This window comes from Adelges cooleyi, unplaced genomic scaffold, assembly GCF_023614345.1.
Source record: "Adelges cooleyi isolate 19-005CV unplaced genomic scaffold, UGA_ACOO_1.1 ACOO_flye_CR_arks_rails_tigmint_CR_PRNA_247, whole genome shotgun sequence".
Lineage (NCBI taxonomy): Eukaryota > Metazoa > Arthropoda > Insecta > Hemiptera > Adelgidae > Adelges > Adelges cooleyi.
Window position 1 is genome coordinate 9,079,185 of NW_026095912.1, and position 72,089 is coordinate 9,151,273.

General features: G+C 34.1%; 1 protein-coding gene and 1 long non-coding RNA gene across 2 annotated transcripts; both read left to right on the forward strand.

The window, feature by feature from the left end:
* The first annotated feature begins 4,910 nt into the window (after positions 1-4,910).
* On the forward strand, positions 4,911-44,980 carry LOC126836460 (uncharacterized). The gene is made up of 11 exons (XM_050569908.1): positions 4,911-5,300; positions 15,402-15,438; positions 28,750-28,938; positions 34,623-34,776; positions 39,815-40,032; positions 41,088-41,224; positions 41,444-41,598; positions 41,764-41,842; positions 41,907-42,069; positions 42,138-42,303; positions 42,591-44,980. The coding sequence occupies exons 1-11, from the start codon at positions 5,284-5,286 to the stop codon at positions 42,824-42,826; spliced, it is 1,551 nt and encodes a 516-aa protein (XP_050425865.1). The 5' UTR covers positions 4,911-5,283; the 3' UTR covers positions 42,827-44,980.
* A 20,269-nt stretch (positions 44,981-65,249) lies between these two features.
* LOC126836894 (uncharacterized) lies at positions 65,250-68,672 on the forward strand. The gene is made up of 3 exons (XR_007685411.1): positions 65,250-65,364; positions 65,444-65,591; positions 68,599-68,672. It is a non-coding gene; the product is annotated as an uncharacterized LOC126836894 (long non-coding RNA).
* Positions 68,673-72,089: the final 3,417 nt, after the last annotated feature.

The window sequence follows — 72,089 nt, forward strand, 5'->3', positions numbered from 1 at the left end:
TGTTGTAAGATAATTTATCACTTAATTTAGAAAGTTTAACAAGGGATAAACACCAAATCGAGGTAGACACGATTATCTAGATTAAAATGTATTTAAATATTTCTGATAATGTCACCTAAATAAAATCTACTAAAAAAAAGTACTCTCGTTTGCTTTCTATCTAGGCGAATTGTTCAAATGCATCGTTGTATTGTTTAAAAGAAAATCTCAGCTAGATATATTTTTTATGCTCGGTTTGATTTCGATAGTACTGGCTAATAGCACGCCGTCCGTCGTATAATTATTAAAATGAATAATATGCCATTAATATAATGTTTAGTCGTCATTACGGATTACACGGACATGAATATTATAAACCATTTTTGTCGTGTACAGCGAGATATAAAACGTTTCGATTAATTGCGATCATAAAAAGCCCAATGCTGATATGTATAATATTTATATTATAGTGTATCGTAAAATACTATAATAATATGTAATAGCATATTTATAATAATTATAATTGCCGTTCTCATATTTTACAGCTGTTGTGGATGTGATAGATACTTCTTTCAGTCAAATTAAACCGCTTATTTTATTGTATGTAATGTTTAAAAGAAAAAAAAATGATTTGACGCGCACCGTTACCTAAAACGAATGGCCTATTGTCGAGGCGATTCAGATGGTCTTCTTGTTGTGTTTTGTTATTCTCGCTCTGTGCTAATCTAATCAGTTTCGAAAATCGACACCGGCACTGCCTAATATACTTCACAGGCTTACAGCAGCAGCTGTGCAGAGTGCACACTTACACGGCAAAACAAGCGCAAGGAGAATCGGTCGTGTACTAATAAGTCCAAAGTATCCCATTTAATATCCAAGTAGTCCAACTGTAGTAATACAATCAGACACTATACATTATTGCTATGTGGACGAATTAGTTTTGATATCAATGGTGTAGACAAATCTGTGATATATTTGTATTAGTAAGTTAGTAGGTCCATTAAGCTCGGAACGATTAAACACCAGACCGAAGAGGAACATATTATTGTCAAACGTCTCACTCGTTTTTTACTCGTATTGTAATAATATTATGATCAATAATGATCCGTTAAAATGGTTTTAATGAAAATTATTATGGATATCGGTTGTTTCTAACCGAATACCTTACAGTTTATCAGCTGTTTTCTTAATAATAATTCAGTGTTTAGACAAAAGGAGATTTAAAATAACATTTCCATTTTTTATATTTTCTTTTAGTTAAACACGACATTTAATTTATTAGTCTGTAACTTTTTATTAATGGTAAAGTGTAGTGTAAGCTACAAAATATATGGGTCAAAACGCCAAATACGAACGAACGTTGAAGCGAACCCTCGAGGATTTTTTTGAAAATTACACTGCAATGCATGTCTATTGCAATGAAAAGAATGTTCTCAATTTTTTTTTGATTTTGTTTTGGACTATTTTGGCCATGATCGTAAAAAGAATTTTTAGTTTTTTTCTTGACACTTCTTTTTATTTTTATAGTATTTTCAGCCATAAAAAAAAATTACCAAAATTAGGTTCTTATGTAAAAACTTTCTGAAAAAAATATTGTTTTTTTCGTGTAACAGAAAGTTATTAAAATTAAGTTTATAATCTAAAAAGCTGTTTTTTTCGTGTTGCTCAAAATTTGAGAATTTTTCTTAAACTTTTTTCTGAAAGCTAAAGAAATTTTACATAAAATGTGTAATTTTCAAATTGGGATCCCATAAAAATGCTTAGAAAAAATTTAAAAGGCGTAAAAATGTATAGAAAAGTCGAAAAACGGGAAAGAAACAACCACAGTATTCAAAATAGTTGTAATAATTATGTTTAAAAATAAGTTTTAACATATTTTTGAATATTCATTTCAAAAAAATGTTAACTTATAACATACTTCTCAAATAACCTCAACAAAAAGTATGTAATTTTCTAAATTTATTGCTGTGTGTGATAAAAATATGATGTAATTTTTATTTCATCATTTCGCATTTCTAACAATTGCGGATTTTTTTATTGAGTTAACGTGAGCGTAAATTGTTTGACTGTAAAATAAATCCAAACCACCAAAGCTCCAAAGTAATAACGATTGTGCGTGTCCCGTACAGTGTTGTCGACTATGCATACCTAATTGCTATTGTAAAGGTCTTAAGAACCAATATGATAATTTACAATAACGACAGGGTAAACGATTTGGTAGGAGCAGTACTGGCGGCTTTGCTATAATTAAATTGATATAGATGCGGTCAATGCATTTTTATTTTTTATGTCTCATTAAAGTGGTGTAAAACGTGTCATTTCTATGTTTCATGTACCTATTTTATTATAATGTATTTTATGGAAGCACATATACCTGAAATAGCAAGCACTTGCTCAACAATTTTGTGCTCATCCGAACGATATACTGTATTATATTTTATAATTTAAGTGTTGCACTTCGTCCTTCGAGTTTGCCATTACTTTATTATTGCTATTGTCAGTAATCGGTACTTCGAATAGGTATATTGCGTCCGGGAAATAATAACTTATAGTGACAAACTAAACAAATGTTTAGCCGATTGGCCTGAGTCAAGACTAACAAACTTTTCTGTTCAAAGTTCAGTTTCAAATTTAAAGTTCAAAAGTTATGAAATTACTTGATAAATTTGTTTTTAAACTTTAGAGTATGCACAAAATATGATTTGTACACTATTTTCCTATCTCGTTTAAAATGCACGTACGGGTTTCGATGCTGTGTCATAAGGCTTAAATAACAGATTATTATGTTTAACACTAAATAATAATATCTCATTAATCATCACAGAACATAACGGAATGTGCATTGGGATGGAAAGGATGTCGAAAGAGATGATCCCTTTAGCAGTAGTTTTCAATATACTCGATAGGGTATTTTCTGTTCAATGGACCAACTAAATAAATAAATGCATTGTGTGTAAATATGTAATATTACATTGTACATTCAATTTAATACCTTAAGCTATTATAAAAAAAAAATTATTGCTCTGTATATGTATAAATTAATCGATATTTTATACATTATAATAATAACTGCTGTCGGTACAGTAGAAGACTATTAATATAAATATTACTAGCTACTTCTAACCGAAGCAATCAAAACGAGTCTTCCAACCGCGTTTGGCATTAATTGAACAAAGAACAACACGAGTGCGTTGAACAACAAGATATTTAACAACGATTAGTAAAGTGAACGAGCAACTCCCCAAAAAAAAAACGATTACAAACACTAATGTCTTGTAATAGATTGTTAAATAATGAAGCATTCCCGCTCGTCTAAGCGTGTTTCTTCCATTAGGTATTCTTCTTTGTTAAACCCCGTCTTCAGACTTGGATATGAAAACTGGACGGTTTGTGGAATTAACGTGTACTTGCAATAAAATGCTACTATTCAACGACTTAAAAATTACAAAGATCGGTTAATCCGTGAAAATCTCAAGATAAATTAAAAATTAATATGGAAATGATTTTGCTTGTATTTAAGAACGTGCTGACTTTCCTACAAATTCGTGTCAATGTGTTTTCATGAATATTCCTATATGTCTCTTAGACATAAAACGTCTACACAAACTATTGACTATCCCATTGCCACTGTTCTGACAGCATTTACTTTTTGCTGTAGAGCCGACTTCTAAAAATATTCGAAATTCATTAGTAAATTTTCAGATTTAAATTAATATATTCTGATTGCCAGAAGAAATTATAATTAACATAATAATCGATTTTCTAAAAAAAGCTTAGAATTAAATTCTTCTTTTTCTTCTTCTTCGTGTCAGTCAGCTATATCAAATTCCTTTTTCGAGCCAATAATTGATCAGTTTTATTACTTCGTCATTTGGTTCTCTAAAGAGGTCGAGAAAGAGCAGAGAAATACATTTTACCACCAGTAGATGCCTTATTCAAATTAGTTTTTGGAAAATATTCCTTGTCTTCGGTCATTGTGAGGTATTGCTATTTCAGAAAAGTTACATTTTATAAGAAAATAATTATACAACAAAATAAAATTAAATATACAAGCAGTAAAACTTTTAATCCTTATGAAAAACCTGTGCCTAGGATCCTAGGAGTCTGTATTATTTAAAGTGGTCAGTATCTCAAAAACTGAGTGCTTTGTTGGCCATAATCTAAGGTCTTTGTTTGAAGTCTGTTACCTCTTTCCTCTTTACGCTAAACATATTAGATTACTGCTCCTCCGACCACCATTGGCGCGACTAGAGGAAGGGGGTGGGTCTAAGGAAGTTCAGATCTCTTAAACTCTGAAAGCTCGGTTAGTTTTAGTAAAAATTATATGTTAGTTGGGGACTGTGCCTGATTGGTTGATGACATTTTTTCAGAGCCTAAACGAGTTTAGAAGGATTTAAACTTTCCTAGACACTCCCCTCAAGTTGCGCCAATGCCGACCTTCCACATATTGTATAGGTACTGTTTGTTTTTAAAGGTGTCAGCACATCCTCTTCGAAACTGCTGCCCGAGCAACACTTATGCTATGAGATAACCGCTACTGGTTCTTATAATACACGAACGGTGTCTTAATCGTATACCGCGTGCACAGACCTCGTGTATGCCGTGTACAGCACAACATAACGATACGATTGTTATAATATACCTGTTGGTACATTTAAATTGCACCGAAAACTCGGCCGGTGTTGTTTACGTGCCGGTGCACCGTCCGTCATCCATGTAAGGCACGCAGAGGCGGTGAAGAACCATCAGGAAGCCCCACCACCGTCTGCGGACGGGCCACGGTTCGAGCGGGAAAACGCCAAAGACGGCCCCCGCGCTTATTGGCCGAATTCAGCAGAATATTCGCTAGGAAACAGGTGGGAAAACCGAACAACCGATTTTTCCACAGCTCTTCTTCTGCTTGTACCAATGCACTTGCTCTTCTTGTTTCCTTCGGGACACGTTCGTTGTATCAGTGCACCGGCGCCATCGAAACGACAACGACGTCTTGGAAACGCAAACCCCTGTTCAACAACGATCACCGGTTTACCTATTTAGTTATTCGGTTTTCACATATTTATATCGTTCTCCTTGGCTAATTCGTATCGCAGTCGACGGTAAATTCAATTTCAAGTTTCTTCGCTCGAGTCCCGGAGTCGCATCCGAGAAATCGTGCACCCAACGACGGAGAACGATCAGAAATTTTAATTTAAGAAATTCACATAATTTCTAAATTTTATTATTATTTTTTTTTTTTTGCTCTACCGGTCCCGTTCGTTTCCTCAGCAAAAACTTCAATAATCGCGAACACCACATCCCGTCGTAATGATGATATTCTCAAAGTGAGTTTTGTTTATACAGTATATAATATTAACACCATAGATGTAACTAAAAACATTAGTATATAGTGATATGTTTTCCACTCGTTGAACGACCGAACCGGTCAATATATAAATAATATATTTGTCTTATATTGTATTTTACTTAACATCTAACGTGAGAGCTGGTATACCAATATAAGAGGAGTGTTTTTTCTTTTTCTTCTTTATCACCACAGCAGTTTTTCCGGAACGAAAAATGGTTAGTGTTTTTTTCACACACTTCTGTTATTTACGGGGCATCGTCGCAGAAATTGTACACGGTTCGATCCGTTTATACATAAGAATCCATTGGCCGAGTAATTACTCCGGAACGGATGCACCACTTATTTAGCCGACCTGGCGGTGACGACCAACCGAGGACGGTTTACATAATATAATATAATAATAATAATGTTATTATTATATTGGTCTTTTCTCATTAGATTGTTCAAATTTTCTTTAAAAATTAATATTAGTTCTCTCACTTAGCTTTTGGAGCCTTTTGAACATGAAAAATAGGTTAGTTTCCGTTTTGATTGTCAAGTCACCAGACGAAAAACATCATTTTTTTTTTTCAATATAATTTCGAAACCTAACCCTTATTGGTGCACATAAAATATATCATAATTAAAAATATTAAATAAAATATATTCTTATTGATTTTACATAATATATAAATCATAATATGTTAGGCGGAAAACGTTTAAAAAAATCAAATCGAACGGAAGTATGTAATACCTGATTCGGCCCGTTTGCTTGTGATTTTTTTGCGTTTAAATTTTTGTTAAATTTAATTTTTTTTTTGTACCTACTCGGCCGAGCCGCGGTCTGTATATATAGAACATTGCGTGGAACGATAGGTACGGAAAAAAAGATAATTAATCGAGTCCGGGGTGCATTATCGGATGCACCGACCATTGCGGGAGAAAGTGTGGCATAATATATGATTATACCTGTATGGGATACATCTTACGGTCAGTAATAATGTATACTATGCGAATTAAATGATTTCCCGTCGCACTCGGACGCCTCGTGCCGTAATGCGTTATCCGGTTAACGAGAGATTCGGACAAAAAAATATACAAATAAAACAATATTAGATAACCGCGGCACAGACCGTTGCAGTTATGTACAACAATATATCAACCATAACCTGACCAGGGCACTAATAGGCTTCATATTGTTGAAAAATAAATAATAAATTAGTATAAACTGGTTAATTAAAGAAATTGATGTATAAAAAAGCATAAAAAATCATTTTATTACAAGTCTGGGCAGTATTGACGTTATTAAGTTAAATTTAAAAATTGGAATACTTATATAATAAAAATAATAAATTGTTCTATTTTTATATAAATAAATAATAATAAAATAGTTATGTTATTTGGTTTTAATTTACCAAATTAAATTTAATAAACTTAATTTTTTGTATCAAGTAATAATAATAAAAAAATGTATAGTAAAATTATTATTATCAAATAAAATTGTACTAGGACAAAATATAGAGCATATATTTTATAACTTAAAAACCATAATACATTTGGTAAAATAACGTTAATTCAAATTAAATCAAATGCATTTTACAAATTTGTTTTTTTAAACTTGACAACTGGATATATAATCAAAGTTTAATTTAACAATGCCAATAGGTTAAAATCATTAATTTACTCGACCTTGTAAAATAACAATTATAACTTTTATAAATTACAAGTTTTGAATATACCACTAGATAAGGTCAAATTAATTATTTATCTACATATATAGTAAAACATTTAAACAACAATACATTTAACCCTTTCGTGGAAGATTAAACACGTAATAAAAAATTATACACAAAATTTGCAAAACGATTAAAATGATAATACGTTCACAAAAACTCAATAATTATATATTTAGTACTTTGGTGGCTAGTTCTAAGAGCTGTTGTAGTGCCCATAACAATGTAATATAATTTTTAGGCATTTGTAATTTTTAGAAATAATTATAAGTTAACTAATTCATTTTTGACATACAAATATTATGTTTCTTATTAAATATTATTTGAGTTATAAACAAAAATTATTTCTTATTTAATTGTTTAGTACTTTTATGAATAGATATTGTTTTTAAACCCTAATAATACTTTTAGACACGTCTTAAAACAAGTAGAACAATAGATTAAGATCACTTTTTTTTACCAACTTGAGTTAAGTAACTTATAGATAAAAATATATTATTTTAAAGTTATTAAACATTTAATTCATAATAATATTTAAATACCTACTTAATATCTTGAAAGAAAATATCATACCCTTTTATTATTTAGTATAAGTATACTTAATTTATTATCATGCATTCATTTTATTGAATTTAGTCATACATTTTCGTATACTTTAGCCTAAACTTGTACAAGTAAATAGTTCAGAACACCAAGAAACCGAATTAATGTTATCTTTTTTGTAATTTGAATGGTCGATCAATTTTAACGTTAGCTCAACGGAAACTGGGGAGTTAACTAAGAAAACAACATCAGGGAGTTTACAATGTTTCTTTATCATTATTTCTATTTGTTTTTTTTTTAAACAATATATACTGAAAACCAGACACGAATAATTTTTTATTAAGGCTAATACCATTGGTTTCCTCTTCAGGGTATAATTTAGTTTTTATTTAAATTGTCTCTAGGCAGACTGCCGATTTTCCTTCTTGCAAATGATAGTAAGCTTAGGGTAAGCATACTAAGGTCACCAACATTCAGTCAAGTCCTTCGAATACTCATAGTATTGTTTATACACTTAAAAGTATTACTATAAATCATTATCCCTCCCTGCATTATTATCTCATTGGTCGGTCAAACAACGCCAGAGGTTTCTGCAGTGTATTTCCGAGAATATATCTAAAGTCTTCACATTTTAATAGGCAATGTGGTTTGGTTGTAGCAGCAGCAGAAAAAAACGTACAGTAGCAATACAATTTGTATTATTATATTAGGTCCGGGCAATATAGGTATATTAAAGTGTTTAATGACGGGTTAGGCATTGACCATTTGTTTTAATGGTCGGCAATGAAGAGATCACCGCCAACGTCGAGTATAATAACTGGTGAACATATTATTATTGTACTAATCGGATGTATGTAATAGAGTAGGTGGTACCTAGGGAAAGAATACATGACTATTAAGGGTCATGTGCAAGACAATGATGTCAAGACATTAATGTGCAAGTGTCCACTATCGAGCGTCCAGTAAAGTGCTGGCTAAAAATATGTCTAACTTGACGTGTGAGTATATTTAGTTTTTTGGAGAAACATATTTGAAGGACCCCGAACCTATGTACATGTGCTCGAGAAATCCCAAATCGGATACGGTAAAATTTAAAAAATATTTCTAGAGAAAGGGCTGGAGGTCGTTCGACGACACCTGTTGACCAATGACGTTAGGGACGGTCGTCTGTCCATTGAGACAATCGAGCACCGGTAAATATAGATCCGAGTTCTTTGGACGGACCGCCGGAACAGTAATAGCTATAATAATAATAACATAATATAATAATAAAAAAATAATAATTCACGGAGATCTGTACGGTGGACACGCGGGTTTTGCAGTACGTTCACCCTCTGATGGGAGATGATGATATCGGAAGACGTGTCTATACTGTACCTACTGTGGCCGTTTATACACTTATACATGTATATGGTGTTAAGTACGGCTATACACAACAGTTTCCGCTTCACAAGTCATCCGATTGTCCATTTAGAACAGCCGTGGTTTCACCTTTTTTTTTCTTCTCACAGACCGTCCATCCCGAAATGGAACTATTGGAATAGAAACGGCCGCCGTCGCCGTACGATTCGAACGTGATTCTTTTGATTGCATTTTTTTTTTTTTTTGCACCACTTGGTCCTATGTCTTTAATATACTTCGTTTCCGGTGAACGACGACGGCGGGTCTTCTGACCAATACCACAAGGCGTGCGGTGTCGTTTTGTTTTTTTTCTTCTAAATTTAATTTCCACATTGCCCATTGCCAATTGATAGTTGTTTTTTTTTCACTCCGTGTCGCCTTACCTCGTTTCAAAGACAATAAAGCATCGGCATAAGGCCGATCGAATCACATCGATTCGACGATAGTAATTTTTTTCCCCTCCGTTAACCGACAGACGCGTTTACGTCTGCATATTAATCTGTTCCGTATTATAATTGAATCGGTCCATTGTCTTTTGGGTGAAATAAAGAAGAAAAAATTGATACTTATACATAGTCACACTTTATAAATCCCGAAATAGGGTCGTTGACAGCCGAACGGTTCAAAGTTCTATAATACAATTGTTATTTTATTATCCAGTAAATAATTGAGGTGTGAGGGCACATCTAATCCGTTCGAGTCAAGTCTAAATGGCTCATGCATTTTAGTACTGACGTTTAAGTCTCTGGAATCGCAGTAGCTGATGATCCGGGCGTGACTAAAACAGACATCTAGAATCCAGAAATCTACCGTCGCTAAGGAGTAGGTTCAAGTTTAGGACTCGGCTGTGTGTAATAAAACATGTACATAGACAAAAAGTAAGTGTACCTAGTTGGTGCACAGCACGTGACACGACTTTGGCCAACTATTATTATCGCATAACACATTGCATTATTATTATGGGTCTACATACGATTACGAATCTATAGACTTTAATAGGTATGCAGTTTTTTTCATAGATGTCTGTGTAACGGAATTTATAATATTTATTTGTTTTTCATACTTTTCCTCCATTGAAAAACACCCGAAAGACATTTGTATATTATGATTTGTACCGTGATGTGTAACGGGTGATTCGGTTTTGTGTCTATATACATACATGCATTTTTTTCTGCTCTATTCATTGCCTCTTTTGCTCCCACCACAATATATACACAAATCAGTCAGTAAACTAACATGCGTGTACGACAACAACTACGATATAATAATAATAATAATCATAATACACGTTGGCAATGGCATTGTGCGTTCCGGTCGAATTGTATAAGAAATAATAATCGCAACGGTCTTCAGACCATTCCCGTCTTTTCTTTACCGTTTCCCAAAGCAAGTACAATGTTTTCGGCCGGTCCTTGCTTAGAGCTTTAAGGTATGCGTCGACGATATTCTTAACCGTCAATTTGCTTACAGGCGACAATAGGGAACGCTTGCTAAAAAACACGGTAGTACGCTAAGCGCGATACAAGTCATAGTAAACTACCTGCCAAGTATTATTATATATAATTTTAATAAGACTGTCTAAAAAAAACTGTGATTCGAAATAATTTAGTACCGATAGACTAGGAAAATGTGTATTCCACAACCTCAGGAAAAACCCAGAAAATTATAGAAGAAATAATACAATATCACATTGATAGCTGTAGAATTTCCCTCTAAAACACTTTTTCATCAACGACGAGATTAATTTGACAAAACGTTACAGTCAGTCACGCTTTTCTTACACGCACTAAAGTAACAATTAAACCGCTTTTTCGGGATCATCTATTTAGGATGTAATAATATAATACACAATATTATGACACAGAGCTATTCATTTCAGCTTGTAATTCCATCGGTTATTACCTGCTGCAGTCTGTAAGCTGCAAGATTTCGGTACATAGGTTTAGGTAATAGTTATAAATCTCAAATTGAAATGGAAAAATAATTATGTAATATAAGTGATCTCGTCCGGTACTCGTTAAGTTTATTATTACTTATTTTTTTTTCCTTCACTCAATTGGGTATTCGGTTACATCTGCTTTTTCAAATGCCCGCTACGAGGTGCTAAGTAAGAACAGTTATAAACTAGTATTATTATTGTTGTTGTATCGGTTTTGGTCCGTTTGTTTGGGAACGTTGACGTAGATAGGGGAAAAAAACGCACACACGATTGCGTTACGGTGTTGTAACGAATCGAATGCCATATTTTTGTGTACGGCCCAGGGCTGTGTAATAGCGCGGTAACTCTGCGATAATCCAACAATTGCGTATGAACTGCCAAAAATTCCATCTGTGAGAAAAGATTTGTGTGGATGTGTGAAAAACGGTGGCCGTGTATTGTGTTCACTGATCGGCCATATCATTCGGATTACCCGAGTAACGGTCATACCTACATACATATTGTACATAAGAAAATAGCAATTGTCATAAAATCGTCATGGAAAAAAGAACCTCGAGTTACCGTAAGTTTATAAACGTTAGCTTTTTCCCATTCTTCGTTTTTTTTTACCGGCCAACAGTTACACTGTTTTTGCCGAATGGGTTAAAAAAAAAGTTGGGCTGTTTAGTTAGGTTTATCTTTTCCGACATAAGAGTTCTTCATCCAAAAACGGCTGTTGGTGAATTGCATCCGAACAGGTGTTACACCGCTATCAAGTTTACTCATCATTGCCGCGGATTTTGTTTTTGAAAATCCACTTTACCCGATAGATTTCTAGGGGTTTCCTATAGAATGGTTCTTAATCGCTCAAAACATTATGAATAATCCTTGTTTGTAATGACGATGATAAAAATAAACTTGAGTTTTTCAGCCAATGCTGGGGTAAATAAAAAATTATTGGCATAATATTTGGATTGAGTACAAAAGTTAACAAAAACATTAACAACTACGCCTTATGAAATGCTTAGATAGAACTTTTCATATAGTAGAACGTACTGGTTTCGTCGAAAACCTAACCTAATTAGATTGTTGTAGTACGTTTGAAATACAAGCGCAGGGTCTTGTGGCACCATTACAGTCGACCTTAATATGTATAATAATATATATTCACTGTGATATGCCCTAAAAATTAAAAAAAAAACAAAAATCCGAGTCCTTAACGCGCTTGTTATTTTCGCGTACAATTAATTATTCGATTGATTTTTTTCACACTTCCGATATAAACCCTTTTGATCGATTTAAAATACGCGCGTGTGACAATGACTTAATAGTTTTTTTTTTGCAACCGAAATGAACAAAAAAAAACAAGAAAATCGCTTAGTCGCCGTGTGACAACGTTAGGTACTTATAATAATATTATAATATATACCTTCATTTTGGCCGCGTCTCTCATGGCTTATAGTTTTTGCCTGTCTTAAAGATTTCAACGGATGTAACTATTATGATACAAACATGCTCTCCGTGTGTCGCCAATATGAGCCAAATTATATTACTATTATTATTATTATGTAGGCCACGCGTTTAATAATATTATCATAGGGAAAACGACTAAACGGCCGCGTTCTACTTACTGCAAACCCATTGTTTTTATGGCTGATTTGGCAGACCTTAGCGAGGTCACGGTGTCGAGGGAAAAAAAAGACCTCTACGACATTGTAATCTAGGGCGCAATTTACAAAATTCCTGTACACTAATAATTAATTATATGGAGTACCCGGACACAGTCGGGCGTTTGTTTGGGTCTTATATGGCGACAGGTGTTTTTATTTTTTTTTAAGTATGTTTGACACTAAACACAAGACAAGTAGTCTTCCTCTCCGTCCACGTGCGAGCGACTTAGGCTTTGGATTATTCTTATCTGAGTACTCGGACGAGCACGATACGATGGACAGTTAGGGGCTGTCGAGCCATTTTATGTTTTTTTAAGCCAAAGAGTTTTTCGAAGAGGCCTTACGGCTATGCCAGGACGAATTGAAGCCCTGTTGACGTTGTAAGATTTTCGTGTCCCTTAAAGTCAACTGCGATGGGATCCTTCGGGTATTCTTCATGTAGTTCCCGATCAACTGTAAATGGTGCGATAATGTACCGGTTATATTATTATTATGCCGCCGAGACACGGCGTACGCCGTCATAATAAAACAACAATAAAAATGACTCTTTTCCAGTTGGTTGGGTACGCATCGTTCGATGGATGGCCCAAACCCGGGAACAGTACCGTTACCGCAAAGTTAGGCTAGTGGCACGCTCGTACCACTACAACTACCATTACTACTACTACCACCACCGCTACCGCCACCGTTGTATTGCAAAATGTACCGTTTGGCGATAAAAGAAAAAAATTATAATAATAAAAAAAAAAAATAGGAAGAAACGCGAAGATGATGATGTTAATTATAGTTATAGACAATGTAAGACCTAAAAAACATATATATATATATATATATATTTGTTATTATGCAAATATGCTCAATACGCAAATTATATAGCGCAACGGACGACCTTAACCCGAACCAAGTCCGTCGGCGAATGCTATTAGTTCCAAACGTCAAATGTTTGATTTATGCCAACACATTTATACGCAGGTCTAATGGAAAGCGAGTGGATGGATATCAAGCATCTGCCGTAAATCAGATCAATCAGGCTCTGTCTTGATAATTGACAACGAACAAATGTATGTGATTTATCCGAAAATGTGGGATTAACGAAAAAGGTTGTGACGTTTTGAAGGGCGTATAAAACTGTGGCTTAAGGGTTTCATTTTTTTTTACAAAAAGTTTCATAACTAGATTTTTGTTCTAGGAATACCATTAGAAGAGGGTAGTTATATTTACACGTTTAGCTGTCTTAATATGATATTTTGCAACGATTTCTTTTACATGTATTCAAAATATTGTTTGTCTGCTCACACGTAACATTTAAAAAAATATTTCGCACTCTACTTGTTAAGATTTAGACGGAAGTCTGTGAATTCGTTTGAATAATCGAAATGAGAAGTTTTGCTCGTAGATCTGTATCTCGTGTTTTGTACGCGCGTTGTTCCCATCGGATGGCCGGCCGCCCTCTCCGCCCGTGGAAACCTTATATCTGTTTAATGCTGTCCGACTATGTGTTATGTCTATATCTGGTATAGGTATGTACATTTTGTACAGGTACCGTTCGGTACCGTATTGTGGTGTCGACGATTAATAATAATAATATTGTAACGTCGGCTGACACGTCGTACGGCGCGCGAATTCACATGAAAACGGGTAGCGCGCAGACGTCGGGCAAAAACAGTTAGCGAAATCATTATTGTTATAATTATTATAACGATCGCTGGCACAGGAGTCGGCGACCATAGCGGGTCTATTAAAACGCAATTTTGGTGTTTTTTCGAAAAAAAAAAAAGTGTTATTTCTGGGGTAAACAATGGACGGCGTCGGGAAACGTGACACATTTTACAGGCCGATGCAGCCGGCTACGAGACGCGTCATTAGACGAGGAGGCGAGAGATGAACACAAAATTAATTCGAAAAAAATGAATACACACGACCATGTAAAATATTGAAAATAATTAATTATACACAGGGTCGACGGCGGCGGCTGTGTTTAATAGTCACTGCCGTTCGCCTGTTTATATACCGTTATACCTACCTACCCAGAGTGTCATCCCGGCGAGAAGCTGTGAGCAATATTAATTTTGTTCTAAGCACACCGAGCTTCCATTCCATACTCCATCATATTGTGTCGTTCACACTGGATTGGCCAACGGCGTAATGTGATTTCACGGCGAAGCGGGGCTGCTGTACTATATGAAACGCTATATCAGCAATGCTATAGGGGTCGATTGTTCAAGAGTCGAAAAATCGTAGTCACTTTGATCTGATGGCACGAGCATATTGGATTTTCGGTTTTCTAGACTCGGAAGACACCCGAGGGCCGTCTTCAATTCAATGTAATCGCTTCCGATCGGATTGGTTCTGTTTTCTTATAAACGCTTAGTGTGTGATTCTCACAACCCTCTATTTCGATGAAATCCAATAAAATCTCTACCTCTGTATGTGCAACCTCGCCTACAAAAGAGCCAATATGACATTTAAAACTTTTGTGCACATATAGAAATTCGGGTGGATCTCTTTTAAGAAAGTGCGATTTAGTTTATTGGTTTTCAGTTCCGGGGCGTAATACTGTTTAAAAGTGTTACGACCATTGTTACTAATGGCGAGGAAGGGCTTAGGGCATTTCAGAACCCTTCAAGCTCCAGCAGAATTTAAGTATAAAAACAGGAGAAAACGTTTATACTTATAACTTTTAGTGTATAAAAAAACATAATAGACAGTTATTAAGTGTTCCAATTTAACTTTTAAGTTTAAACTAATATTAACATCATCAAATAAACTCAAAACATGTAAACCTTAGTATTAATACTCATTTATTAACCGAATTTCTGTTTGTTTCATTTCAGATGTCAGTATGCGGCGTTCACGTTAATACTACTACAGGTAAGCGCATTAAACTATTTTGTTGTTGATTTGAATGATATTTACCAAGTATTCATACTGTGGACAGTCAATTAAAAAAAAAAATTGCAGATTTAAATAATACCATTTGAATGGTATACAAGAGAAAGCAAATTAAATAACACACACTTTCTTATAAACACATTCATCTAAATTTTCTTGGCATAACAGCCAGTAATACGCCTCAGAAATCTTCATTTGTGTTTTCATATCTAACTAATCAACTAAAGAAAAATTGGGATAGTCTTTATAAATTCAAAGTACACTTATGGTATCTATCTGTAGCTACTTTGATATTTAATTATTATTGTCTGAGTAAATAGGAAAATCATATTTAGATCAAAAATATTTAATTATTGTTAGTATTTTTTAATCCGCCCAAACCTTAAAATTAGTAGTAAAAGAAATGATAAAAATTACCGCATAATTTATTTATACTTTTCATAAGAAATGATACAGCACCAAACCCATGTTAATATTGAAGAAATCTAAACGCTTCGAACGAACACAAAGTATATACTAAATATTATGAAAAAATGTAAAAAATGTAAAAAAATTAATGGTTTTGTATTGTCGGATTAGACCGCAATTGAGGTTTTATTTCAAATAAATAGCAAAAAAAAAAAACAAGAAATACCGTTTTGATATGTGCAAAAAAAAACCACCGCGACAGCGCCTTATTGTATGATGTGTGATTTTTAACGTGACGATGCTGTAATACGTATAGGTGCAAGTTTTTTTCTTCTAATATTCACACAGGTTAAAAAAAAACACATAAATGGGTTACCCGTAAAACCACAATAGACGAAACGAGTCACCTACATACACCGGACGACATTATAGTGTCATGCGGAAACAAGGTGTTTCACGGGTAAATTATAGACACCATGTGTGAACTATGTTGTTGTCCGACGAATGAATGTGTACAATTATTATTATTCAGACCAACAGTTGTTTTTTTTTCTTACGGTTTTCCGTAAATGATCGTCTGGAGTCATTTTAAGATACGGCGGTGGCACCGCATCCGAATTAAATAGCTAGAGGTGGGAAAATCGGCATAGGTACTATGCCGATATATCGATATCTATTGATCTTAGATCTATAAAAATGATGACGACAATTAATGAATTTTAACAGTAATTGTCATCCGTGAGATGTGATTAGCTGTGACCAATTATTCAATAGTGATAATTAACACGACGTCCATGTTCATTATACAGTATATACGGTGATAGTTTTGTCATGGTCTACAGCATTGCAATTCAAAATCATCCACCTTAGAAGCCGGACCATCGGCTGACCCGGTGGACCGGCAAATTTGGATTGATTCTTTCACACACACTTGACGACTCACAGATTCACAACACATAGCGGATGGACATCTTAGCTCGTCGGCATACTTTCATCAGAAATCCGTTTATTGGACCTCGGTGGATTCACGGTCCGTGTGGGCAATCTCCGAGGCGATGGGTTGTGCAACGTCGTCAGTTCGCCACGGCGTAACGGCTGGCCTGGCGAGGACGATTGCGGCAGATCCGACGAAGGTCGGCGATCAATGATCACACTTTGAGATCTATATGTGCCAACTTAGAACGAACACAATGCCGGAAATAAACAGCGCATCGCCTCACATCTGGCCCAACAAATCGCATTCGTCGACTTGTTAACACAGAGACAAGCGACTCAACCACGAGTCTATCATAAAGCGGACTTTGTTTAGGAATGAGTCATCGAGTCTTAAAGTTCTTACTCATTAACCTAAAAAGTTGGCCAGAAGTTGGATGGAATCGAAGGTATCGTTTCTTTTGTCACTGTTGGTTTTTCAGCAGATCTCTGGAAGACAGTAATCTAGCGCACGCGCTTTGGTTTCCGACCGCGGTATTTAACCTCCACTGGTGTAACACGACTGTGTAGACTATAGAATATGCAGATAACGTTGTGGATTGGCATAAACCGATGATGGAATGCCCGCCGTCTCTTTAACCGCGTGCATAATGATCTGGAACTACAATAACAATTGTAATTCATTATTATGATTAGGTATTATGATACTACGAGCACCACCTGCCAGTGTTAACAAAAAAATGTACATAGAGACCCGTTTGCGTTACGGATTGACATGTCGGAGTGGTTTTCGGAAAACAACCAAAAGAAGATGTTGGACTGATCACCGAGGCAGTACTGATGGCGACGACCGTGATAATATTCCTTTCACATACAACGCAACGGCCGTTTTCTTGGAAGTGTGATTTTTTCATTTCAAATTTCCGTCCAATTACACGGTACGCCACATGTGATGTGTGTTTGCCTATAACTGCGTTTGGCGTTTGGTCCGGACCACAATCGAACGGTATACACACACATATTATGAAAGCAACGACAATATTTTATACAAAAGACATGTCAATATTGTGTTTATTGTATATGATAGCATTGTAGTGTACGGCAGCTCCTCGTGCCTCGGTCGTCCGACATAGATGACCGGGTCGGGACAATTCAATTACCGCAATAATACAAAATACAACACAAAAATAATATAGTTGTAATTTATTGCAATACATGAACGATATTCTGACCAAGACATATCTCGTGAACCGCTCTGTATCGATACCGTTAGGCGAATCATAATAATATTAATAATAACAGCTATTGTATAATACACTCGGTAATGATAATAATTACATCCGTTTGGAATAAATAATAATACAATAATAATAATACGAAGAACCGTGCAGTTTATAAGAGTATGGGAGAAAAGACACACTGGCGCTTTGTGACTCTGTTGTAGAACGTTATTTACAGTAATACCGAGGAAACAAAGTAAACGTGCTACGACCAAAAGAGGAACCGCCGAAGGCTGAGGAAACTGGCGAGTGACTCGGTGTGTAGGGCTCTAGCGCCGGTTTAAGGGTGGTTTTTTAAACATTACTTAAGTAGGCTACTTACGACGCATTTTGCTGTTTACTCTTAGGATCGTGCGAAATTTAAGGCGACCATTCGGCCAAACGGAATCGGACTGGGTGATTTAAACATTTTTTTTTTGCTGGTACGTTTTTCGGCCGGTTGCTCCTGGTAAAGTACGGTAGCATAACATCATGGCGATGCGAATTCGTCACGTTATCGATTGCCGCTGTATAACAATGGACCGCTCAGCGGTGTGTATATTTGAATCGTGAGATTTCGATGGGAAACAGGTGCACAGAGCGTTATTATCGTTTGTCATTGACATCTCTCTACGCACCGACACCGGCGGTGGCAGCGATTGCGGTCTCTCGGTCTCTCTTCTGCCACTGCTGCTCTAATCGGTAAATTCCGTCCAGGCGTCAACGTCCTCTCCGGGCACCGCGTTTCCACCGTTCGACCTTTTTATCGCACCATTACGCTACCATAATAGCACTAATATCGTCTATTAATACCTGTTGTAATTGGAGATAATCATGGATCATCTGCGAACAACCGCACGCCAGGAGACGCGATAGTAGCCGGACGACACGGCATGGGATCTGCTAATGCAGTGGCATCGCACAAAACACTACTGGGTCCGAGGCGAGGCGATTAAAGACAAATAAAGCTATTGCACTTTACATATACCAGACGAACTTTTTAAAGGAACAATTCCCCAAGACAGCAATATGGGATTGACACAGTGGAGTTGTATTTCTTGTGGATTTCAAACATTGGCAAACATTTATTACATACGATTGTTCACAATGAATCTCCAATAAAACCGGTCAACGGACGACAAAGTATAATGGGGGAATTCGTGGACTCGTGAAGGCGAGGAAGGAATATAGTCTATAGATATGAGCACTACCATCGAGATAACATCGATAAGTGGTTAGGAGTAATACGATTATAAAAAGTTAAAATGTCGGTTAATAGAGTACAAGTGTATTATACGAGCGCAGGCAGACGGTGTTGCATTGTGTTACAACATAAATGTAATAATAATGAAAAACATATGTAATAATGCAGAGTCTTCGAAACAAGTCGGGAGGAGAGAAGAGAAATGACAAGATAGCGTTTTTCAATAGATATACCGTTGCGGGTAGACTTACAATCGTCGCCGGCTGATGATAATATGTGTCCAATTTTTGCGTACACAAGCCGTAATAATGCACGTACGTTTGTGTGTATGGTCATATTATTATTATTATTATTAGTGTGCGAGTGTTATTCTTTGACTGACGACTGTCGAGACACATATAATATTATAACTGTACACCTGTACGAATGTGAACAAAACGATTGTTCGGCAGTCGGTTGGTTTTTATTATTATCATTGCACACATTAAACGGATTCTCGTTGTTGTGTGTACCGTGTACTCACTCACTTGTTATTATGTTATTACGCTCGTGACAAACAAACACGTGGAACTTTTCTTGTTTACACACATTGTTCTCTTTGGGGTTTTGTCTGCTTCTGTGTATGCGTATGTGTATTGGATATTTCTGTCCGTCGTGTCTGTATGCCGAGAATTCAAATGGTTCGCGGATCCTTGCGCGGGGGCTTTGGTTCTGTCGTATAGAATTGAGATAAGACGGTTATGTTGTTTTCTTCTGCCTCGCGACTCTGCGGTAAAGCACATTAGCAGCTCTTAAAATACACCACCGTCGATGGCGCGATGCGATAACTACTAGTGTGCTCGTGGGAGCACAAGATGTTGTAATTTTTTTCAACAATTGTTGTGCACTCCATCTTAATAGTCTCTGCACTGCTACCGAAAATCCGTTAACATGGTCACACACATGCAATCACATCCGGCCGTGTAAAAAACATCATGACCGCGCACATCGGTAACGTGACTCCGCACGGATGTCGTGTACGACCGGCATAAGTTATTTTATCACATACAAAATAATATTATAATAATAAAGACAACAATTGGATAATACGATTTGGCGGACAAGGTTTTTTTTTTACATAATAACGGCCGGCCGATATAAAGGGAGAGAAAGAGAGGGAGACAATCGATTATATTATAATAATATAATAGTCATGTAGTCAAGCTGCTTGTCACGGCATGTATTGATCCTATCAGCGTGATACCCGTTGTAAAACCAGGGATGTCTTCTGTACTTTTGGGTCTAAAAAGGGTCGATCGAAAATAATACTGCCAATTAACGTAACTTTTTCAATAATAAACATAGAAGTATGATTTTATTTTGTCGACAATAACTAAGACTTCAAATTTCTATGATAAGTATTAGTCCTTTCAGACCCAAGTATAGACATTAACCTTTGAGACTGGAGAACTTTGAGTATCTGTATAATATAAATATGTTTATAATCCGATATTTTAGAAGACGACGTTTTAGAGTAATTAAAACCTAACCTAACCATAACATTCCTCTGTGTTTGCCACTGGTGAAAATATTTTGAAGTGGAAGTGAAACCATAGTTCAGATTATAAACTGACGGGCAAAGATTAAGGTTTACCTCGACCTAAGCACATACCTCTTGTAAAGGATAGGGCATAATTTACTATACAAATAGTGTAATAAAATTCAAAAAGTGTACACTAACAGGTTTGTAAAGCAGACAGAACAACTATGAACAAACACAAGAGCATGGCGTAAGAGGGTTGAAGTGGTCAACCTCACTCGTATGAGTCTGTGTGTACACAAGGTTCATTATAGGCTGTCTTTTGAATATTGTTTTTTTTTTCATTTTGATAACAAGGGTTCCGAGCTCCTTCTCGGATATGGTATCAGGTTGAACATGCTAAAAATTGCATAGATTCAACTATTAGTTTGATCATTTTCAGATCTATCCATGTTGACGTAATTAGTTGACTGACGTTTCGAACCCATTGCACGGTTAAACGGGTTATTAAGTATAACGTTGCGCAGCTCTTTTCTAAGTACATGCATTCACAAGATCCACCGCGACTTATCTGACAACCTAATAATAATTATTATTAGTTTCCCGGATTTACATGCTCCGGTTTTGTTACCTCGTTGAAATTAAAATAGGCGGTTTTCCCAGTAATGTTTGCCATGCACATTAACTAGCGTGTGTCTTTATGTGTCTTATTGATTTTCTTTGCCAAGTGTCTGGTCACGGTAATGTCTGTACTTTATGAATTATGAAAATAAAACAAATAAACATAATCTTTACAATTAAAACAATGCGATTCTATAATGGTTTAATGTGTGATTTATGCAAAGTAAAACATGAAATCTGACTTAATCAGTATCAACCGATTGGCTGTTGTATGCAATCTCGGTCAAATGTAATAATAAGATCATGTTATTTATTTAATCAACGTTAATTTAATTATAAAAGTATTAAAAGTTCATTGTATCTTACGTCTTATATCGACAGAATTCTCTTATTTTTCGTTTATTAATAAAACCCCGTGTCTTTTGATCCAACGTATAAAATTTATCTAGACGGCTTCGCGATTTTGCCAGTTGTATGTATATACATTTATAACGTTGAGCTTTTAATTATTATTGCTTTTACCGCGAACTTAACGGAGTACACAAAGGGACCGTGCGTTTGGGAAAAAAGGGAAGACGCCGTCGCAATTACGACAATTGCATTTTTCCCTTATTGACAATACCCGGAACCGGAATACCGCGAATTCTGAATCTCGCTGATTGAAATCTGCTTTGTATTTCATCGTTTTTCCTTAACCGAGTAAATTAGTAAAAAAAATATATATCTATATATTACACGACGGCGGGTAATAATAATACGGCCAAACGGAGCGAAGACGAATTTAATATTTGGGAATGTGTAAAGCGCACTTTATACCTTTACCGGTTCGCCGAATTCGGTCCTCGGAGGTTCGCTCTGTACCGAAAGCGCAAAAAACGAAATATAATTTAATTACACATTGCAATATTACTAATACAATACGGAGAAAAAGAAAAAAGAACATCCAATAACGAGGTCGCTGCTCGTATCTTCTGCCCGACATATCCGGACCGTATCTAAAGGTCGCATAGTATTACTAGTATTATTCGTTGATGTACGTTGTTATTCTATTATAATATATTCAAAACTGTCGAGAAAATTAGTTGCTAAATATATAAAATAAAACAAAAATAACCTACGGTTGGTCATTTTATTCAAGGACGCGATAACCTAAACAATCCGCGTCTTTGAACGGTAACTAATGTATGATAAAAAAAAAATCAACACCTTAATCATCTAAAAAACGTGTATGCCGTTTGCCAAAGTAGAGCAAATAATGACATATGATAGAAATAGGTATTTTGAAGTAGAAGGAACGTACACAGAAAATAAATGCTAGTGGTCAAAAGAGCTTAGAGTGTCTCTAAAACCCCCATGTTCCTCTTTAGGTCAAGGTCGAGTTTGAGAAAAGAATACAATTGAAATTGGCCGTCCTTATAAATTTTCGCAAATATTATTGTCCAAAGTGCCAAGGAAGCGGTAAGAAGGGTATGTATTCTCTAGTTATACATCTCTCCGATAGAATATGCTCGAATTTGGTCAAACCAGTCCACCCCAGCAGTTCAGTATAGCCACAAACTCAGTAGTGTCAGTGTCATACTGACACTGCCGTCATGGCCAACTTGCCATCCACGCGAGCGAAAACGAGAATTTTTGCCTGTATTTTTTATACTTACGATCTGGATTTATATTATAAAAAAGGAGGCATATAGGAAAGGCAAGTGTCAATAGAAATTACAAGAACCTTTTACCACTCCCTCGGTGCTCTGAAGAAACTTTTTCTCGATAATTTAAAAGGACGGCCAATTTTCCGTCCATGCGAGCGGATGAAGGATATTTCTATTATTTTTTAAATAAACATTTTTTTATGTTCCAATGTTGTGTTAGAGGTAAATGACTCTAAATATTTCGAAACATTCACCTTAAATAAAAAATAACTCACGAAAATGATAAAAAAATAAGGACGGCCAAATTGCCGTCCTCGCGAGCAGCAGTGTAACTTTAGGAGGCGCGAGCGCATGAAGGTTAAATGGTGTTTTGTTTTTGTTTGATACTATATAAAAAAACATACTGAAATGTCTACCTACTTAGTAGAATTTTTGTTGGCATAATATTATGATCATTATTATTATTATACTTTATTTTGATTTTTGACAGAGTGCGCCTCGTTCCGTTTGTTTTGTGTACCGGCACACAGAGATAATTTGAATGCGGCTCGAGGATAAAAATATTACTGTTATGTATTTTCTGTGTGGCAGCCGCCCGACGTCTTGCACGAGTAATTCCCAAGAAAGTCTCTTTCGAATAATAATAATTACCATAATTCGTTTGGTACATACACCGAAGTACATATAAATGGACCATCACTAGTTAACAAACAGAAAAAAAACTAACAACAATAGCATAATCAGTTGTAATAAAAGTTTTAAAAAAATTGGAAAAAAATAAAGTTTCTTGAAAAAAATACAGTGTAATATAAATAATACAGGGTGATTCATTGTTTGGTAAGCGCTACGTTAGGTTGGCAGCCAGCTGTACAACCAAAAACTGCCAAATCCAATAAACTATCTGAGCCCAATTGGTAATATTTTGATAATACACAGACATGTAAAAACAGGATACATTAAGTAAGAACATTAGGTTAACATTTGGTAAAAATATTAAGGATAAGAAACGCATTTTCTCTAAAAATCATTACAGATTTAGAGATTCAATATTAGAGTGGTTGACTGACGGACGTTACGGGATTTACATTTTTTTTTTGTTAAATTAAACTTGGCAGTTGAGTTATTAATTTACGTTCAGAAACATAGCAGGTATTGCATGATTTAACTACTATGTTAGGATTTTCCTAAGGTCAGAATTTTTAAACTTGTAAATTGTTTTGTTAGCATCCAATTTACCCTTTCCAAAACTATTATCGACAAAAAATTGACTGTGCTGACTAAAATGTTTTTTTAGCTAACCCAGTAAATTAGTGTATCTATTAATAATTTATCTTCGATACGTTCAAAAAAGTATGTACACGAACCGCATGCGGTCATTGTTCGAACAACCAAATAGCACAATAAATTATTTTGAGCATAAATTACTGTCCAAGGCGGCCCTAACTAGGTTAGGTAGTCGAAATAATTATAGCGATTGCAGTAATAAAATCAGCTGACGAACGTTTTCTGCTCAAACCCCATGAACGATGGAGTGCACAAAAACATTTTTAAAGCAACTTTTTGAATTTATTATAATATAATATGCCACCTTTGTATTATGTCCGCGCATATTTTATTATAATGTTTCGTTTACCACCACTCACCTGATCCTGTCCGTAATGTAATATGTTATACTGTGTTCACGGCACAGAACGCGTTGTCATAATAATTTTACCCAGTTGGGGGAAAAAACAAGCTGCATATTTTATTAAAATATATTTATATCAATTACAAGCTTCCAGGTCCGATTTGTTATAGGGTTAACGGCCACGGGTTTTCCTTTCATATTATAATAATATTATTAATACCTATCACAAACAGCGAGACCGGAACAATTATTGTCCGGCAGAAAGAGATGGAATACAAAAAATAAAGTCTGAGTCGCCTCACCCGTAAACGACGGTTTTCCTTTTATTATTTTGTTTTGCTCGTTGACCTCAGTTTACCCTAAGACTCTGTCAGTACCGCCATTCGACCATTATAGTATACATTTATATTGTAGTAGGTATTTAATGTAATAAATAATCTGCGCCGTCGGTTGGATTAGTTCTATCCGAATTCGCCGACGACAAACAAGATGAGCCAAGAGGTCATACATAACCAAATTAACGGCTGTCGAGTATACACCACGTTCGAGTTATACATCACTGGTCTAAAAAGACACTGTCCTCTATGGGACAATGGAAATGAATATAATATTATAATAATACCATTTAACTGTCGGTTGTCGCATATTTTCCGACCTATGCGAATTTTTCAAATTCAAACCTCCGCGGAGAACTTAAACCACAAAGAAAAATAATAACACTCTAAAGGAAGTCGTTTCGCCTTCGCGGTGGTCTCGTAGTCTGAAAATTACATTTTTTTTTTATCAAAATTGGTCCGTGCAGTTACAACCGAAGAGCTTCAACGAGAACAAGCAGAGATCGATGATTCATCTCGATGAACTTTCACTAGGCAATTCCCTACGTTAACGTAATGTAAATCGTGTTCCCATATTGATAAAATAATTTGTAGAAAAATAAGTTATGACAAGTTTTGTGTACAAATAAATTATTAACGTTTCTAATGTTTGACATTGGTGTTGAAGATTTAACAACGTCAGATGGTATTGAACATTGCTAAACATATTTAAATTTATAATTGCATATATCTTGTATGCGCAAATTGAGAATCTTATACGCGGATCAATTATTCGCTAAGACTATTCCTCAAGCTTTGATGATATAGCGCTATTTTCGTCGTGGGTCGTACTTTTCTCTAAGGAGTAATTTGTTATCGCCTCTCGAACGCTTTTACCCGAGAGCCTTTTATCTAACCGCAGAATTTCTCCTGCGAACCGGGAGGGAACGTTTCATTTAAAGTTTTACTTTGATCGATGCTAAGCTCTTGCCGTAGTTTCGCAAGTTTTGTAGTGGCTATATTATAATGAACTCGCGTTTCTTGCCCGACCTTTTGACAATCCGTCGCAGTCCTTTTCACGTGTAAAGTGTACACGGAAACTGCATTAATGGCATGCAGTGACACGACCCGTCAATGCGATCAGACGAGAGAAAATCACTCCGCAACGGTTAACACACACGGCTACGGTCGACCAACCTCCAAACCGCACGGCTTCCTCTATATTGCCACTAGACGTATCGTATCCAGAGGTACCTGTAGGGCATACGCTATTTATAGCTGTTATTTATAGCTATTTATAAGATACCTTGTCCGCATTTTCAGTCGGTACATTGCATATCCGATCGTGCCGCGGTCGTTTCACGTTTGTGATAATAATTTAAAATTTTCCATGACGTACAATATACTGCGACGTTTGGCGATCGGAAGACCGGACGGATATCCGCGTGAGAATACAATATTATAATGTAACATAATAATTCTCCCACATACAACAGACAGGCCAGACACACTACTACTGTGTTTGTTTAATTACGTGACGCCGTTCAATTGCGCGCACGTGTGGGGAATAAATTAAAACAATTATTATTATGCTAATGTTACCGTCGTCGTGAAGAATGAGAAACAGTTGTAACTGTTTTTATCGTCACGTTTCCATATTGTAATACCATAAAAAAAAACCCATAGCTGTACATATCCGCTTCTGAAAACGTCGCTTATTCATAACCCAATAATAATCATAATAATTATAGGTCGATGTTATCTTTCTCCGCGCGATATAACATATTTTTGTTTCCTCTTTTCGCGAATCCCACCACTCCGACCATGCTCACGTTGTGCAAACACAACCCTTATTTTAACGTTGTTATCCTAATGATCGGTACGCGGATCGAACGCTCGTCGATTGTGTACATTTTGTTATACAGCTTATACGGTATATCGGAGGCGAAGGTTAAATAATAACAACCGTAAAACTGATGGAAACTTTCGCACTGATAACAGGCGGGTAAACAAATATTGGCCAAAAAAGAACCAGCCACACCCATGCTTAGGAAAGTGAACAAAAAACACACTAGTTTCAATACCGAGCCAGCGAAACAGTCAACAGCTGGTGTAGCCAATTTTAATATTATTTGTGTAATTTTGTAATTTTTATCATCTAATTATCTCATATTTACGGTTTACAACTTGTCGAAAACAAGTAACTTTATGATATTTCTTGCCGGATTTCGGGATTGCAGTTTTCTTATGAATTCCGGTTACCCACGAATAGAGTGAATAGGACGTTAATTTCTCAATATTTGATGAACATTAAGCGAGAGAAACATACTATAATAAATTCGATTTCTACAACCACGGATAAAATTATAACAGGGCTTTTGGAGATAGGAGATAATAATAAACGAATTTTCCAACTTCATTATTCTCATTTTCTCCATCCGCGCGAAGACAATATTTTCTCAATAAACCTATAATATTGGTAATATTATATTGTTATGTGGTCGGATAGGATTTTGAAAAAACAGTACTTAATAATAAAATCCAGATGAATGCATACGCGGTCCGTACACAATGCCATGTAACGTGTACCCGAGACCAAACGATATTATTCAAAAACGTTTCATTGACAATCTTTTATATTATCAAGTGCGTCCGTGTAGTTAATCCAAAATCCATTGCTCTTATTGTGTAAGCCCGTGAGAGCGTCGATCGATTGGCTTTGACATTATCGTTGTGATTATTACAAGTGAATGACACGTTATGCTAGTCAGAAAAATCATGTAAATGCGCTAACATAACATAGAGTAGCAAACCATGTAGGTTCTGCTATGGTCTATTAGATCTTAAACCAAACTATTTGTGTAGCTTATTCGTATCGATTTGGAAAATGTATTGAGGGATTGTCCTTTGGCCAAGTCAGACACGAATGACTGTGGACAACAACTGTGAAGCGCCTCAGTTCATCATACACAACGGAAACAAAATAGATTATTCAAATATTATGTAAACTCTTGCGTTATAATTTTTGTAATGGGTTTGACGAGTCAGCTCTTAACATGGTTGGTCTACGTCGAGACTAGAGTTACAAAACGCGTTTTAAGTCGAATGGCGATTTAGTCTTTTAAATGGACGGATGTGATATATTCGCTTAATCTGTTCTATCGTTGCGAAACAATCAATTAGCAGTTAAGGGTACTTCGGTGTGGACTATATGTGCATTTTGCACAACAACTCTCAAATGATTACTCACCTACATAGATAAAAATCTTTCAACGCTCTAGTGAGGGCGTTCGGTCCACGATGGAAACTCGTTGTATACGATCGCGTCACGTTTGAAATGATCCGTCAGTATAAGAATAACCGACCATGTTAACGATAACAATAGTAATTACTGCTTTTGGATAACATAAGGTCGACGTCGAGACCGAATTCATCGACTCCGGTAGGATTCGCGATCAAATTCTGGTAAATAAAAATAAAAAAAGCAATCATGATGCGTGGTTACTCGTCTGTCTGTGTGGCAATAATTTTGATAGACTCTAACGAGACTCGTGGGCGTTGGCTGATGAAGAAAAACGTAGAAGCGAGTAGTCAACGTGTACATCTGTACCTATACCGGTTAGGGTAGTAACTAAATTCTAGTTTTCAAGTTTAACGGACAAGTGAATTTCGACTGTCTTGGTTGCCAACCCGAAAATTTGTACACTTCCTTGCACGAACGGCCTATGATATTGAGATTTTTTGTTTGTTAATTTTCAGATGCAGGCTTTGTGCGAAGAGTCGATTACGACGGAAGGCGGCGTGGTGGGCAGTGGGGCAGGACCGACTGAAATGTACCCGAACAGTGATGACACTGCAGCTGGCGAAGAAGACGTTGGTCGGGAAAATGTTTTTGTGCTCAACGACACCCGAGAGGCTCTGTCGCATGACGGAAGCGAACACAATTCTGTAAGTAAAAATCAAATAAAAAAAAAATATCTATAAAGTACATACTCTGAAGGGGGAGGGGGGAGAGCAAGGTGAAACAAACGCCGTCCATTCATAACCAGAGGCAGAGGAGCATTTACTTATTTGTGCGATTAATTGTTGTTTATTTATTCCATTTCCATATTTGTTAGTCAGAAAGTCGTGTCTGGTACAAAAGTAGTCAAACATGTATTAGCTACAGTAGTATTATTATTATTAAATTTAAATAGACAACAATAAGTACCTCAACCGTGTTGTACTTCACACAAGTTACATAACAGTTACAAGTTATACATTTTCAATCCACTGCGTATTATTTATCCGATTATTTAGGTTTTAAAAAACATTATTGACAGATAGAAGTAATATTTTACTACTTAAATATTAGATCTGTCATATCTTTATGGAGAATTGAATATTAGTATAAAATAATATCTTGTGAACTGAGATGTCATATTACGTACCTATAAAATATCCTTTAAACCTTAAAAACCTTTTCATTATTCGCAAGCACGTTTTGGGAAGGAAAGGGAAGACAAATTATATTTTCCTGCTACTCTTTTCAAAAGCACCGGCGTGACCAGCTAGTTCATGTAATTTTTAATCAAAGCTTAAAGCTTTACCAGGATCAGAGGGGTGAGGTGCATCTAATTTTGTGTTAATCATCCTGTAGCCTCGATCCGGGACCCGGGTAAGCGCATAATAATATTAGACGACCGTATATTTTCTCTTCTCGCTGAGCTACCGGAGGATCACTTCGTAATTATAATTAATACTTGCCAGGTGCCGGGCGTACAGCAGCTTTTTCCAGTAATCACTAGGCAAAATCCGCTTAGCAAAGGTGTATAATAAGTAGTAAATGCTGTGCAACTTAAACCGCCGTCACTGTGTAAGTGTTCACTCGAGTACACAACTATATTTTCAAAATCCTTATACACGGGAAAATAGTGTAGACACAGTTGATTCGAGTGATGGTCAAGCGCATAGGTTTTACATTATTTGTACGCTACCATACAGCTATTATTTATCATGTTGAGCACGTTTAAGACATGTCAGTTTCGGATAAAATTTCCGGATTAAGTACACCCTGGCCTTTTTGCTTCATTTTCTCAGTATGATTGCTAATAAAAAAAAAACAAAAAAAATCTATTGTGGCTTATTTGTCGAACACCGTGCCCCGAACAATAGTTAGCTGATAGGATCTGTTTACTATTTCTTACTGGCCAACTCTTTTAAATCGAACTTCCGGTGAAATGAGGAAACAACGATAAAAAAAACAATCGTCTGGCGCGAAGGTTTTATGGTCTAAAAAAAAAAACTCAGCTTCATTTGCATATTAATATCAGATTTGATATCCGAATGATGCTTAATAACAATATTCCTTATGTCGATGTGTTGTTTCTAAAACAGGCGAACCGCTGCTTTAGACGTTATAAGTTTTAACGCTGAAATCGATGACTTCGAAGACATTTTGATTGGACTTCCACTGACTCAAAGTGTGTTTTAAACGACTGGTAGGTTTCCCACACGGCCAGTGACCAGTAGTTTGGTGAAGTTCGCCTGAAGTTATTTCAATCATATTATGTATCAGCTATTTACAAGTAAATTGTCAATAGGCGTTTGTAGTAAAAACGTGATGATTGTGTAAATTCGATTTAGTTATTATTTTTATTATTATTGTTGTGGGTTATTTTAATAAGTTTACGTTCGGTCCGGGGTGTTAACAATTGACGGAATGACTGCACAAAAATATAAACAAAAAAAATAGAATAAAAACCAAAATAAACATAGCGGTCGCGCTTAAACGGTACACCCGTTTCGATGAATTATTAACCGTGTGAGGCGAACGCTACGGTCTCACGGCGAGTATAATGATACCGAATCAATTGTCTTTTGATCGAAAAAAAGACATCAATTCTATACAGATCTGCACGCTGACCGCTTATCTGTTTTTGGCAATGACAAACAACGTCTGACGTGTGTGTGTGTGTGTGTCTCCTGTAACATAATATAAAAAAAAAACTGTTGAAACTAACAGCATGCAAACATCCTTGGCCGTGGGACATTTAATAACATACAGACAACGCGCCCACACGTCTCTTAGGGCTATGTTATAATGTTGTCACACTCCGTTTAAGTACACCGCACGTACACTCCATGAATAATGTCTGTCTATGCGTGTGTGTTTTCTCTCGTTGAAAGGCTCACGTCCGCTCGTCGTTTTTCTTCTTATTATTTACCGCTTTTAATAACGCACACGCATCGTTTATATGGTATTGGCAGTACACAATGCCGTCGCCAACGGCTCGTAATATTTTTACGCCAGTAGCTAGGTACGGTCGTCTACAGTTTTCCTTACAACAGCAATTTAACACAGCAAAAAACTAATAAGCAATATCGTATAATGCCCGTCGTCATCCGAGTTCACTGTCTCTTGGCGTTCTCCGAGCATCCCGAATACGTCCCCAATAAGAGTCCAGGCCTTTAAGGACTGAGCGTTTTAATATTATATTGAAATCCGATTAACTTGTTGTAGTGAACGAGAAGACTTGAGAATAAACCAGTCGAACCATACCATGAACGTTAGTACTTAGGAATACCCGATATGGAACATGGGTAGTAAATGGGAAGTCTCTGCTCAATTCCCGGGTATAAGATAATAAGTCAATAGGTAGGACAGGATATGCTTGCCATTTAATGTTAATTCGTCTAATTGGCATGTTTTCAGACACTTAATAGATTACTTTTGTTTTCTCATTAGGTAGACTGAAGGTATAAATTACAATTCCAAACCGATACTTGGGTTTTTGAAACTAAAGCCTCTTGAGAATAAACGGGATAAAGCTGGCATTTCTTTTATTCATAAGCTTATGTGTGGCAATATAACTGCCCCTCACCTTGTTAGTCTTATAAGTGTTAGAATATCCATTGTATATCCACTATAAATCATGAGATATTTCAAGTTCCTGCAACAAGATCTAGTTTTTTAGCCAAAGACCCTCTTGTTAGTCCCTTATGGGAACTCAATAAAAGAGTTACGAATGATTCCCATTGTGACATTTCCTCCCCCCCCCCACTATAATGTACCTTTACGTTTAACCGTTCGGTTTTATACTCCTATATTTTAGTTTTATATTTTTTTTGTAAGTATTAGTATTATGTTTCATGTAGTTTTATCAAAATGTTTAAATGAATTATTATTATGTACTGTAACCATAAAAATGTATAGTACTCAGCCTATAATAAAGAATATATTAAATAACTGTAAATAACTTAATCAGTCAGAAGCCAAGTTAGGCTCTGCATCACTAATAGACTTCTGGAGCTCATAAAGTTATTGGGGTATAAGAGGAGTCACAAAGATAGATTAGCTAAGGTTATTATAATTTATGTCTACGCTACAATCTTGAGGTTTATTATGAATGAGAAAAGCATAAATTGTTGTTAATGTTTATAAAAAATCGTGTTGTGTAAGTGCTGTAGACTGGAAGTTGAAAGCAAGCAATTAAAATGTCAAGACTTCAAACCGTTACAATAAAAGTGGCGAGTAAGAAGAAGAATAAAAAATAATTGAAAAATAGTTTAATTAAAAACTTTGACTTCGACGTCGAATATTGGCTCTTTGGCGTGTTCAAAAAAAGATTTCTCTGCGAATTCCCGTTTCCTGACTTGACGAGGGTAATTTTTATTTCAAGGACATTTAAACGTTTCGGTTGGACCGTACCAAAAGTATGCGCCAACAGCTCTGGTATGTTAACTTATATCAAAGTACACTGCTGACTACAATACATTGCACAGTGCACGCCAGGAATGCGACAGACGGTCGTTGAGAATAACTCGGGATAATACAATTTAAACGCTAAACGGATGTCTAGCACCGTGGAAAGGCTATATGGGATTCTGTTAGACAGCTTATCATTTGTCAAGTGGTCTTGTCGCTGTATTTGAAAGTTCATATTATTATAAGTTGCAACCGACTAGACGCGATAATCTGATAAATTACCAAACGTTTCGTCGTTGTTTTTAATATATTATTTTTTCATCATTTTCTAACCTTTACTTCTTTCTCGTTTTCAATATTTCTATTTTGTTTTTTCATTTCGTTACCAAATCAAAATATTTCCATACGTGCACATGACACACACACTGATACACATAATACACACATCTATTTATTTGTCACGGTCGGATGAAAATAATTCGACCAGTTTTTGTCAGAGAAGAAGAGTAAAATGAGCACTTCAGAATGGTTTTTTTTTTTTGTATTTCACTCATTTGACACACTTTAACGTTACAGTTATGCCCCGGCCGCTGTGTAACCGATCTATAACCTTGATAAACGACGAATCGTTAACCACCTTATGTGTGTGTGTGTGTGTGTGTGTGTACAGTGTAAAAACAACAGGGCCAGTCGGGATTTTTTTTTGGTATGATATACGTGATCGAGTGGTGGGCAGTTATAGTACGTGACTGAAATAATAAATTATTCGTGTGGAGCTTAGTTTTTCTGGGACAGATCCATCGCGGTCATAATGTTGTCAACTTCCGTCAAAAGTGAAATATTTGCACTACAAAAATGAAACAAAACCAGAACGTTTGCGAATTCATAATGCATACTGGTGGCATTTTATATGAAAGCGCGTTGGGCCAGAGTGCTTAAACTTGTATTTTGTTTATTACAACATTTCCTAGTCAACCGTGCGTTTTTAATGGGTACGTTGACTTTCACCCTCGGCTCGCATCATTGACCCTTGTCCAACAGACGTTTAACGGCCAAAACATCCGTCAGTCTGCCATATATAGTGTATAATTTCCTATCGACTAATCGATTGAGTAACGTCGGCGTAGTGCGCTTCTATTAAATGACACAACCTCATAATCGGCTAGAGGAGTATAATAATAGTAATAATAATAATAATATATGAACGAATGGGCAATGGCACGAGCAGCGATTATGTCATTAAAACCAGCTAGGCGTGTATAGTAGGCGTGCGCACTCGCTAATGCAGTTTAAGGAGGAAAATGCGTTAAGAGTGCAATGTTAATTATTGTTAAGATAGTTAGTAACAATTATAAGGTACAGTTGTAGGCAAGCCGTCGTAGTGTCATTCGGTGGATAGGTTCAAGGTCTCGAATGTACTTTATCATGCCCGTGTAGGACATTTATAATAAAATTGACAAATGGTTACAACGGCTACTCATTGAATAATGACCAAGCGCCCGGTAAGCTCTTGTAATTTCAGTGGGCCCAAGATCTCTGTAATATGGCTTCCTCTGAAGCTGTTTAGGTCGGGGCCCCTCCATGTAACGAAACAGCCTACTTAAACACACTAATTTGTGCACGTGTGGTAGAATGTTAACAATGAAGGTGCTGTAGGTTTTTTTTATCCATTTAGTTTTTTCTTGGCTGTTTTCGATCTAGGTAAGATTCAAGAGACCTACACCATCTCCGCTTAGTTTTTCGTATTCTCTGCTACTACCTGAACTTCTAGATAATCCGTTTTCCACTTGTTCCTTATAATTGTTTTAGTTGACTCGATGTTTTCTAATTGACATTGGCAGCTACAAAAAAGTGGCATAAGTGAACACCTTTTCTTCGCGGGGGTAACGTCCGATCTAAGTGCTAAGGTTTTGTCAATCGTTATAATGTGTTTTTTTCCATATAGGTGTTGTTCGTCGGCGACAGTTACGTGCCAGTAACCACTCAGCTTCGGTCCAGGCCAATATCGCCAGCTGATTCCACAGCGCTCGACTGGAGGTTACAGACCGTGGAAAGCTGGGACGGCCGGCGGCACGGCAACAACAAGACCAGAGTGCAACGTGAGTCAGATATTTTTATTTCTTTTGTTTATGGTTTTTCTTTTTTAAATTATTATTTAGGGAAGAAAATACTTTTTACATTTGTCAGGTAGAGAGGGCAGACAGACGAGCCGTTACCTCATAATAATATCTTTATGTTTTAATATTCTATCTTAGACGATATAAAAACAAAATGTATTGCGACACATCCGTTGCAGATTTATAGAGATTAGAAAAAAGCGCTATTGCTCGCCGCCACGGACACGTTATTATTGGCCAATGTGATTATTTTATTTATATATATTTTTTTAATGAATATTACCCATAGAAAAGTATGAATGTCCTTGATTTTTAAAGAGGTCATCGCGATAGACGACCAAGATGACGACGGCGACGATGGGTAACATTGAAACTTCAAACGAGAGAGGTGTCCACGTACGCCTATAGTGTTATTTTACCACAGAATTCCTAGTGCGACCACTAGACCGTTGTAGTAGATAATTATAAAAAAAAAAACCTATGAACGATTGTGCATCCCGTCTATCAATATGTGTACAGAATACTTTCACGTTTATAATATGTATTATCATAATGTACCATTAGCAAAAATCATTTCAAGCGAGCAAAAATATATTTTATGAATTTAATATGGCGTAACGCGTTGGTTAATCCGAGTTTACCTATAAATTGTTTTTCATTACATTATTGTTTGTGTTTATTATTATTGTGGAAGACCCTGGCGATGAGTTAACCGTGTACTTGTGGGGTCGCGGCCGAACGCGAATTTGTCGAATTTTCACGATGGCCATTGTGTTTTTGGGGGCTTACACGACTGCCACCGAATTCAGTGACCATCAGATTGTCATTACGGTGGTTGACGTCTTAATGCCAAAGTCACGAGCGCGTTATTGTCGTCGTCCGACACGATCAAAAGATGTTTAACAGCTGTTGCTGCTGCAATTTTATAAGTCGTTTGCCAGGGAGGAGAATGGGACGTTTTGCGGGCAAAGACCGACGTGAGTTATTAGTCGACAGACTCCATGGGTTTTCACGGTTTACAAATGTAAGAAAAATTAAGCTTAAACGTCTAATAGGTAGTATATTGACAGTTTGGGATGGTAAAAATACCTAAGAGCCACAATCATTACACTAATTCTGACCCTTTTCTTATTAGGAGTAAGGGCGGCTATTATTAGGGGCCTGCGCGTCCTCTAATTTGTTTTATAACTTAGCTATAGTAGCTTCGGATTATGTTTGGCAAGATCACAGTATCACATTTGACGAAGCGACAACGGAATGTAATATACGTGCAAAAATATGAAATAATACAATATGATTATTATGGTCAATCCAAATCATATGACGGCGTTTTCATCATCCTATTGTATTGATTACAAAAAAAAAATCGCGTACAGAATTGGATTTACTACATTAAGATACAAAGAAACGGTGAAAAAACTGACTAGTGATTACCCATATGATCGTTATTATAGATCAAGGAGAAACAACTTAAAATACTCATGGCTGTAATATTTCTGAGTTAATAACTAAATTATTTAAGTATATTTTAAAATCCGATATAATTAATTACATAAAATTATTGATCAATATTTTCATAGAATCGAGAAATACCTATACGTTTGTTAAGACTAAATACAATTTTAATTTTATTTCAGCATTAGGGTTGGTAAAATTAGAGTGTGTTTCTTAAAAAAAATTATTTACACAAATATTTTTAAAACGGATATTATAAACAGTGTGTCTAGCTAACAACAGTTCCCGGTATGTCTTATACTTATACTTATTTACTGACAACTAAATAATAATAATAACAATAATGGCATAATAGACACACGTACACGGTTGTTTAATTATTGTGATAATGTTTTTCAAAAATATATATTATATATACCTATATTAAATACAACTCTATACGTGTACTCTATAATAATATAATATTTTAACCGATTTTGGCGACTGCGTCGATTGGAAAATAAAAAATCATACCTAGAGATGGTACGGTGGCAGTGGGGGCGGCGGTAGCGGTAGCCCCGCCGCAGGTACACCGTGAAATTCATACGCGTTATTAATAGCGGCTATTGAAAAAATTAATGGACCATAAAGTATTATTTTCGTTTAAGTCTCCCACGGGGTCCACAACCGCAGATTTCGTTCTGTCCACGACGGGCCCGGACTCTACCACCGGGGCTCTGTAAAATATAATATAATATACCTACCTGTACCGGATCGACTGCATATTGTAACAATATTTAAAACGACCGTACGATGGCCGCAGTGTGTACTGCAACAACGACAATGCCGGCAACTGACTATGACGATAACTAATGAGTTTCCAAACGCCGCCGTTTCCACTGCCGTGATTACATAACCGTAATAACAATAATACTATAATAAGGTGTATTTATATAATAATATATGTAATAATAACAGCAGCGACGGTCAAAGACGACTAACGGTCGCCGAAGACAATGCGATGGGAACTGAATTGCATATTATAGTGACCGGACATACATAGGTAGCATTCGTCGGCGACCGTTTTAAAAATGATCGACAGTCAATGTTATGACTTAAAAGCTCAAATGCAGAGTCGGGCTTACGCTATTAGGTTAGATTCCGTAACGTTTAAACATTCCAGTAGGAACTTTAGAAAAAGAGATTAAGTAATAACATGAAATGATTCCATAAGACACAAGTTAGAGTAGTCAAATACTCGTATACCTAACGCCTAGTTGTGAAGATAATAAGATATTCGGTAATTTGATGGACACATCAACTAAATTGACAATATTAAATTTCATCAGTATTTCTTCTCGTTAAGTTTATACCGTTGGGAATTACAAATCACCTCTTAAAATCAATATAATATCGAACCTGTTGAATATTTTCAAATTAATAATATTGTTTTTGTTGGTTGCACTCGAGCACATCATAGTTAAAGCTTTCAGCCTATCAAAGGACTGGAAGCATAAATAAATCTCGTGTATCTCCAGCGAAATCCAATCTGGGAAACAAAATATGACGTTCAAGGAGTTTCTATTTTACTTTCAATTTCAACAAAATCCAGTCCAAGAATTTCCATCGAGATTAAAATAGAAGTGTCCTATAGAATCTAGGTAACCCCGGTGTTGTGAGGGTTGTTAACAATTTATGCGCACGTCGTTGAGCTCACAACTCATCAGCCATTCGTTCTACATTACACAGTTTTTTTTAATTTTTTTGAATAACAATAAAAAAAAACTCATAAAAGCCTACGTGTATAAGTACACACGTATGTGTGATAATAATTTTACACTATTTTATAATGGTATAATAATTTTACAAACCTACGTTTATGGTGGTTATTATGGCGGACAATGATCAGTGCATAGCTCGGCGACGTGCTACTGCAGCCACACTTATAATATTATTATCTCAACTATATTCTCCATAATAAAAAAAAAAAAATGAAAAACACAATTAGTAAATGTACCAAAAGAAAAACTATTATATATTGTAGCCATACAGACGTAGGTACATTAAAACATATAATACTACATGTCGATACGCTTGTTGTAATAGTGTTTGCACGTTTAATAACATTATTATAAAAAAAACCTATAAACACTCTTACGTGCTGTCTACTTTTTTGCCATTGATAACGAGTCATAGATAATAATACATATTTTTTTAAATGATTGTTCTTCCCTCCACCGTACCTGTTAGCAATACAATTGTACACAGAATTTGGCCCGCATAGATTAACCTACTCATCCAACTCAACTCATACCTGACAAAATGATATCCTGTCCAAAGAACCTAATTGAACTTTACTAAAGGCCTAACGCTTCAAATATCCATCGGTGGTTGTTTAAACATGAAACAAAATAATAACATTTCGGAATACATTTTTTAATTCTATTCAAAATAATAACAAAAACGGTTAATAAAAGAAAAAAATTAAAAAAAGCCAAAATAATGTGATTTTTTACTTCTTTAACCATGTCAAGTTTTGTTCATTCAACATAAGTTCTACGTTTAATCTTTATAATTCGTTTGTGTAAGATTCATTTAGATTTTTGGTGTTGGCATAAACCTTACAAAATATTAAGAATAGTCTGTAGTTAAGAACTGTAGTAATGGTATGATTACGTAAAATCATATTATTTTGTTCCCTGTTCTTTTCTTATAATTATCAAAAATGGCTGTTCAAGATTAAGCTGACGTACGAACCGGGTTATAAATTAAGGTGCATAATGATTGCGGTTTACAGTGAAAAAGGAAAAATGACAAATGGACTAGCTATTAAAAAAAAGCTGCCGTAGAAGTGAACCGACTGTGGTGTAATGTGTTTAACTCGGTTGCGAAAAAAAAATTCTACAATAATTTAGCATAACCTGACCCGAAGAACAAACGTTTTGGTAATATTTCATTTTGACTTGATATCACGCCTACAATCTGTATATAAGCGGTACATTACAGTTTGCACGGGTTCGGTAACGTTTTTAATATAACCTTGTTAAGAAAATAGATTGCAATAAAAAACAAGCAGCAGAAATTTTCCGGATGACAATGAGTCATTAGATAAGTAGGTTATAGGAACGCGGCTGAAATGGTAAAACTCGTCGATCACTCATAATAATAATAATAATACTAATAATAACGGAGGCATTAATAAGGTAAACCGAAGAATTCGTTAGAACTCCGACAGGTGAGTAATGGAATCTAATAATTCCGCAAGAGAACTCGCTAAACGGCATAATAAATAATAGTAATAATAATAAGTGCGATGGCGCCGAGATTTTGCATGTGACACAACACTAAGTAACCGAGTTCAAGCCGTACGGTTTCCCAACCGTGGGCAAATTATTATACCACACATTTAATGGATCTAGACGTAATGTTACAAACATAATCTATGAATCCCGGGTGCTTATAAATATATACATACATATGTGTAATAATATTATGTGGACGATGCATTTGTGTTCCCGGTGAAAAATCTCTAATGTTTTAAATGTTTTTTTTTTCTTTTTGTTAACCGCCAACAAAACTGTTTCAGATATCGAGGCCGAATGTCAGGACGACTACATGAAAATTCGTATCGGTTTCAATGGCTCGTTCGGCGGTCTGCTGTACTCGTCGGGCTATTCGTACGACCCAGACTGTGTTTACATTAACGGCACCGGCAGGGATTACTACGAATTTTACATCCAACTCAACCGGTGCGGTACGTTGGGCAAGAACTCCAGACAAGAGGACGCCAGAAAGAACCCAGCGGTAAGTGATCATAAGAATAAGATTATGAGAAAAATGAATAGGATGATAATTGAGTCAGAGTGGTTATTGAGAGTGTATAAGAGAGAGAAGAACCCTTAAGCTAGCGCCGTTGACTTAAGCCTAGTGACATTTTTAGTAAAATTGTCCCACAGAAACAGTTTTAAAAGGGTGCCTATACTCACTCATTTATTAAGGAGTGAAATATAGGCAATTTTTCGCAAATTCATTTTTGAACTTAAACTATAGTGTATACTCAACATTACAGCAATGAGGATTCTTATTCGCACAAACTCTTAATGGTTTTATTAGCACCCCAGATAATACAAAATGTAACCCGTGGGTGTCAAAGATTTCCCAGCATCCCTCTACATAGTCGGTACAACGAGTAATTTTTATTGCCACGGGTTACCGCGGTATATTATAAATTAATTAGCCATTTAATGTTTTTTTTCTTTAAAAAAAAAATTATATTGTATACGTTTAATTCGACTTCCGTCATGTTGCCGGGTTTTTTTCCGCTTGCCCTCTAATGTATGACCGGAAAACGATTTTTTTCCACATCTCCATTATTCGACAATGGAACTTCTCGTAATTTGTGGAACAAAAAAAAAACAGCAACAACCATTCAGAACAAATCGACACTAGCTCCGTGAATGAGGCTTCTCCTTAGCTGCATCGCTGTTTGGTACGCGTACAACTGTTGACCATTGTTGCGTTACAGCACATCGATCATTGACTGAAATTTAAAAAAACGGCCCGAAAGCGCAACGAAACATATGCTGCTTGTGTTTATAATTATAGGTTCACTATGATGTCGATGCGACACACCGCGAAATCCTTAATATGTTACAGCCATTCGTTCGCGACATGTCCAATCGTTTTACAAATGTACCACATGTACCTAATGGTCAACGTACATAATATTATAGTGCTCGGAAAAGCCATACATAATAGCAGTGCCTCCCCAAACGCATTAGAAAATCTCGACTTGAAATACACAATCTAGTAGTTATACTAATTAATCAGACCTTGTTTTTTTAAAAAATTGTTTACAGAAAAATCTCATGTGGAACACCGTGACCGTACAGTACAACCCGATGATCGAAGAAGAATGGGACGAACACTTCAAGGTGACCTGCGAATACGGTTATGATTTCTGGAAGACCGTCACGTTCCCATTTTTGGACGTCGAGTACGTACCTTTACGTTAAGTTCTATTTCCCTTGTTTTTTTTTTACAAAACCGCGTTATGGTTTTCATTTCGACCTCACCAGCATCAATTTACACGATGCCTGATCTTCTTGAAATCTCCCAAAGTTGCTAACTGAGCTCTTTATTTCCAACCTTCTCATTTTGTCCTATCTATTGGCGACCGTTGTTACATTAACTAACGACTTTGTTTATTTTACAGAGTGGCTACGGGCAATCCTGTGGTGTTCACGTTGTCACCACCAGAGTGTTATATGGAAATCCGGTACGGTTATGGTACGACAGGTAACCGGGTTGGAGGACCTGTGCGCGTCGGTGACCCGTTGACGTTGATCATCTACATGAGGAGCAAATACGGTAAGAAAACGGCTGGTTACCATTGTACTTTGGCTTGGCGAGGAGTAGACCGGCACACAGTTTGACGGGCACGTCGTGGCGTTGCCTGCCCTGTTGCGCCTCGCCAAATGAGAATAATTTAGTCGCGACTGAATAAAAATACTAATGTTGGGTTTTGTTGTATAGACGGATTTGATATCGTTGTCAACGACTGCTACGCACACAACGGAGCCCAGAAAAAAATTCAACTCATCGATCAGTACGGGTAAGTTACAGAGTCTTTTGTTGTGTTGTTTTCGGAAATTTAACACTAGTATTCCTTTTGGCAGTTGTCCCGTCGACGACAAGCTCATCAGCCGTTTCCGGGGATCGTGGAGCGAGAGTCAAGTATTCGAAACTCAAGTGTTCGCCTACATGAAAACTTTCCGGTTCACGGGTTCACCTGCCCTGTACATCGAGTGTGACGTTCGAATGTGCCACGGAAGATGTCCGGTAAGTGTTAGACTTGGCAAATTATCATTAAGTCGAGCGGTTAATCAATGTGTCCACTGTCTTTGCAGAGCCAACCGTGTCACTGGAGGAACGCCAAGAGCGTTGCTAAACGGTCGACGGACGTAGAAGTCGCCACCACCCCAGCGGCTTTATCACAAAATATCAACTTGTTCCAATCGCTCCGGGTACTCCAAGAAGGCGAAAACAGCGAAGACGCAGCCGCCCTTAGCAACAGTAAGTGTCACCACAAAATGAGTCCATTGTAGCCAAATTAGTTAATTTTTTCTAAATTTTTTTACAATAATTTTAATATTAAATCATTCACAACTAAATGGACAGCTATTGTGATAATTGCTTTTGAAGCACGCTGAGGATTGAGTAGTCCGAAGAGTTAGGGAAGGTTTAGACTCGGTTCAAATAGTTGTCGAATGCAGAGAGGAAGGAAAATAGCTCTCCGTCTTTTGCAAATGATTTGAGAATCTGTGTTATTGTTTGGTGCTAATAACTAATGACTCTTGCAGGAACTACCGGGTACTACACGGACAATAGCCAGAACTCGGTGTGTGTGCGATCCGGTCTGCTAGCCGGTCTTCTGGCACTAGCCTCCACCATCTTGTGCTTCCTCAGCTTGGCGCTGACGGTCATGTGCTATCGGGCCAAGCGAATGGTCAAAAGCGTGGACGATCCCGCGGCTCACCACGTCATTACCGGTGCACCCACCAGATGCTTCTTGACGCATAAGGGCCGAATCAACTAAGCACACCACAACTTTTATCAGGCATTGCCTCTTTACACCAAGCCGAGGCAAAGTCAAAAAGCGTACCGGATTGCAATATAAATATTTATAAAATGGGGGGCATGATCAATTTCCGAAATCGATTATTTTTTTGTTCAACCCTGCATACTAGACAAATATTAGTTAAGTAATATTCCATGTGTTTTAGTCTTCTATTTTGTATAAAAAACAACATAAATTTAATTTAAAGATATTATAAGTTTTATGACCCTAGCTCGAGGATAGTGCACAGACAGAATGATTAGCATTCACACATCATGTATGTACTAGCCATCGTTAAACTGCAATAAATATAATAATAATTCAATACGAAATACACTAGATAACCCGTCAGATGAAAATTATGTAAATAATCGCATCAAACGACTTTAGAGAAGTAGAAAATAGTCATCCCGTTGAATATCACTCGATCTGCCTGTGCGCTATTCTCTTGGTCCCTCCCACCTAGTCTTATAAACTTCCGTCCTTCTGAAAATAATTGTTTAAAAGCACAAACTGTTGTATGACCGCTTTATACGTCTCAAAATATCGAACCGGACATAGGTAAATTTTTGGGCTTAGCCGATTGTGTAACGTACGCGCATATACTAATGAGACGGACGGCGTAGCATAATAAAAAAAATAGGCCATAAAAACTCTTATGTGTATCGATTTTTGATTAATCTTAAGTAGTAGCGTAGGCGAACAAAAATAATAGAAACTATAATATTTTGCTGCACTTCAGACGTTGCACACGTGCCGTTTCGGACATCCGCGATAAGATAATATTATAAATTTGTTTTGGGTACTTGATAATGGTTTTTTTTTGTGTAAAATTTGTTTAGATTAAAATAATATACTGTAGTATTATATACATCTCGAGTTCACGGTCGGCATGTGTGTGTAACTTATTTGAAAACTATTCATAACAATATGTTTGCAATAAATCGGTATAAAGACATTAAAGACGACCGGAAGTCGAAAACGTGCAAACCGTCAATTCCCGAATAAAATAACGAATTTCAATAATTATTAATTACCATCTGTGGGTTTATCGGTGTTCTGGTTGGATAACAAACGTGTATTATAGTTTTGCCGCTTGGAGATAGCTGTTATACATTAGAGATGAAATATTACCTACCTCGTCCGGCCGTCGATCAATAGTTTAATTTATTCAAACGATTTCCCGAACACGCGGTACTTTGCAAACGGTCGACTTAGACATTTTGTGTTTTCACACGATTTTCCGGCAAACAAATACGTTTCTATCTATTGTACATACTCATGATAAATAACTCTTACTACATCATTGCGACAATTATAAACCCAAGAACTTTGTGTTGATTCTGCCAATCGTACACCGCGCGACCACTATACTATTATTGCTTTTCTCCCCTCCCACATTATCTACATTATCATTATCATTATTATCATTAATATTATGATTAATTATTTTAAACTACTAAATAAATATTTATATATATATATATATATACTTTATTATAATTATATTATACAGGTGACACGTCCTGCAGTCAGGGTGTCACTGTTAGAACAACTTCTATCTAACGAGCGGGTCGTACTTAAAACGTCTAAACACCGCGAGCAAACTCGACCGTTTGCATTGGCCAGAAATTGGAAAGAGACAGGCTTTGGCACTGATCGGCTACAGCCAGGATATCCAGTCGACCGTCTTCGGTTCAGTCCGTCCAGAGACACGGTGGTGGCTGTTGTGATCCTGGGCAAAAATAGTAGCTCATCGGCGCGTGCCCTACTCCCCAAATTTCCGGCCCCGGTTGTGCTTTGCTGCGTACGATTTGTTTTTTCATTTTACGTTCATTCGCTCTTTATATAGGAGTTGTGCTAACGCAACAAAACAAACGTTAAGCTCTGCACCGCGCAGGGTATACATTTTTCTTATACCTACATAGTATACCTACATATTATATTATACTTTAAGCTCTAGTGAAAAACAATACTAACCTATTACAACTGTCACTAGCGCGTTTGCCGTTCTGATAACCATAATATAAATACGACAGGTTTTCGCAAAATTAATTTATTTATACAAAAACAAACAACACTATTTCGTTTTAGCGTAAAAATATTAATTATTATTATTATTACTGTATACATTATTTTAGTTTTACGATAAAATTATACTTAAATTGTAATTGTAAAATTATTTTAATTTTAACCTTAAGTATTAGTATTATCATATTTATGATTTGTATTCAAAAAATTGTATACAAATATGAATATACATTAAAAAAAAAAATTATAATAATGACATCCAAACGTTTTCACTTATTGACTTTACCAAAATATAACTATCAGCTAGATATATAAACAGCAAGAATAAATGCTGGTATCATCGCGTATTTTACAGGATTCCTGTACTTAAACTGCTACGAACAAATATAAAACAATAATTAAGGCAAAGACAAAATATCATTTCTGTACTTTGATCCTTAGAGACGATTATCAAATAAACCGGCGACCAATTAATAATTAACAATATCTAAGTTTCGAGGCATTGTAATTTCGGCAAGTCAGTTTCTTACCGAAACGTCAAACCTAGCTTATCTATGAGATATTACTATTATGTTTAACTTATGATCTATTTCTTTTTAGCATTAAACATTTTTATGACATCCCTAACGGCGTAGTGGGAAAGTTATAATATTTTCAACGAAATGAAAAATAAATTTGAACGTGTGGCTTTATTTATATTTACATTCGCCTAGTTAATATATTTTATTCGTTTGGTTGAAGTCAAAATAACATCGGTATTCGGTTGGAATTTAAATTCATAAATATTAAAACAATTTTGCAATCGAAAAATAAAGAATATTTTCTTAGAAATCACTCGTGTTTTTTTTTTAGTATTTGTTTTCATTTATTCACTTTTTTTCTCTCCATATTTTCTTGTATAACCCACCAGGTCTTATAGTATACAGAGGATCGGGTTTCCATCACGACTGACTGCTTCTATTTTCTACTTATATCTATACAATATTAGTAGGACCCCTACAAAACGCATTCCTTTCTTCTGCGGGTTTTCTGCTCGGGTAACTCACATCCAACGGTATAAATATGCTGATAAACCGAAAAATATTTGCAATGCAGCAAGTCTTAAACTACCCTTTAAAAGTATATACTTTAAAATTGTTTAGCGAAACACTGGTATCATACATAATATTACTGTAGAGTAAAAGGGTTGGTAATTTATGCTTTGTTTCGTTTTTTGGACTTGAAGTTTCAAAATTAGAATGAAAGTAGGTCTAGAATGTGTATGTTATAATAATATAAAATACGCATTTCTTAAAAACAATATATACATTAATGCTGTATAATTTTTTTTTTAACAAATTACTTATAATATTGGAATCAACAATTTGATGGTTCTATTGCAATATTATAAACCATATTATGTACCTATATGTTGTATGCTTAACCATCTTAAAATTCGGAACGAAGCGTTTTTCTAAAAGTGATTTTAGCAACCTTTCAAGTTAGGTACCCACTGAAAATTCTCTTGAATAAATTCTTGTACAATTGCATTATAACAGTACAATACATAGAAAACGAGAAACGCTACGGTCAAGTATGTTTCTCCTCAAATATTGTGAAGATGACAACATTGACTGTAATCGAACAAAATGAAATTTAGGTACTTTAAGACGAAAAAATGGGAGTATTGATTTTATTCAAATATGATGGTTTAATTAAAATCGAAGCGGGACGAAAATTCTGATTATTCATCGGAATAACCATTGTAAATAAAAAACAATATGTATAGGACCAAATTTTTAAAACTCAGACTTTTGTTGAGGCGTGTTCATACCAGGTAAATTATTCCAGCTTACAAAAAAAAAAAAAGAATTGCATGGGTGTACAGTGTATACAGATTCCAGTTATAACCAAAATGTGGCCGTCCCGTTTCTTCGCAAACATTTAAATATTTATGAAGTTTTTAATTGCTTCGATAAGTTTTATGGAAAGCTGAAAACAAACTATAAAAACAATACAAAAGAGCCAATATAAATTAAAGTTCTAATTAAAAACCTTTGTTTTTTAAATAAAAAATGCTACCTTTACTGCAGCATTATAATAATGCTGCTACGTTACTTACTCTGATAAAAATCGTAAAAGTTATAATGTTAAAATTAATTTACTTCTAATATGTACTTGAAAACTTGCATACTGATTTTTTTATCTCTATTAAACTATTAATTTCACTCACAATATCTGTTAAAATAGTTGTTGCTTATTATGAACACGTTATATGTGAAACCTAATATTGTAAAGATACAAACAAATATATTATTGCAAAATTCGGATCAATAGTATGCAGTAAGTCGAAATCAATAGAATAGGCAATTAATAATAAGAACATTATACTGCATAATTTCAAACAGTTATTTTGCTCTTTAAATTCGTATAGAAGTTGAACTACATTTGTAAAAAAATTAAATGTATTCCAAATATTATATTAGCTGCTATTATATAACATAATGAAAAAATATATATTTATTTTTGCTATTAAGTTTTCTTTTTTAGAGGCATATCGACAATTCTTGAATTGACGTCACTCGAATACATTTTAGTAGTTTTTCGAGTATAATTAAAATCAGCTTATTATGGTCTTTATTGCGTTTTTCCTTTTTTTTTTGAAAAAGAGGATCAAAGACTTTTTAGGGCGTCAAAAGTAGGTCATTCGAAATTAAACATCCTTTGTCATCCCTCACCCCCCCTCTCCAACTAGCTGTACTGAACATTTCTAATAAAACGAGTACACTAAAAGCAAACTAGTCCAAAGTTATCACTATACACAGGGCGGAATCTCGCTCAAGCCCTAACCGACAGCGATCAGACGAGAATGACAGCGAAGGTTCGCTTTTCATTCGAAAATTCCAAGTACAAAGGCATGTCAAAAGCTCACAAAGGGACGTTTTTAGGAAATTATATATACCCAGAACCGAAGAGACGAATTCGATCATCCGCGACAACGCGACGATATTTTTTTATCAGACGTGAATAATATTTTTTAAATTATAAAATAAGGAATAAATCGAAAATTCGCACAAAGCCTTCGGGTGGCTGATATCACATAAAAATATAGTCTGCACCGAAGACGGGTGGTTTGAATCCGGCAAAGACTTGTGTACTTGTCAATAAGGGTAAAAAATCGCATTATAAGAAAATTTTTTAAATCACGGTTTTGCATGTGCTTGACAGTTTAATTATGCGCTATTTCTGCACAAACGAAATAAATTATACGGTTTTGAGACCAAAATAATTAGCTCATACATTTCAGCATTACGACTATTATATGTATACAGGTTGTCTACCATTGGTTTGTAGGGACCAGCGATTATTCAAATTTTTACTACTTTTTAGTATCAATTGCTGTAAGAATATAAAGTATCTCAACAAAATGGATGTTCAAAATTTTCTGAACATCCTTAAGGCCAATATAATAAAAATGTCATGAAATTACAACTTCATTAACGTTATTGGTTTTGTCTACACTATACCTTTGTTGTCTATAGAGTTGAGTTGATCACTTTCGAGGTATCAGATAAACCCATCAATAGGAGTATCCTTAGACACAAGACTTAAAGATGAACAGACATGTGTGTTCTGATATTTTAAGACTAAAACAATGAAATATCTGATTTATTATTAATTTTTTAGTTTCAATTTTTATCACTATAACGTGTTGGTTTGTTATTTCTCTTTGATGTTGAAATCAGAATAAAAATGATATTTTTTTTTTACGTGTAACATCTCTATATTTACAATAAATTTTAAAATGTTTTTAAATAAACATTAAAAAATATTATAAAACTATTTTTTTACAACTTTTTGCAACAATTTATAAAAAAGTGTAACCCCATTCGGTTTCAGCAAAATTAATCGAGTAAAATGAATTAATTTTTGTATTATTCTCAAAAAATGTTTTAGAATATTGCTGTGTTACATCTTATATGGGAAAAATCTTGTATGGTAATGCGAAATATAAAAGATTTTTTTACAAGTTCGAGTTTGGTTTTTACATAACGTGAAGAAAGCATGTTGACCCACTTTACCTCTACGACGTAGTAAAACTGCTCTCGAGAAGTTATTAACAATAGTTTATTTCAACAGATATTTCAGTATTTTAAAAATTTAACGTTATAAGAGAAATACCTTCCCGGAATACACGTGTACCTCTAGGATAATATAAAACATCTACTAGACATTTCGTAGAAATGTAATTTTGCCAAAAGTATTTCTTAAAAACTCCTGTATATGTAGAGCTTGTTCAGCCAAAAACATATTAAAAAATATTAATATATAATACACACACACACACACACACATATATATATATACATATAATATTAATAATAACAAATATAATATTTATCTAGAGTGATTACTGATTTATGAAATAAATTAAAAATTAAAAATGTTTTAAATAAATGTTTAGCATCGTTCAGCATCATCCTTAAAACAAATTTTAAAGGGCAAAATACAGGCAATATTTTACCAAAAAAAAAATGTTTTTAATGTATAACTTATGGGTACATAATTATTTTTAATGTATTTAATGTCTTATACCAGGTAATTAGAAATTTTGGTAACTCAAAAAGGACATTACGGAAAAACCGACGTTTTTAAGAGCAGTATACTGTTATTTATTTTCCGCAGTAGTTGTATAATTATTTAAGTTTATAATTAAATTCGCATAATTAATTATTATTCAGAGCTAGAGAGCTTTCTGCACAATTTATATGCATACTATATAATATTGTTAGCCGCCTTTGTTAGAAAGGATTGCAATATGGTATTTCCTAGAAATAAACTCTTCGCACTTCGTTAAGTTAATTAGTACTTAACCTGTCCCGTGACGAAGGTATGTCAAGACAAGCAGGGACGAGTAAAGCAAAATAGAAAGAGGTAGAGCTATACAAAAAAGAGAGAGGAAATGAAGTAGAATTGATTAATTATTGAATAACACGTGTCGTGTTTTCGGCAAGTTAGTTACGCCGCTCTATCTAAACTTAAATTAGTCGTTAATAAACTATATACTTGAAAAACTACCGGACCACGTAAAGTTTCGTTTAGTTCAAAGACCCCCGGGTATAAGCAAAATGGTTTACATCCCGTGTGATTTATCAATCATTTTTGTTGACACCTTGACTGTAACTTGTACAACTACAATGAAATTTACACGACATAAGAAATTTCTGAGATGGTGATCAAGTTAATCAGAGACATAATAATTAATGCGTATAACATTATAGCAACGACAAACTATGAAAACACAAAGGTGGACGCGACAGTAAGGGAGGGCCTGCTTCCTGTCCGATCACACTAATTAGAGAGAAGTCCCAGGGTGCCTTACCCGCCCCTGCGTGTGGGTCCGCCTGTTTTGACCATTAACCATTGTCTGTCATTAGTCATTATATACAACCCTACTATTATAGTGTTTGATATTTCCATTTAACTGCATAGAACTCATAAATAATGTACCGTTTTCAAACGACTTCAAAGAAGGAGGAGGTTCTCTATTCGACGTTGGGCGATGGCACTACGTTCATCGATTTCTATTGAATGCGGAAGAAGTAAAGTTCTCGATGAAACTTTTTTTAATACTTAGTTCATGTTCTAGTGGTGGTGCCGTTAATAGCTTTGTTTGTTGAAAAATTATAACTAAAAAGATAAAAAAATGCGAATAGTGTGAATTTGTGTAAACCAATATAATAGTCTAAGGCTCAGTGTCAGATATATTTTTATTCAATAAATAATAATAATACTATACATAATATAATAGAATAAAATAATTATATAATAAAATATTTTGTCACTTAGGAAGACCCATGACCCGATAGATCGACTTAATTGTCAAAGACCTAAAAGAAGTAGACCAGAATGAGACCAGTTAAAGGTAGCAATGGCCCTTAATGGACCGGTAAGCTGAGCAGAAGATGAAGAATATAATATAATATATATCCTAATATACAGGGTAATTTTTTTTTTTTACCGAGGGCCACTCATTATCTTACTGAGTTTAATTAATTGTTTAATTTTTTTTTCATAGTATTTTTATATAGTGTGATCTCAATTTTCCAAAAAATTTTAATTCCATACCCCTCTCCAAAATTAGCTGTTTTGATAGCAACTTTTGAAACTTAAATAGTAACGTATACTCATATATTTTATTGTCGCCATGTATGGCGGGCCTAAGGAAGTATGTTGAATGAAGTACTGACATATATACTAAGAGTGGAAAAACTCCAAGGAGAAGACCGTAAAGAAGATGAAAGGACAGCGTCAGGAAATTATTAGAACAAATTAGAGCGGACTGGGAGCCGGCGTATAACAGAGAGAGGTGGAAGGAAATAGTTTTGGCGGCTAAGAGTCTAAATGGCTCGTAAAACCTGAAAATAAAATATATATATATATATTAGGAATTATTATTAATGTGTGATAAAATCACTTTGAAATAAACGCTTTATGTTATTGCTTATACAGGGTCCGGCAAAAAAACCTCCCTCATTTAGAAATGGCACTGTGGCTGCCATTACACCGGAAATGACACGAAGAGCTATGGCCACTCTCGAAAGTTAAAAGTGAACGGCGCAAAGTGTAACCTGTGGCACCGTCTTGTTGGAACCAGACTTCTCCCTCATCATGATTCCTAGCAATTGGCTTAGGTTAGGTCAGAAGAAAATGGCATGTATACAGCTATCGATCGATACCCCCTCCACCGTTGTACCACCACCACAACTCACACAGTGCCATTTCTAAATAAGGGAGGTTTTTTGCCGGACCCTGTATTTCGATTCTAGATCTATATTTTCATTCCAGAGCCATTCTAGACCTTTCGACTATTTTTAAGAAGTAAAGAGCGCCTTTTTTGGGTGCTTTTCTCGATTTTGAAGGGATGAACTTTTTACAATTTTGGTCTGATTTTTAGATTTGCTAAATTAAAGGAATCGGTTCAGCGGTTAAAAATATAACGTGGATCCATAAAAAAACATAAAAACCCATCATTGTAAAAATGAAACGTTTCGCATCAACCCCTTAACAAATGTACAACCGTCGTAAATACGAGAAGTAGCATAAACAAATATTTGGTCTATTTGGACCTGTTGGAAAAATCAAAATCTATCTACAAAATAAATCAAAACTTCGAAGAATAAAAAATAGAAGTTAAAATTTAAAAAAAACGTATTACAAAAAGTAACTTAAAGTATTTAGGATAACAAACCCTATGAAAAAAGGGAGGAAATAATGTAATAGGTATTCAAATGAAGATGCCATAACTATATGTTTTTCATTGGATTTTGAACCCTAACACAGCATTACCATCTATTTTTCCCCAATTAATCGCTAAATTGTTGTATTACTTATAAAATGTCATTTGTTGCCTACATATAGCTAAGCTAAATTAAATAAGGTATTTCTGTTCTATACAAATAAAGTTCTTTAATAAAATAAATTTATATCTGTTACAACTTATCTCCCAAATTGATTTTGTGTAGTTGAACTAGCCTGAGGTTTATGATAAACAAAATTATGTAGTAATAAAAAGGAAGGGGAGATAGGATAAAAGGTTTAAAATAATATGATAACCTTATGAGAACCTATGAGAACCTAAGATGGTGGTAGGTGCAATTAAAATATCCTAATTCCTTTCGTTTCTATTATTACAATAATTATATTGTGCTTATTTGAATTCTACGTACCTTGTAGTTGTCGTGTCTATCGACGATATCTTGGAGTATCAGCTTTGTAGTTTAAGTTGATTTATCACTTAGATGTTTTTTAAAAGAGACACTTATATCTACTCTGAATCAGTCAACCTTTTTAGGTGTTGAATGTAATGACAAAATGTATATTCCTTGGTTTGAGATTAAACTCAGTATACACGTATGTGTAATTTACCTTGTTTAAATAACCACTTATGTATAAATATTTTAGTTAACGGATATCCTCGTTACATCAATTTTAGTTTTATGTCGAGAACTACACGTAACTCGTCTATAATAAATTATTCAATCTTTGATCCCACACGTAGCTCTGGATTACAGTAAATCTTTCATCACTTCGTTGCGAGAGGACCGCCTGAATAAGTTTATTATACTCGTAGACACCTTATAATTATTTAGCTAACACAAAATATTCAACAGTACTCAGTGTGCTTCAGAGTTGCCCCAATTGACTTCCCATGAAGACACAACACAGTAACTCGAATTGAACTATTAAAGAGAACCAGACTTCAGTTGATCTTAAGTATCCAACTGTAAATAGTACGCTCTTGGACTGCCTCTCAGTTATCCAAGAAACCGTAACATATATAACTCTAATTTGACTATTAAGACGAACTAAGCTCCGATTGTCCCAATTATTCAACTGTACCGGTGCGCGTTTGATGTTGTCATCAAGTATCCAAAAAGGGTTCGCGCCTAAATAGCTCGTATCGAACTATTTTTGATTCTAGAAACTACAAATATATGATTTGGAAAAAGAAATAATTGAAAACAGTTTTTAACTTGTGTAGACAAAATACTGATATGTATGCTGAGTTAAACCAAAACAGAGAAAGCAATAGTAGAATCTTTAGTAGTGGATACTTGTCTCAAAGGTTTGAGTTGCAAGCACAACAACTGAAAGACTGGACTTAGGAAATGGTCGTCGGACCAAACGCGTTCCCACTGACTTATTGGCCATAGAGGGTGACGACGCTCAGCCGACGACTATTTAGAATGTGGTTAGAGAGAACTGATTGAAGTGACTTGTCTGAAGAGAGTGACCGTCTTGTTACAATAGTTTATAAAAGGGAAAGCCAAGCACTTTTGTCCAGCATTCGTAGGTGGAACTATTTGGTAAGTCACTTTGTGCCCCTCTGATTGGCTGTACCGCAGTATATATATGTATGTTTTGTTTTACTTTTTATAAAATGTGCATAATACATGTCATATATGGTGTAGGTATTGTTGTGTGCGTATAATCTTATGCAATATCTATATCAATGTATTATTGTGTGCGTACAATATCAATGAGTCATAATATACATTTAATAATTATATGCATGAATACTATTGAGTCCATACAAATTTATGATGTAGCTAATATAAATATATTAGAATTACATTAATTCAAAGAGATTAAAAAAAAGACAAGTTGCAAGACGTTAAAGAATTACATTTTTTTGAGAAGTTCTGTTTTTGTAATTGTTATTATGTCGTCTATGAATTTGCTATTTAAATCAGGACGCAAGTGATTATTTGCTTATATGTACATGTATCTGATTTTTAAGCGTCCAACATGCATTTTATAAATACGATTATTGCTAAAGCAAAGACCTAGTATAAAATCACTTTCCCATAAAGGGGCCTCTACACTAGCATTTATTAAGACGCATTGTATAGGCAATTTTCCGCTAAAACTTAACATAAAGCTAAAATGTTTTAACATACATATTACCATAACAAAGAAGTATCTATTTTGGAAGTTATTTTTTTTTCAACTTTTATAACGCATATAGGATCTATTTTTGTACAAAAACGCATGATTCTAATGCAAACGTGCTGTCCTTAAGAACAGCATCTATTTAAATTTTTAGAAACCTTTGAATTCTTCTTAGGAACAGTACGTTTGAATTAGAATGAGTTGTTTTCGATCAAAAATAAGCATGTGTAGAGGCCCCTTAACCATGTTAAAAGGGTTATTATTCCGGCTACATATTCATTAAGTAAACATTGTTTCATAAAAATAATACGTCCACTAAAATATTATGTTTCCTATTTTAACACGGAACATGCTTTAGCCGTGGCCCCTAGCCCGTAAACGACATTGAATAGCGACACTAAATTGCGATACTAAAGTAGCGCCATAACTAAGCAGCAAGGTTATTGTTTATTTGGTAAGAACATATAATTAAGACTATACTATCATCATAAATCGTAAGAAGATAATAGATCAGAAATAATCACTATTTAGAGCCACCAGGCTGAAGCATGTTCCATGTTTTATCATTTTACCCGTTAGGCTTTAGTTGACTGTAATTTTTTTTTAAACATAAATACTTATTTAAATGTTCAAATTATCGCAAAAATCTCTTCGAAGAGACAGAGTTAAAGTTGTATGCTTTCCGAAAAGGTATGAAACAATTTTCTATGTTTTCGGAAAACCGTACTACTACTAAAGTACAATAACGGAAGGCTGCTATTTTTTCCACCCTCAGTTAAGTTTTTTCCCAAAAATAAAAAATGTCTATTTCAGAATTCAGAAGACAGTGACGTTCTCGTATAACTTGTGAATTATTATGAAAGTGATACCACGCATTGTACGAGGTATATTGTTGTAGTTCGGTCAAAGCGTTACATTAGCTCATGCAAAGTTTATCCGCGAGGAGGCGTTCGACCATCAGATTCGTTCGTTATCGTTGACTAGTACGTTTTTATGCTACTGCGACCACTTTTCGTCAGATCTGTGCCACACTTGCAAGTCCACCAACTCGGACACTATCGTTACCGTTGAAATTCGTCAGAATTTGTATTACTGCTACATCGCCGACTGAGACAAGCTTCTGAAAAATGATACGCATTATCATGTGTCCGCGGTAAGGGAATATTTTAAACAGCTAGAAAGATTATTGTTTTTTTTTTGAGACTACCTTTATGTTTTTATATTTATGTCTTAGAAAATTGCATAATATTCTCAATTAATAGTTTACATCGATGACGATTACCTTTAGTTAGTTAAAACACTAATTACGACTCTCTCCGACGTAGTCGTACGGACTTTGTCATTTTCATTGTTTAAATATTTTACTTAGGATTTATATTTTAACGGATTTTTGGATAGCATAGTCCTTAATTTATCCGAATAAAATTCTCAGTGCGTATAACAAGGGTGCTTTGATGTTTTAATCAAAGAATAATTAAACAAAGCATACTGATATTTAGTAGTAGTAGAACAATTCCTTAGATCAGAAACTAAATGTGATAATGATACTATTTGCAATTTGGAACAGTAACCTATGGCTATCTTACATCAGTTCTATTGCACGAAAGAGAAATTAATTAACCTATCTCGTCATACTTGGAAACAATAATAATTGCAGATCAAAGCGCTAAAAACAAAATAGGGAAACAAGCTAATAGCAGTGTTACTGATTGGGGGACTAATAAAGCTATCAAATAACCTAATTGGAACTTTATTTCTCCAATATATGTGAGCTAAGCCTTATGGGTGGACACAAAATAATCCCCGCCCACTCAAATAACAATCTTACCAATATTTTATTTCAAACCAGGTGTTCTAGATCAAGCCAAGTGAAGTACTCTGCTGACACCAAAGGTGAACCACGCAAAGGTGAGAAGAAGGCCTATAAACTAAGTGACGAGAAGCACCCATACTTTTACTACAGAATTTACCCGAGAAGCCAATCGGCTAATCCAAGTGAGTCTCGAAATCGTTTATCATAAAATGCAATCATTGCATTATTGTTTATTACACATACTGCTCATAGATCAATTTTTTTTAGCTGAACGCAACGGGAATGTGGAAAATCGTCCCAAAACCCCACAGTGGTAGATTGTCCAAATGATAAATTTGCTGTTGCCGTTAATGCCGAAAATTGCCTACCACACATTAGTTTCCAGTCCATTGACTTGATATTTAATTAACTCTACCCCAACTAAACGCCAAATTCCCCAATACGGCTCGGCAACTAACATGCTTAATTGTAGTCTATTGAAAATTTCACACCTCACCTGAAAATTTATCGCTCAATTCTGGGCATAAAAAAAACCATCAAAATTGGTGATATTAATCAAATATCCTCCTCCTATAGAATAAAATATGTAAGTATATGGAATACCCTTTCCTGTTATGCCCGTTTACGACCCTTTCAAACATACTAGACAATATAGTTTTCGTGAATGATTTATTTGTGCACATTAATCTAATGCTTTATACATAACTGAAACTTAAAAATAAGTAGGCTGAAATCAAAATTTACATGCTCTCTGAGAGTGTTTTCGTGGATAATTAAGAAATTCAAAATACATTACAGTCATGTGATTTGTTAACCCAACTAAAATCTGTTTATAATGATTATAATCTTTATCTAGGTGTTTTAGGTTAAAGTTTGAAAGATGCAAAATTTGACTCTAAGGTGTGTTTTGATTTCAGCCTACTCGTGTATCCACATATTATTGTACTTGTTAACAAGCCATAATATTATTTGTTTTATCAAACATGTATATATTATTTTACTCGTTATTTTATCGGTTACTTTTTATTATGTTGTTATTCATTCCAAATGCACTACATTCAAAACAATCTATGTAACATTTACAGCGGACGACAATATTTTAGCTTACTAAATGCATTTTTAAAAAGGATTCTCATTTTACAGACTCCAAAGTAAACCGTTCTTAATTTTAAAAAATGTAAACATTTCATACCATTGAAATAGAATATTAAATGCTACGAATAACTTTATTCTGTCGCTTAAATTATACGTATAGGTTTTATAACTATAACTGTATAAAGCATATATTAAATTAAATTAGGTTCATTCTTGTAAACAATAATAATTTAAAATACAAATTTATTCGTGCACTGTGTCAGTATTATTTAAATGTATAATTAATTTAAAATTGAAAGTAATTGTTTTAATTGTATTGTTTTATGTCCTTTTTATTTGATTTACTTAACACAACAGTTGTTATTAATTTGATTTATCAAATGTAATTAAAAATTAGTTATTTACTAAACTTTTGTTTTATCGAAGTTTTAATATCCATTATTTTATTATTATTATTATTTTATTCTACAGTAAAATGTCTACACAACGCTTGTCTTGTAACGGTCTTACATAATAAATAATTTGCTAGAATATCTATAGGAAAATATCACCTAGTATGTTTGTAAATTAAACAATAAAAGTTAATTAGTTTACTGGAAATAAATTTGTGTTTATTTTCATCACACTTCCACCTCCTCCTCTATAGCTTGAGAGTTATCTAATACGAAACGGTTGGTTATCTATCTTATTATTGGTCTTATACGTCTGCCAATCACATGTAATTTCACGATTGAATATAATAATTATAAGTTATAACCACTTAAATAATTCTGTTGGTCACCCATAAGGTCACAATTTTCAAAAGTAATATTATATATATGCGATTTTTTTTAAGTCAATCGCCATTTTTATTGTAATTTCTGAGGGAATTGATGCAGTGTAGACATAACAAAATTAATTTTGGTCTTCCAGACATCATAACAGTTTGTTGACACCAAACAATTGTTAATTTTTTTAAAAAAAAAATAACTGATTACATTATAAAAATTTAATATATTTATATAACATAAAAATGACAATTGACTTAAAATAAATGGTTTTCAATATATAATTTCAAACAATTTTTTATTTATTTTTTTTAAATGAAACATGTTCTAAAAAAATTAGGGGAAAATATTTTAGTTTAAACATTTTTACATACTTTTAATATTCAACAGACTTAAATTTCTTACCAAAAAAATTCTAAGATTGTGACATCTATCATCACTTATCAGGTTTACCACGTTTCGTGTTTGGGCATAATACGTTTGCACTAGATTAATAAATACCCAACACAGAATGTGCTAAAAGACAACAAAATTTATAAAATACTTTTTCTATAGAATGAGTACATTATAGTTATTATCAATAGGATCACAACATATTTATTAAATTGAATTAACAAGAGAATTATAAACACAATTAAAAAATGCTTTGAAATTGGTTTAGAGTTTGAACTTTTGAGTCAGGCTACTAATACGTAATAACTAATTAATCTCTTGAAGACAACAAGTTGCAATGATGAATTTGGACCAGTCAACACAGCAATGGTCACTACCCCAGAAAGCCGGGCCCGCGATAATGTTATGTCACTAATTACAACAATGATATTATGCGCCTGAATTTAGGCAACACAATGTACTGTTCAGCAGTTTAATTAATTAGCTTGTCCAATTGTTTTCGTCAGAATTAGTTTAGATTATTTCAACATTTTAAAAAACATATAAATAGAGTGTATTTTCGTTTTTTTCTTGTAAGTTCTTCATGGTTTGTATCCAATGTCTGTTAAAATTCATACGTACATGTAGTCCCGATTCGTTATACAGCTTTAATCTTTATCTAAACACAAAATAAAACATAAAGTTATAATAGGTATATATATATCAACATTTTAAAGTTAAAACTAAAAAGGAAACAAATATATTTTACTAACTTTATAAAACAATAATAGTTTACTGAAATTGTTGACTTGATAACGAATTCTTAATTATAATTTTAATTAAATTGAGTTTTACTTGATCAATAACTGTGTTAGAGAAAAATTTCAACTAATTAAATTAAAATATGACATTATGGGGGGGGGGATATACTTTAATACTTTTAGAATGATAATAATTAAATAATTTATCATAATTATTGTGGTCTTTTTATAATGACATTTTAAAATTCTTGTTAATATATTATTTAATTTTGCGTATATTCGGTACTTAGCTTTACGTCCAATTTTAAAACATTAAATTTATTATTATTTTTTTTGGATGTATTTTTAGAAAGTATTTGTAAAAGCACATATTACATTTACTCCACTCTTTGCTAGGCAACTGTCAACTGTAAGAATGCGCTATGCATGGTAGAAATGCCATGCGCCCCACGAACTAGGCCCCAATAAGGCCTACTCCCGGTCAAGATGCCATATGCTAAATAAAAAGAAACAGTAAGAAAATTGGGCCTATAACGTCCTCTTAAATAGCAGCAACTGTGAAACAGTTAAATAATATTTATAGACATAGAAATGCTTTTAAAAAATTTAATTTCCCTTGCTCTCTATCGACAGCTTTCTTGTAACTTACTCCAGAATAACTATAAAAAGCGTTCACTAAATAAAATATATTGTTGATCCCCCCGTTCAAAAATTGTATAAGTAACTTAGGGTGGTCTTTTTTCATAGACGAAAAAAAATAAATAAAAATTGTTAATTTCTTACCCCCTCATTTTGTTACCATAAACAAGAAAGTAATGTATGTTAAATTTGACTGCAATAATTGACCCCATTCACTTGTTACAAGAGAGTTGAAAAATTATCAAAAGGGTAGTTTTATAGATTTTTCAATTTATTTCAAAAATACATTTACATAAAATCATCAGATTTACAAAGATCAAATTTACATTTATCACAAAAATGTATTTAATATTAATTATTAAGCATATAAATTTCTATAAAATATGTTCTTACTTAATTTTTCGTAAATCCATTACATTTAAAGAAAATTAAAAAATTATAAATTATTACATTTATTTGGCCAAATTGATATTTTTATAGTTACTTTACTTTTTTTCCGAAACGTTGATAATCGATCAAATATTATTTAAATCAATTATATAAAATTAAATTGCACATAAAAATGATATTAGGATATATACTTAAATAGTTGGATGCACTACTCAATTGTTATAGCCAGATTTATTTAATTGAGCTAAAAAAAAATAAAGAAAAATATTACATATGTAAATCATAATATTTTTGAGCACCGGGAAACCTTTTTTTGTGATCTTCAACCACTTGTAATAGGTATTGTTTTGGGTATTCATTTTTCGTCAGTATATTGTTGTAATTTTGAATAAGGGCCACTCCTCTTTCAGCAAAATCATTGACCACTTTCATATTACGAACAATATTTGCTCTTAACTGAAAATCTTCTCTTTCTTCCCAATTGTCCGGATCTACTTCAAGAAATTCAACCAGTATATTTAATATCTTAAAAAAATCAATTGACTCTTTGTTTACAAAATCAGCTACGGTCTTCTCAGTAAAAGATGAATCAGATACATTTATTTTAATTCTATTTTGAAATGAATGTTATGAGTTTAGTGTATTCAAAGCTACCACCATTTCTCTTTTAATTTTACTCAATATATATTAGGATCAAAAAATGAAAAACATAATTCGATGCAATAACAAATACAGTAAGGCCTCAGAATAACCAGAGGGAAAACCGGTTATGTCGAGCAAAAAAAAAAAAATAACTCGATGCAATAACATATAAACGTTATCACGATAAATTATTATTTATTATCTTTTCTGTAAATTAAATTATGACAATATTGCTGTTCGAAAGTTGTTTAAACCATAAGCGAACGTGTCTTGTATAATTATACATTATCATACATTTTACTAGTTTCCCGGAGTTAAAAAAATATTATATAATTTACTACCCTTTTAGTAATTTTTCAACTCTCTCGTGACAGGTGAATGGGGTGAGCTATCGCGGCAAAATTTAACACACATTATTTTCTTATAACAAGTAACAAAATAGGGGGGTAAGAAATCAAAATTTCAAAAGTTCAAAAATAAGGACCACCCTAAAGTAAAGAAAAAGTATTTTCCAGAGGTTGCTAAATGTTTAAGTTACGGTAAGTATATTTACCTTTGATGATGTTAGGTGTGAGCAAGTTTCTAAATTATAAAATGTAAATGCGTGATGAGAGATGAGATGGTTTTCGCGGTTCGTTTAACTGTGAACCCCAAAATACAAAGTACTTGTCGTGCATATTTTATTTAAATTTCCATTGTCTTTTTATTATAAGTTTTGTATGATTAAAACTTCCAGAAAGTTTGATAATGTAAGAAACCGGAGGCCAATAACTCGCTTCAGTTTGTGTTTACTTCTTTCACGGTACCGTACTTTGTATATTTTTGCTGATATTATGTTTATATAATAATATATTTTTACCTAAGTACTTTGAACTTTCTACCTCGTGTCTCGCGAGGGGAATAACTCCTTTTTAGGTCACGAATTTAAGGAAAAAACTTTTGAAGGATTTCACACTCTCTATAATGTGTCTTGATCAGGATCTAACGTAAAATTGATCACTTGTATAATATTAATTTTAAATGGTCGTTTTACCGTCCCGATAATTCTGTAAAAACGACTGAACTCCAAAACAAGGTTGCGATATTAAATGTATCACTGTAAATAATACCTGAACATTTTAGAGAAAAGTCGGATTTAGCTATTTGTTGTTTCAATACCGATATATTTTTTTCAATATTGATATGTTTCCAGCCTGGGGGTCAGTTGAAAAATGTTCCTATACTTTTTCTAAGACCGAAAAACGGTAATAATTTTAAGTTACAACCGAAAATATTGAACCGTGCATGCCCTTCGTGGAAGGTTAAAAACATACCCATATTTCAGTGTTGACACAGTAGCAATAGTTTTTTTTAAGGGTCGGTGACATCGTTTAGTTTCCTCGTTCGAAAAGACACTGTCTAGAAAACACATACCTTAAAGTATTGGTAAAATATGATAAGTTAACTTAGGTCTTCAAAAATATTACATATTATCATACGATGTGATACTAAGAAGGTGAATTTTGTTACATACTCTGCTGTGACGTTTTATAACACAATTACACACATAACGTCAATTTGAGTCTTTTTATTTTAATTTATTTTAAGCAATAACAAATCTTTCAAACGATTTTTTTTTAGAAGATTTGAACACAGCACAATAGTTAATTTTATAATATACATTTATTAAATTATGTATATTTGAGCTTATGTATTATATATTTTTTTTTTTTGTTAGACTGCCTGCCGTTATTGAATAATAAATTAGCAATAACATCAATGATTTATTTTCTATGCACCGAATGGTACCACATTGCGATGCAGTTTGCCAAGGTCAAACCACAATATATCCATATTATTGTCATGTGGCTATTTTTCAACGTCGCGTCGGTTACTATAATATTATACACTGCATCGGCAAATACCGTTTGCATACGTCCGGCTTGCCCAACAACGCGTTTTAATATTATGTTTCCTCTCCAAAATAATAAGAACAATGACCTTCGATCGGTGCACAGGTTATTATTATGTGTAGTAGACTAATACTACTAGTAGTGGACCTCTGCCTTGGTTAGCAAACGGTGCAGTTCAGTATGGATTGCCAAGAATTTTCGCGTCGTCCGTGGACCCTCGAAGCAATCGTGGATGGTTAAACGTGGTGCAGGTGTGTACTGCAAAAGAGGTATTGTTGATATAATATTATTTTATTGAACAGAAGACTAATTTAATCAAACCGTGTCCAATATATTGCTGCGCATTCTGTGCATTTACATTAGTCATAATTATTGTACTAGATGTTACTCTCCAAATTTGCCAGCATCGCCTAACCGCTACTTCTATGGTTAGAATGGTACTAAGTGCATTTCAGGTACAGTAATTTAGACAAATTCTTTATTTTTGGTTTGGGTTTGTCATCATTAAAAATATAATTATTCAAATTATTTATATATACTTGAATCGATTATTATTATAAGTTTTTTATTGTTTACTTTTTATATTTATTATTTTTAGTGCAATTTTGATATTTTTTTAATAATTGTATTATAATAGCGCTTCGATTCGTAACTCAGAAGGTATTGATTTTACAATGATGTGTTTTTATTTTGTGAGCCCACAATATCTTCCAAACCGCTGAACTGACTCAAATAGTAAGTTTATAGACCATAATAATCGTACCTGAAAAGTACTTCATTGGTCAAATAATCAACGGTCAACAAATATCCGAAAAATATTTTTATCATGTCGTTGATTTTCGGTAACAGCACAACGAATTAGATAAGGCAAAGGATCAAACCTAGTCTTAATCGCTCTAATACTAAAAATTCAATGCTGAACACATTTTTAAACGTGTGACCTCCTCGATCCCCATATGTTCCGACCCCACTTAGCCAGCTTTTCATTCTTCTCACTTCTTATTTTTTTTTCTTCATAACTCGGATATTAATATATTTAGTATTTTTCGATTATTTGTAGAGCTTAATCTTGAACTTAGTAATAATTATTACTAAGTTATAAATAATTATTTATGTATACGGGTTTTGAAATTCTAAATTTCCAGACTTTGACCAACCAACTCTGTATTATATGTATAGCTGTTATGGAAACATTTTAAACTATAACATCTTTATTATAAATTCTTAGTTTTGCGTCGAAGGTGAAATTGAATTTCCTCGTGGAAAAAAAAGGGTCGTAACTTTTCCCCTTGACGTTCGCTGGTGAATTATTATACTGTTATTATCTTTATTTTTATTATGCATGATTCAAGTTCACTCGACCGAATCCCAACTTCCAACCCTCTTGAGATACACTTTTTTGACTCGAGATCTCTTACATATTTTATAATTATGCAATATTTTGTATTCCGACGGTACTTTTTTATTTCTATTTTTATAAAAGTAACAAAGTAAAGAACTCAAAAAGGTAACATTTTTGACGTTTACGTCTTATACTTATCTACTTATGTATTGACTTCTTTAATACGATCTGGTGATTCCTTTTTAATATTAAAGATGTTGTCTCACTTTAATGGTATGGTAACACAAACTGTCATAAAAGATTTTGCATGAGAAACTTTGTCAAGTTTTTATTACATTCAAACAACCACTAAAAATAAAAGTGTTTAATTATTTTATTTTTTAGGATAAACTACTTTCAATCATTTTGAAAATGCTAATTATGGTATTGCACTGAATAAAATTGGACAAAATATGAGTAGATTTCTTAGTAACTAGACCCTTGAATGTTTTATTCAGTTTGTTTGGTCTTATATAATACACTTAGTTATAATTTTGTGTTGCCGTAAAATATTACTCTTATAAAATATGAGTGCACCATCATTATAATATTACAATGGGTTTGTAATAAAAGCATAAAACATAACATAATGGTGTGTATAAAGCGGACGGAGGGATCTTTTTAAGTTTTTCGTTGTGAATAAACGCACAGCAGTATTATACTTGATCATTTTTTTTAATATATATATATATATATATACCCTAAGTGCGATCGGTGATATTAATGTATATGACGAGTTTGCATAATGTAGTTTTATTTGCGCAAGCTGTGTAAACATTTTGTTGACGTAGTTATTGCTTTGGCGACGGTAAAAAGCGTTTTTCAAAGGCCTTTATTCGATAAATTCGGCATCGGCAACACAGTATAGTTATGGTTTTCCTTTGAACCCCTTTTTGAAAAAAAACGTCTCATCAATTCCTGTGCAGGCACTCGCACGCTAGGTTAACTCCGCTTTATTTGTTCTTAAATTTGTCAATAAACGAGAGTAGTCTAATCGTCCGGAACGAATTTAATCGTTATAACGCACATTCGTACAATTACAGCGATTTAAATACATATAAATTTTGCCAAGTGACGGATTTTGAACACGAGTTGTTGTTCGACTTGAACTAGGGTTTTTTTTTTTTTTTGAAATAATAATATAATAAATAGTTCTGATTAAATAAATGGTTAGTATGATAATTAATTGACGAGTGCTACAGTTGCTTTTGTCCGCTAAAAGCTCGGTTGACTTAATTGAGTTCGGTTTAGTTCAGTTCACATATAAAACAATTAAAATGTGTGCCAACTAATTTGAAGGTAAATAAATATTAGGTTTTTCTAGTTACAAGACTTTTAAAGTTAATGCCGAAAGTTTGATAAAAATTTACATTTGTAGAAGTGGAGTTTGGCGTCTCTGGACTGCTCTTCTCGATTTCGCCAACAGCGCAAAAACAAATTCAATACTACAATGAGACAAAGGAGACTGTTTCATATTTTACACTCGACACCGCTCTAGACCACCGATATAATAATTATTTTTAGACGTATGTATCACCAATATAATTAATATAACAACAACAATAATAATAGATTGAACATTTTTTTTAACGCATACCAAACAGGTACTGTGAGAATAAATTCGAAGAGCATTTTTTACCGAATTGGTTTTGCACATTTTTACATATATTTTTTATTGATGTATATCTCACTACGTTGCGGTATAGATAGATGTGAAAATGTATGCGTGTTGTCAGGTTTTCAAAAAAATGTATGTGTTGTGTAAAAACGTTTTTGAAAAGAAAAAAAAACCAAGTGAAGAAACGCACGTCCGTGAGAACCGTGTTCGCGCTCATCAACGCATTCGATTACCATCCATAGCACATAATACTTCCTCTGTACCACACACTTGGCCCTCGTTATCCCTCAATATATATATATATATATATTTACTACTGTTCGTCCCTCGCAAACGCATACTAATATATAGGCAATGCTTTTTTTTTCGACGTCGTCAACCACAGATGCCGCACTACAAACGAACGACGCATTTCCATTCATGGTTATTATTATCATGTTAAGTAAAATATTTGCATAACATAATCAAACGCATAATATTCTATACGTGTCAGCATTGGTTAAGCTATAGCTATTGGCACGACTAGAGGGGGAGCTAAGAAAGTTCAAACCTTTGAAAAACACTGAAAGCCCCACCAGAACTTCAGAAAAAATTTTAAAAACCATACTCAGGGGCTGTGCCTGATTGGTTGCTGACATTTTTTTAGAGCCTGAACGAGTTTAGAATGATTTGAACTTCCCTAGCCCCCCTCCTAACATATATTTAACATGATATACAATAAGGATAATGGTTTTAAAATAATTGTTTGTCTTTTGTTTTTTTTTTTAAATTAAATCTTTAAACACAACTTTACCCATCAAACTTCATTCCTATAGGGTAACAATGATCTTTTGTAATCATTTTTTACTCACTGTGCCTAGGTATGGAAGCCACAGGAACATATTAATATAATCTCAATTCGCTGCGCAAAGAATCTGAAATATTTTCTTTTACTTTTGGCGGTGTACGTCTTATTGTCATAGATCTATGGATCGCTGATGTATGCGATTCTAGTTCGAGTCAACGTCCGTGCCTTAGTCTAGTTACTAGACTATACTATAATCGTTAGAGGTCTCTTCTTGTTTCCTCTTTATCTAGTCACGATTAGCTATCCCCCATCGCGTTCAATAGCTGGTTTGGGCACCATAGCCTTAAATACTGGATTAATATATCTTTTTTTCCCATTGATAAATATCTCGGTATCATGCTGTTAACGCGCAATCGTTTGACAGCATAACACAAAAACCGTTTGAAAGCTTACATACATATGATAATATGAAATTTTGATTATTATTGGTAGTATAATATTGTTTAAATATGTCTATTTTCATGATCTTACTTTTAATTTCTATTTTTAAATAAATAGCCTGCAAATATAATCACTACCTAAACATGTCCAATAAAAAATGTTATCAAATATATTTTTTAAATATATTACATTACAATACAATGATGTCTTGGGTCGAAATTGATTGTTCCAAAGCTATGAAAATATACTCGTACGTTATGTTAGGTTAAATTTGGTTAGTTTATGGCAAACTTAATCTAACTAAAAATTATAATTGTGTTCAAGTTTTAAAACTAAGTAAGCATATCTGTAAAAACGTTTAGCAGAGAGACTTTTATGTGATAATTTAAGTTTCAAATGTGGGGTAGTTTGAAATTATCTACAAGATCTATAAGTTGTAAATATCTTCCATAAAGTAGCTTCTGTCAACAATAAATATGCTATCGAGATTTTTATTATTATTACTTTTTTATAATATAAAAATAATGTTATTTTGCCTGCGTAACCAAACAACAATCATATTCAAACCAAGTAAGGTAAAATTAAGTGGTGATGATTCCGACGGCCATGTTCGTTGTGTCCCTTTGGTCACATTCATAGTCATGATCCATCCATGACTGATATGATATGAAAAATAAATTTTGACAAAAACGTTTACAGAAAAATTCCATTACAAAATAATGCTAATTAATAATATTATTCAACTGTTTAAAAACATACATTGAAAAAATGCTTAAACTACTTTTCATTTTTCTATAGTTTGCAGTAAACATAAATGTTTTTCCGACGCTTTTAGTTCGGTTAAGTTTTGAAAATATAGTATTAAGTATTATTTTTCGAAGAATATTTCCAATAGGTGGAACCAGATTATGACGTTATAGTGTATATTATATTATACTGTTTGCAGTTTGGTTTTAACGCAAATATAATAGAAAATAATCCATTATCGAGTACTCTCCAAAATTACTAGGGTGTGCTACAGGCAGGATGCTTTCGGCAAAGGGTTGCCACTTACACATGTTTCCAGCTACCGTCTTTCAATTCCCTATCGACCCTTCATACATAAAGTATTAGACAGGCATTCTTAGAATTCTCCAAGACCGTTGCCGCTTCTTTTTTTATTACTTATTTATATTATGTATTCGTGACGTTCCCTTCTGAACAGCATATGTATATAAAAGGGAATAGAATATATACCATACATGCATGCATGCCAGATAGTCGTGACATAACGTTTGTGTGCGAATGGCTGTCACTTTGTCAGGGGCGGCCTAAGGAGAATAGGTGTGCTAAAAGCTATGGCAGCAGGACTGAAGGCACTCGCGAGTCGTGAAAAATAAATGCGAGAAGGTAAAATACTTTGGAAATGCGACAGATATTGAGACGGTGCAAAAGTGCTTTCCATAAAAAATAAGACGTTTCCAAGAACTTTTGCCGATGGAGCTTTTTCGGTCGCAATAAAAGTATATCCGTGGAGCACATCATACTCATAGCACGTACACACCTATATATACTTCCGCACATATACTTCCGTGTGCGTGTGTAAAAATGTTATAGTATAACTTCGAATGAAAAAATAAAAAATGGAACGAATATCATCTGAAAAATGTAATCAACATAAATGTCTATATTCTATCATATTTTACAGAAATTGAAGTAACAGCTTGCAACAATTTTTTATCAACATGGATAACATGTTTTAGTAAACTAAAGAAAAACGGAAAAAACATAACCTCAAATAGTAGAGGTAGGTATAATTCGATTTTTTTTTATGAGTTATTTCCGCAAGCTCTATGTGACACAAACTTGGGTATAGAAACGTTAAAAATATTCATAAGACTTTAATGATAGTTTAAGTTTCTACAACTTGGAATTGGCTAGACGTTGTTGTCACGTTGGATGAGAATTTCAGTATTTTTAAATAGGTAGTATATTAGTCTCAGAGGTAGTGTTTCTTTACATTTTCAGAATTATAATTACTTCCACAATAATTAAACGTAGACGATCGGCAGATAATCAGTTTTGCATAATAATTGTGTCTTAAGTGAAAAATAATTTAAACTTGATTGGACGAAAGTGCATCGTGTGGAACTGAAAAATGAATATAGTTTACACAGAATTCCCTCCACTTCTCCTTTTATCTAAACTTTATAAAGGCTTTTATCTTTCAAAATAAATAATAATTATACAAAAGGAGCTCTCGGCGAGTCGTTGTACTTTCTGGGAATTTCTCATTTTTATAAAGAAATCAAATATGCTGAATGGTAGTCTGCATAACGTGCAAGTTGTAACCTCAAGAACAAAGAAACCCTGACTGTAGTTATCAAAGTACACACAAAAAACCCAAAACACGAAAATAAAACGTTTTTTTGAGTATTCAAAGAATTGCTTTGGTTACTGTGAAGATAGGCAATTTATATGTGCACGTGTAATGGTGGCAACGCCGTTGTAATTATTTGTTTTGAAGATTTCAACAGAAAAAACCCTAATTACATCAACAAATCCCATTATTGTCTACATGGTTTCGCGTTTTTAGAGTTTTGGCAAGTAATGATTTTTACAGAAACTTAAGTATCAGTGCTGTCAAGGCTATATTGATGGATTTTATTGCACTTGCCACTACGCCCTCGCCAATATATATACACAAGCGACTGTATGACTATGGACCGATTTGGACCTTATGTAAAATAAGTCTAACAGAGTCCAGAGACCGATCTATATGGTTTGATGATCACTTTCTCGAAGGCTATTTTCGTAGCCGAAGTGAGTCCTTATTTCTTATTAATTTTTCAACACTCGCTTCCGAAAATCGTTGCTGGATTCACTAGAATGACACCTTTCTGTTGCACCACACCTTTAAATATTTTATTTTCAAAAACTAAAACTATAAAGTTGCGACCGTTAAATTGATCAACCTGTACGTCTGTGGTTGAGTATATTATTATACACTTAGAGAAGTGCACAGACTCGTTTATTATCATGATTTTTTTTTTATTTACACCTATCCGCACACACATATTTATATGTTATATATTATTAAGTATTTTCAACGACTCTCCCTGGGAGTAAGTACATGTTTGTATGTGTGAATGCTTCTCACTTCGGTATGCTATTTTCAATGGAAAACATTATAAATCACATTCGTCGAACATAATGCCCTCCCCGCAATTGCCCAGGCCGTTTGTATACCGAAATCAAATATGAATTCACAAATTCTAATACTTCAACAACACCATCATATTCCGTTGAAATCATATTTTTGCAATGTCAACTTAAAAATACAAATCCATACACGCGGCTTATGACGTTTTTAAATTAACTTTTCGATTAAACTTTTCGTCGACAACAACCTATGAACGAACGCCCGTCGGTTGCATTTATGAGCGAAAAAGCAATATGAAAAATACCATATTACTTTATTATAATTCGAACTGGCGGGCGGCCGACAACCTGTCCCGTCAGAAAATTATGCAATCATTTTTACACAAGCATTGAGCATAATATAAACTATTATGTACACATGAAAATATCTTGATTTTTATTATGACTTTTAATAGCACGTCATACGTTTTCGGCCCAAAGTTAACAGTGTTCCTAAGTGTGGAACCTTGGCGAACGCTAACACTTGTCTCTATAAGAGTCAGTTGGAGTAAAAATTCGACCACATTCCAAAACTAAGAAATTATATGTAATTTAGTTATTTATGTATATAGTAAATATGTAATAAAAACTAAGATGCTTATTTCTTATTAGATGTACACTTCTTTTAACTAACCTTTTTTTGGCAAAACTCAACTATTTATTTTTTAATGCAATTTTTTTCCTATTTTTAAGTAAAATTATTTTAATAGTTAAAAAAAATAAATATAATAAGCTTTCGATTCACTGCGGAATACTTTAAGGATAGAAACAATAAATCTAAGTAGCAGCAGGAAAAAGTTTAAAATCCAAAAAAAAATGCTGATACATTAAATAAACCTTCACTGTAATAATTGCCGATAGCTATACATAATATATTGTATAAGTAATTTGATATAATTATTTTAACGGAAAATATTGAAAATTCATGTCCGGGTTCACTATGTATTTATCCTTTATGTAAGAAATGACAATTGGCTTGCCTTAAAAGTAAGCAATTTTAGTTCTAAATAATCTTCAAACGAATAACTTACAATTTTAAAAATTATTATATTAATGTTTTTTTTTTTAAATCTTATTAAGCTATCAATTACTTAAGTAAATAGTTCATATTTTTTTACATCATCAAAGCTAAACAAATTTTACTTTAATACAGTATTATGCTTATTTGGCTGCTAGTTTTTTAGTAGAATCTGAAAATGAACAAAAATAGATTCTTATTAGAAAAATACAAAATTGTATTTTTTTTATTTTACGCCAAGCATATTATATGTATATATATATATATATATATATGCTTTTATAATATGCTAAGTATCTCATTTACTATGTATTTATCAAAATAAATTAAAAAACATCGTTTAATACCGGCGAATACATATTTGATAAGTCCGTAAACCAAAATATATATTTTTTTTTTTTGTTAAAAATTAACAAATTTCAACTAATATTAATACAAATCATTTAATGACCTTCAATTAATATTGTTGCAGCGATAAATTATTTTCGTGGCTGAATTCTAATTTGGCTTTAAACAACTGTCACGGTTTAAAGATTTAATTATTATAGGGTTACGACCTCCCCCTCCCCTATTATTAAATGGCCTATTTATTTGACAAGTGGTATAGGTAAATCAAATTTTCAAAATGTCATTTGCTTGCAAAAATATGGTCGGTGGAATATTGGTCAGAGTAATTAATTTGTGTGAGCATGCAATCAGTGGAAACGACGGATCGTTAATTTGATAAATTATCAAAATGAATATAATACGTCATAAAATCCTTTGATATTTTATATTCTACCGCCATTTGAAAATGCCACTTGACAGATTTAGGGGGATGAAGCGACGGTGGAGATTTCAAGTGGCACAATAATATTTTTTTCGTTTTTTATAATAATTATGTTTTTCATAATGTTAATATAGGAGAGGAATCTAATGGACACTTTGAGTAAACTACAATGCAAACGAAATCACCGTAGTAACTATTATCCAAGCAATTA

Coding starts and splice junctions, on each gene's coding strand:
- LOC126836460 (XM_050569908.1), top strand. Junction 42,070..42,137: donor TGTGCCACGGAAGATGTCCG/GTAAGTGTTAGA, acceptor CTGTCTTTGCAG/AGCCAACCGTGTCACTGGAG. Junction 42,304..42,590: donor CGCAGCCGCCCTTAGCAACA/GTAAGTGTCACC, acceptor TGACTCTTGCAG/GAACTACCGGGTACTACACG.